This window comes from Columba livia, chromosome 3 (genome assembly GCF_036013475.1).
Source record: "Columba livia isolate bColLiv1 breed racing homer chromosome 3, bColLiv1.pat.W.v2, whole genome shotgun sequence".
Classification (NCBI taxonomy): domain Eukaryota; kingdom Metazoa; phylum Chordata; class Aves; order Columbiformes; family Columbidae; genus Columba; species Columba livia.
In genome coordinates this window covers 51,679,416-51,751,504 of record NC_088604.1, presented here as the reverse complement: position 1 = coordinate 51,751,504, position 72,089 = coordinate 51,679,416, and the positions used below count along the sequence as shown (strand labels likewise).

Here is a 72,089-nt window from a genome sequence, read left to right as displayed (position 1 = left end):
TGAAATGAAGCTCTAGAAAGAAAACAACTTGTGACTCACAGAGAAAAGGTAACAGAAGGATGAATATGGCACACTTGACTGTTGCGTTCATCAAAAAATCTTCCCATTACTTAGTCCTTCTACAAGCAGTAACTCTCCTCATGTCCTTTTCTTTAGTTCTTCATCTTGCAGAACTTCTGCTGTTATTTTCTCTAGCAGCTTACTAGAGCCTTGGAGAAACTGAAAAAAATAATACAGAGGAAAGACTAGAATGGAAAAAGTAAACTTTATGGAAAAGCGCATCTGTTAGTCTCTGGAAGAGTCTTCACAGACAGACTCTGCAAATGGTGTATTTCAAACAGAACCAGTCACTGGTCAAGAAAAGTCCAGAAATGGTTGGAAGAAGGTAGATAATTTTAAGAGGTTTTTTGTCATCTTGCTAGCCCTGTTTACAGGCCAGTGTCACCTGAGGCAGTTGTAACGACAATCACCATTGCATTGCTAGCACTTGCATCTCAGAATTAGTTTACCATAAGACTGGTTGGATGGAACACGTATTTCTGGCTTGTTAGTTGTAATTTTAAACAAAGCAACACAGATAGGTATTTGGCAAATTTGTTCTGAAAACATGAAACCTAGACTTTTTGTAAATGAAAGGCACAAATTGCTGAATATGAACAAGTCCCCAAACTTGGAACTCCCTTCTTTGTATTCTGAATTACTTAAACTGCCTTTCTATAAAACATTGAAGACATTAATTAAAATTATCAGTCATTACTGGGTAAACACACATACAAGGTCCTGATTTTAGTTTCAGATTATGTGTGTCATAATATCATTGAACAGCTCTTTGGGCACTCACTGCTGCAAAAGGAGACTTGACTAAAGTAATAAATTTTAAAAAATAATTTTTAATTAAAATTTGAAAAAATAATTTATCATTTGTGCATGCTAAGCCACAGCAGGTACTCACAAGACACTATATGCTCTCTACACGTGAAAATCTCTATCAGTGTAAGCACCAACATAAAGTGGCACACAACGAGCCTGGGGCACTAACAGAGGGAGCAGGAAGGGAGAATGTGGGTAAAAAGTGAAGCTCTCATTCAGTTTACTTCTGATAGTTATTCTTTGCTAGTTGAACGGCATGACTGCTTCTCTACATAAGAGATCTCTTGACATCCAGTGCACATACCTGGTCCATAGTGCACACGTGCAACCACAACAGCCCATCTACAGTACAAACAAAAGGTCTGCTATGCAGATGGCTTGAGAGCCCAGCACAAGGATCGACTCACTAATCAACAGGGACATTTTTCAAAACTGCAAAGGACAACAGAGCTTTCAGCTCCTACTGATGCTTTGAAAAGTCTTTCACACACCCAGTGTCTTAGAGTGAAGGCATGTCTGCCAGGTTTTGTGCAGTTGCCTGCTCCTTCACCTTTGTGATGAAGTAGGCCGTTGCAGGACGGAAGAAGCTGGGATACTGTGTAACTATGTCAACATGCTGTTGAGCATGGTTTAATAAACCTTGCTGAGAGGTAGCCTTCATTTTCTCTGTCTCAGTTTAGCACTAACAGGGATACATCTACTGACTTATACCTGGCTGGCTTGGTACCCGAGATAAATGACTGTCAACATCTGATCACTTGCATCTTGAAGGAGAATTTCATCCAGTGCAAATCAACATTATTAATTATTTTCTAAAGCATTAGGTTTTTTCTGTCATTATTAAGACATTTGAAAAGTAATTTAGAAAAGTCTTGTTATGAGAAAAATGTTTTCATTCATTCTGATGCACTGCAGAATCTGGAGATATCCCCAGTTACCATGTGATGCTCTGTGTAAGGATGGAAAGTTCTCAGGCCTCAAACTTGGCAACTTCAAACAGGACCAATATAAAGCAGCAGACCACTAACTATCTTCTGAAGGCCAAACATTTAGGAAGGATGGCTATAAGTGAATGTAATCTACTCCAAGGCAAGCTGAAAGCTTGAATGTCAGCCAAGGATGAGTCAGGCCAAGGGACATGACTTGGCTCTCCCTTCCAGAGTCTTGACGGGGGCCAAGAGAACTTGCGGTACATGGATGGCGAGGCATATAGATTAAATGTTGTCTTGATGGGGGCCAAGAGAACTTGCAGTACATGGATGGTGAGGCATATAAATTAAATGTTTTTTTGACAGTGGCTATCAAAAAGCAGTGTCAGCATCATCCTGTCCCTTGGCTCTGCTTTAGCCCTGCCTCACAGGCTGCAGCAAGCAGCTCAGGGTGAAGGACACAACTAACTGGAGTACGTCTGAACCCACCTATGCATACTGCAAGTCATGAGTCCCCTTTGGTACGGTAAAGGATAAGAACAGAAAGAGTCTTATTTTCTTGGTCAAGGCTTTTATTTTGCCAGCTACTGGCAACTAACCATGGAAGAAAACACCATGTTTTTTTCATTTGTTGCTTCATTTTCAAAGGAGCAGTTTCCAGTGCAATCGAGAGTGTGTGAGGACAAGAAAAATGAGGTATCAATGTTGGCCTTTGTGAATAACTAGTCACCAGAAGCACTGTTTAACATTTCACACCACAAATCTGTTTGAATCAGAGACAAGCCTAAATCCCATGGAACAGGAGGCGTGATCTTCCCAGGATTAGTGAGCACACTCTGTTAATATATGTCCTGACTTTTGGAATCTGTAGCTTTAATAATATTTATACAAGTAGAAATCTAAATGACACTGCTAATTTGAAACTAATGGCAGTTAAATGTACCATAATTTATCCCTATGTTATAGCTGAGCACAAGCTTTACAGTGCCAAAAATGCAGAGAGATTTCCCAGATATTTACTACCAATGAGAGAAATGCCTGTAATGTCTGATGGCAGAGTCGGTGAGCACCACTCCAGGGCCCACGGCTCCTCTCTGATTGAGAGGCATGTGCTGGGGGCAAGTGGGTTTTTGATCTATCAGCCACTGTAGAGATCAGAATATGCTTCCACTGCTGAATCATATGGTGATTCTTCACAGACCTAAATCTGGGGGTAAGTGCTGATCCCATCCTGCATTTGAAGATGTTTTAATCAGGAGTTGTAATGCTCACCCAAAGAACTGAGCATCATTTTTACCACAGAAGTAAGCTATGGCAAGTGATTCAGGTTTGAGAATAAATGACACCAAGTATTAATGTTCAGAAAACATCATTTAATCAACTTTTGTGGCCCAGTCTGGCACCTTCTTTTCACCCATTTACCTTCTTCACTGAACCTAATAACTTTATAGATAGCCCTAAACTCTTAGAAATAATGTTCAGGAGATTATGGTTTTTAGACAGCGAAGTTGGAAGACCTTGGGAAAAAAAAAAATAAAAAAAAATTTAAAAAAGAGAGATGTGATCATCCTAGATGACATTAGTGTTTGATCTTGAAGCTGAGGGTACTGACTCAATCATTTCACGTGAAATGCAGGTCTCTAAATCAAGAGATACATCTGACCCTGAGTGATAGCCTAAAATAGGTCAGATGAATCACCCTCTGGAAAAAGGAGATCAAGATGCCTACGGAGTCTAAATAATTATGGTTTCTTGATCATGGATGAGATGAATCCTGTGCTGGGGAACTGTAATTTGCAGTATACTATGAAAAAGACTGTGCATTGAAGGCTACATAGAAAATTGAGTATTTTAAAAGTACCTTCATCTTCCCATCAGAATCAGCTGAAATGCATGTTGGGGTGGACTTGCAGCAGTACGTGGTGACGTACTTCAAGGCTGTGTCACAATGCATATGTACAATGAGGCAGAGTTAGGATTGTTCAGGCAATTTTATCTTTTAATTGATAACATGAAGTCATTGGTTTACATTGGATTTCCCCCAGTATAACTCAGACTGTAGCAGAACCTAAATTGTTTTTAATGAACTCCATCTTCACTGGTAACCCATGAAACAGTTTACAGTGAACAAACTGATGTTACTAATGTGCCCAGCAAAGCTGCTGTTTTTGCAGACTGCTCTTGAAAGCACTGTAACAGAAAGTATCACTTCAGAGGAACACTTCCTCAAACAATTCACTTACAAAATACTTTTTATTCTATGTTTTGCACACCGGATGATACAGCTCTAAAAATCCCACCCTGTTCCTCCACCACTCGTTCAGTTCTGCAAAGAAAGCTCTCATAAATTGCTAGTGAAGCATGTCTCCAAATGTCCTGTTTCCTTAACAGGTGAGAATGTGCTTTTGGAAGTGACAACTAGCCCCAGCTGTTGAAATATTTTGAAGACCGATTGTGCTGATGAAGGGTTACTTCATGTGATGAAACTCCAATCAGCAGTCCCAATATAGGATTACTTCTAGCTGCTATAAGAACTGCTTCACTGACTACCACATGGGCTTCAGTAGCTGAGGTGTTTTCCCCTCACAGGTGTCAGTTTGGTAGATCATTTGCAGGACTGATAGTTTTGTAAGCTCAAAGCAGCAATATACCTTAAGGGGTCACTGGTAGAACAGCTGCATGGTAAAGGTTTGCAAACATAAAGGTATCCTATGGAAAAATCTGTCTATAATTAAGTCCTCATTGCCAGAGAAAAAGGAGAAACTGAAATCTGGTGTTTTCCTCTCCCAAGTTCCTTGTGTGAGCTTCTGACTCCTCTGTCTTCTCCGACTTACAGCACAGAGAGGAAGTTATTTTAGAGGAACCAGAAAACCCTTCATATAAGCAGAATTCTTAGGAACACTCACAAATACCATATAGATGCCTATCCATCTTGGCGATTTTTCTGGTATCTGCTGTGGCAGTATGCTATTTACCACATTTGTAATAAAACAGTATTGGAAGACAGTGTGTATGGAAAATTGGTACAGAGGTAGATCGCATGGCACATAAAGCAGGTACCATCATTTTCATATATCACCCCAGTTCCTAATGGGACTTTAAGGTTCTATCATTAAATAAAATGTTGTTATAAGAGCACATTAAGTTCTCTTCTGTTTCTTTGTAGATCTAGTCCACTGCTGTTTCAGCTCTGGAAGATGTTGCTTGTTGCTTCCCAGAATTGAGCCTTTTGCAATAGCAAATACATTTTAATAAATTACAATTACATAGCACCAAAGTTTGGGTACAGAAAAAGATCCGTTTAGGTACAACAGCACTCTGCTAACATACTCTGTATGAAAGAAGCAAGCACAAACATCACACCTGTGCAATGTGAATATACATATACATACAGGTAGTACAAGTTTGTTCATCTATAAATTCATAGGGAATTAATTATAAATACTCTAAGAAAAAATGGTGTATATTAAGGTTGCCATAATTTCTTTAGCTCCCACTGCTATGCTGGAGGAACTTTAACCTACAGTTTATTAGCTGCTGCACAATGACTGCACACCTAATTCTTAATTTTGGTTCATGCAGGGATGAATAATGGACTTTCTTACGATTAATTTCAGGAAAGATGTTAAGGAGGTAAGTATATTATGAACAATATTTGAAGACGGATTGTGGTTAAATGTTTATTTGCTGTTATCATTCCTTTCTTGATAATAAGTTTCTTTTTGGTGCTGAAGGAGGGGTGATACAACAGGCTGGGGAAAGACAATATGTTACTATGGATTTTGCATTAAGATAAGTTTAGCTGTTTTGCCAATTAAGGACACTGCTAAATGAAAGCATGTCTTGAATTCACATTGAAAGACAGTAAAAATAATGCACATTTAATGACACCTGTGGCTGTAGCATGGATAATCAAAGCACAGGTAGAAAAGCACTATGTAGAAATCCAAATTCCTTGATTCTTTTATCTCCAATGGTATTGATGTTTTGTTTTGTTTTGTTTTTCTCTCTTCCTCCTGTAAGAAAGCCTCCACTGTCGTGTTTGTAGTTTACATTGTTCTGCCATTCTTTGACTCTATTCAACACATTTTCTTCCAGGCAAAATCAAGAACTAGAATGTATAAGACCTGTGTACACATCTATGCTTATCCTCCTTTTATACATTTCAAATATGTAAACAAATTTCTTGAAAGTTCATGAAAATGTATGCTGATTTTCTTCTGCTATTTATGTATTCTGCTATTTTGTCTGCTACTGTACAATTGGAGGATTTAGCAGGTGACAAGGGGACAAAGTATTTTAATGGAAAGGACATTGCTGAGTGTCACTGACAAATAGGGCAAAGTGGGGGATGAACATATCTTGGAGATATGGATTAGGAAATTGGTACTACTGGAGCAAAGTAATTTGACTGATGAAAAATAATTCATGACAATTTTTCAAGGCTTTCAAGGAGTTACACCAGAATTTGTTTTTAACAGAGAAAACTATCATACAGTATTAGAAGAAATGAGCATTAAATTAAAGTTTTACCATAAATGAGAGAGATGTCAAGATGTGCTTTAGAAACACATTCCTAAATTGATTTTGGCCTTGAGTCTATGCAGACAGGAGGGTCACAAGCAAAAAGAACACAAAGCTCAAGCTAGGCTTAGTGAGATACTTTTGAGCTTTGTAGTACATCCCCCTAATAATAAATTTATGCGTGAAAATATCTCTTTGCTATCACACAGCCCCTGTGAGATAAGAATGTATTCTATTCTGTTAACCCTTCCCCATTACCTCTATGGTTGTTTTAACAACAACAAAAAATCATTTAAAAAGAGAAAGGTCAAGACTGAAACTCATCATAAAAAGCTTGATTGCCAGGCACGAGCCAGCACATCCAGAGAGCAGCTGGCAGTCGCTTGTCTCCCTGGATGGTCTTGAGGGAAAAATGGCAATCAGGGCCCCCATCCTGCTGGAAGGAGGTGGAGGACAGGAGGGCGGTAACAGATGTGGGATGTTCACTACAGGGTGAGAGGAGTGTCCTCTGCAGGGAGAGACAAAGCAAGCAGGGCAGCTGGAGGTGGTAGAGCTCTGAGTGGGGGGAGATGAAAGGAAGAGAAACTGAAAACAAGTATGCACGCCTCCAGGTCTCCAAAGGCTAAAGCTGTTAAACTTTGGAGCCACACTAGCTCCAGGAAATAGCTGAAGTTCACATCCTATCCCCACAGTCTGCATTTAGCTGCACATTTACTCTTAAGTTTATTTTTAATTTTATGGCCGCTCCACATGCCACTGGTTGGCCTATGCTTCTCGCGTTGCCATATTTACTTGGGAGATTCAAATAATTATTATTTTATTTATCTATTTATTTATTTATTTTTTATTCCGGTAGTACAATGCTCAACCAAGCAGAAGCTAACTTCCACATTCTCCAACTTTCTTCAACTGTTAATGGTAACTTTTTTCAGATTTCCATAGTAACTTTTATTTTAGAAATATACAAGAAGGCAATGTAAGCAAGATGGTTAAGAAGTTAATCAAGGTTATTAAATGATAATAACGCAGGAATCTGTTGCATCATTAATAAAATGAAGAGTTTTATACCATTATGAATCCAGGAGCTGAGGAATTAAACACTTGCCTGAGTAGTCAAGTTCCAGCCCTTCCTAAAATTGGGAACCTCAGTTGGCACACCTGGATCCAGGGGAGGCCTGCACCAAGGCTTTGTCATCTCGCCCCCAGGGAAAGAGGGAGGAGAATGAGGCAGCAGGAAGTGTCCAAGATGTCCAGCCTCTTAGGATTCCACAGCAGAAGGACAAGGACCAAAGGGAAGCCCACCAGGGAATGCTCCCTCAGGCTTTCTTGACATGCCATGGGACTAAAGGAGAAAATCCATCACCCAAAGGAACATCTGTAGCAGATGGATTTTCCCCACAAACATTAGAAGAATCTGAAAACCCACAGTAGCTGTAATGATGGCAGTTTTGACAATAATATTCATCTTGGCTGAGGTCAGGAACACACTTCTCTGAATGTGGAACATTCACGGGGAGTTAGTCATATGAACCCAGACGGCAAAGCCTGCCACAGCACGGAAGATTTTACTGTATTTCAGGGTTGAAGCTCTGGTGAACTCATAGCACATTGAAAAGAAAATGTCTTTAGAGCACCTCAGAGTAATAGTCACATAATTCTCAAAGCCTTTGTACATTTGGTAAAGACTCTTTAAACCTATGCCTAGTTCACCATGGCATTTTCAAACTGATAAGTCACATTTCAGTCAAGCAGAAAATTTATGACAGTTGGATGTGGTTTCAGGAGTAACTTAAAAAAAAATGTCCTAGGCAAACTCCTTCAAGGATCCTGTGTTACGTGTATAGGAAACTCTCACGCATTCACCTCTGTCATTAGCACTAACACCTCTCACCAAACCCCTGCAAACAGTGCTGTGTTTGTGTGAAATCAACAGTGCCGATTTCTGCCGGATTTTGTTAAGCACCTAAGTAAGTACGTGGTAGAAAGTTGGCAGATGGTGGTAAAAAACGAAGGTTTGACTGGCACCACAGCAGTGTTAAAAGGAGGATTAGTATTAGCATGTGCTTTGAATTCAGAGTAATAGAAGTAAAACCAGACGCGTTTTGTTTGGCATCTATTTCATGTCCCAGTGAAACTGGCATGACACCATTTGATCAGGCACGAAGCCATCCCAACAGATGGTCCCCAGCAACAGCAGCCAAGAGACCATGTATGAACATCAAATGTGTTTGCAAAGGGCAGGACTCCAGGCTGTCAATGTCAAAATTGTTTTCCATTCCCAGCTTCCATGCCGATGGCTAGCGAGGCTATGCAGCCACTCCACTGGCCTGGGGACCAACCCAGTGCTGTGGCAAGGGTGTATCATCAGGAGTGTTGTCAGACCTTTTGTGCTCTCCTCCCTCTGGCCTTTTGGAGGAGGCCTTCATCATATCAGCTTAAAAATACTCCTGGACAAACTGTGTTTAAACAAAAAGATGGAAAAAGTGTGGGCTTCTGCTCAATTATTTTCTCAGGACATGTGTAGGCATAAGGGCAGCAAAAGTGCTTATAGAATGGGTGCATCTTGGAGGAAACAAGATGTTTCTTTAAGGACTAAACGAGCACAGATGAGCACATGTTACTGTGGCAGCCACTATGTGTTGCAAGGAGAATTTTTTTTCAGTTTTCAATTAGCTGGCAGCTGAGCAAATCTGTTGCTTGTGTTCCTGGGTTGTAGCCTACATAGGTGGTGAGTTTGGTTTGCAGATGTTTAGCTAATCCACCGCAGATCTGAATGAGCCCTGACTCTTCCCTCTCCCACTCATCACACCTTTATGTGCAGAAGTAAATGTCATTCAGGCTCTGCTGAGCCCTTGGCAGTCACCAAGTACCTTCGTCCTGTACTACCTGTGCCGGCATGTGTTTTAGTTCCCGGGAAAGACTGGCACACTGAGATTACAGCCAAAATCTCTGCTTCTCCTTCCCTTTCTCATTCTGCTTCAAACCAGAAGGTTTTTATACTGCCAGGCCAAATGCTCCCTCTCGGTCACATGGCAGAATGGAACCTTGGAAGAATGTAATGCCAGCTCAGTGTGTTCCCACCAGTGCCCACCAGAGGCTGGCCTGGCCTGGGCAGATCCACAGGCATGGAGCACAAGTGGTGGCCGGAGCTGCCTCCAGGCAGCTCCTTGCAGTCATCTCTCTTGCTGGTGCACTGTGCAAAGAGTGCAGACCCCTGAGGCCACCTGGATCTGAGGGGTGATTCCCACACCACACAGCACACAGGAGTCACTGGCTGTGGAGAGGATTTTTCACCTCTTCTCCATCTTCTACGTTTTTCTGCTCTCGAAGAGCCTTTACCCTTTTGCATTACAGAAAATATGCTAAAGTTCCTTTGGCGTTCACAGGGCTGAGGATCAGTTTCTCTTCGCTCAGGTTCATGACCTAATTGCCATCCACTGTGTGTCATGGCATTGTCCATCAAGGAGCTTCCTAGAGCTTAACAGGCCAGACACGTAAGCTTCACAAGCATGCAAATATAGATATATGTATTCCAAATAACTTTTCTCATTGCTGAAGTGCAGCCACCCTGCCATGAATTGTGGCAATTTTTCAACAATGTACAGCTGCATTACAAAACTGCACGATAGGAAGCAAAGGATACCTCACTTAAGGAAAGCCAGGAGGAATCTGAGGTTGGCTCCATAGAATTAATCCCACATGAATTTGTCTCTTGACCAGGTTAAATAGTTGGCAAGTGGAAAGGAAACGAGAACATATTTCATTAATACTGGGACTTTAATTTGCTTATATTTGAACCCTTTTTTGCGTATGAACCTTGAAAATAGCTTGTGATTCAACATCAAATGCTTTTGTGCAGTTGTCCTGCCAAGTGAAACTTGTTTGAGCACCACTGATGTTCCAATACCAACAACTGATACAATTTGGCTAAACGCTAAATTTCCATTTGTTATGTTCTTCGAATGTTTCTAATACTAAATAAAGTGTCAAAAAATTAGATGGATCTATGAAAGTCGGAGATAAAAAAGGGGGTTACATGCATTGATTTGTATATTCAGTGAATACCAAAAGGTCTTGAATCTGGCTAGGATGCCAGAGTCAGCACCAAACTTACTCCAAATAGCTTTTCCAATAGTATCTCCCCTCATTAAGTTCTCAGGTGGACCAGCTCTAGAAAACGCTGACAGGGTCAACATGATGACACTTCCAACAAAGTCTTTCAGCACCACCTAATGAATTGCAAGGTTTTTTCCTGGCAATGCCTACAGGTCTGTGGGAATTCCTCAATCGTGGATTGATCAAGCCTAGAGCCTGGGGCAGGAGAGACGCAAAATACATATATTGAAAATAATATCTCTGCCTGCAGCTTCTGATTGAAAGCTCATCAAGGAATGTCAGAAACACTCTGCCTGTAGTGATTTTAGTTTTGCTCAGGTATGCTTGACTTGGCAACAGGATTGCTACAGGTACTTTATGTTCTCTACAGGTTTGTAATTATTTTTTTTTTCCTTTTGGAATGAAATAAGCAACGATTATAGCAAAACTACATCAGCTCTGTATCAAGCAGCAGATTCTTTGTGAGTCTGACATAAAGCCCTGCTTATCAGACTGGCAGATTTTTAAATCCTCTTTTTCACTTATTTAAAACAAATACTGGAAAAGAGGGAAGAAAAATCTCACAGTTTTATCTTCCTACTATGAACTTTTATGGTTCTCTTGGTGATACATGTATGGTTCCATACAAACTGGTACCAGCACTGAAGCAATGAAGTCTTTGGCCCTTCTTTTTGGTTTTGGTTTGTTTGTTTCCTTTTTGCTGTTGTTGTTTTCTTTTGTGGGAGGCTGCAACATTTTGCAGAAGGGTGTGCTGCCAGTGTCATGCTTAAGGTCTCCTGTGATACAGAGCAGAAATTCCAATTTTGGTCTTTAACTGGATTCTTTGCAATTAAGTTCAAATACTTACTGGACACGTACGTGTTTTTCCCTTTTAAAATTCTTCCTGCAGTGGGCACAAGGGTGCTTTTTGCTTAACAGGTAGTGTGTGGAGGAGTTTTTCGAGCTTTCCAGGACTGTGCTGCCATCTGCTGATCAAACCTGAGGTTTCCCCTGCTGAATGCTGGCCGGAACGAAGTGTAGCAACTTTTTTCCTTCTCTTTCCAGAAAGGACAGCAAATGGCCCTTGACTTCTATCCATGCCGGTACCTGATCTGTCAGGACCCTCATCCTTTTTCTCTTACTTGATCTGTTTGGCATGAATGTTTTTGAAGAGAACACTCCTGAACTATGTGCACTGAGGCTGCACTGGCAGGAGGACTGGAGGTGCTGGGAGGTGCTCCTGCTCAGGGCTTTCCCCTGATTCACCCAGCAGGCGTGACAGAGGCTGGCCAGCGGCTTTGGCCATTCTGCGTAGATGAGGAAAATTTTCTGAACTAATTTCTTCGGAAAGTTCAACCTGGATTTTTTCCAAGGTTTTCCTTGACATTCCAAACCCACCTTTTTGATGCACTCAGTATTTGCCCACCTCCAAGGTACAGCACTGAGGCCTGTGGGTCTTTGCCTGATCTCCTCCCCTTTCCCACCTCACTACTGTGACTTCCGTCTTTATTTTTTTCCTGTGGCTGCACGATGACACATCAGCCACCACCCTGCCACTCGTGCACCTCCTCTCCCTTGCGTGGAGCCCTTTTCCCGTGACGTCCAAGATGCATTTCGGGTTCCTCCCTGCCGCAGCAGTAATACTGTGAGGCCCCATCAGGGCAGGCACTGGTACCGGGGGACAACAAGCGCTCCCCTGCAAACGAAGCACGGTTTTCATTGCGGATTTAGAAAAACCGCTGCCGGGAGCAAGCCCACCCTCCAACCCTCCTGAGCTCCTCCGCGGAGCCGCCTGCGCGGCCCTGCGCGCCCCTCACCCAGCCCGCACCGCTCCCTGCACCGCGCCTGGACCGCGCCCGCCGGGGGGCGCCCCAGGGCCGAGGCGGTGTCACCTGCCCTGGCGGCTGCGGTGACAGAGCTTATTTACCTATTTTATTTTATTTTATTTTATTTTATTTTATTTTATTTTATTTTATTTTGTTAGTTTTAAAATTTATTTTATTTTTTAAAGTTTTGTTTTGTTTTTATTACTTTTATTTATTTATTTGTTTTGTTTTTGTTATTTACCAAAAACCCTACCTGTATTTGGTAAATCTAAGAGTACATTTTTGCAAAACCAATGTAATGGATACTCTTGTCAGCTTTGAAGGAACAAGTAAAACGTTAACTGACCTGCTGGACATTTATAATGGCAAAGTACTTCCCTCTCAGATATTCAGTGACTCTCTTGCATCTAAAACCAGAGTCATATTTATTCTTTAGGCTTTACCCTCCTTATTTATTCAGGTTTATTTTTCTCAATAAGTGAGCCATTATTGGAAAATATTTTTAGCAATAAGTCATGAATTTACTAATATGTTCCTTCTAACATAAGAGTAAAGATTTAATGGTATCATACCGCCTCTCCTACAGTATTTTTTCTGTCACTAAAGTAATGGCAAGTGGAACAAGAGACAGGTGGTGGTATCTATAAACTCTCCTAATGGCCCCATCAACATATGTTTAATGTATTCTGAACTATACTTCACATCCTACTGTTGCTAGTACATTTCCTCTGGCAACTCTTCTCAACAAAGAAATTTGGAGAGGAAAGGAAACATTAATAAACCCAAAGTGTTTAATTTAAAAGCAGATATAAAGTTTAATACTGCTCATAAGAAGGCTTATTTGACAAGAGACCAGCTGATTATAGACCTCAATAATTTTGTTGCCAGCATTAGTGAAAGGCTTTGACAAAGCAAAAGCTTTTTAGATACAGTTATGGCCTTTCTGCTGCATTTGGTGTTTGATCATGTCATGAAACTGCACCACTTTCTAATGGATTACAAAAGTCGACCAGTCATAAGACAACTCTGGGTAAATGTTTGTTGGGGAAAAAAAGGTCAGATCTTCAGCAACAGGTTTTCCACTGCTTAGCTTTTTTAAACATGCCTTCCTCTATTAAAAATGTATTTAGTATTCTAATGCACTTCTATATTTCAGGCTGAATTCAGATTCCTTGCTTTTCGGTGAGGCCTTGTATAAGCCGGAGCTGCCATTTCACCTCCAGATTTTCAGAGGGTGAGCTTTGGGTGGTGGGAACTTGCCTTCCTCCTCCTCCTTGTGCCCGAGGAGCTGCCAGCACCGCAGGGCCATCACCCGCAGCAGCGTCACCAAGTGCTTCGGGAGCACCGGTAACAGTGATGACAGCACTGATAGTCCTTGTGCCGGCAGGACGTATACAAAGGCTTGCCAATGAATTCAGAGTGAAATCAGCTGTTTTCAGAGTGCAGAGCTCCCATGAAGAATTATTGCTGCAGGAATAGTTTCCTGTGAGGGTGTGAAGTCAGGACTCTGGTCATTTGGACCAATTCTGCCTGATCTAGTCATGAAACCCCTACTGAAATCAAGATTTTGTGTGGCAGTGAAAGGCAGAATTTGGATGCCGTGGTTTCTATCTGTCCCACAGACGTAATCCTAAATGTGCATGATGTGAAACAGTTACCGTCAGGCAGCCCGACTTAATAGCACTATCATGTTTGATCACCAGGAGCACTTTCTTCCAAATATCTGTGTTTCTTGAAAAACATTATAACTGCTATGTTAGCATGCTTTTCATGGTGATCTACTTATCTAGCCAAGATGATAGCCTGAAATGATTTGAATCACCCTACTTTCTTGTTCTTGTACCCTGCTCAGGATACAAGGCCCTTTCCAAACAGTGGACACTTGATGTCTTATTGGGCTAAAAACAAACAAACAAACATCAACAACAAACAACAAAACAAACAAACAAACAAAAACACCCACAGAGTCAGAACCAGTTGTAAAGTGTTAGTTCAGGAGACATGAGGAGCACTTAGGTAACAAACCCCAGATGAACTTATGCACCTAAACTCCTATGCATCACTACATATGTGATCTACCTAATGCAGACTGGTAGGAACTGACTGTTCAGAGAAGGGAGCCTCGGTTCTTAGCTCCTATTGAGGTTCAGAAGGAGAAGGCAGTTGTGCTTTCATTTCTTAGCTTTTCCCTCCAGGCATCTGCAAGGGGTGCTCAGGATCATCTTCTTCTCCTGATGGAGAAGAGTCCTGCTCCCAGAACTGGGTGCTGAGCATCAGGCTCAATGGTTCTGAATGAGAACAGTCATTAAAGAGTTACTGGCTTAAATACAGAATTGTCCTGGGAGCAGACATGGCAATTGAACCCCACATGCTACAGGGAGAGGCTAAGATCTGATGAAAACTTCTGGGTTCTGCCCTGGGCTCTGTTTTATTAACATGCTATGACTGTGCCTTATTTCTCTGGGTTGATTTGCTGGTTACAAGTACATGCTTGGGGTAAAAAAGGGAAGCAAGTGTGAGAACAAAATAAATTACTAGAAATTAAAAATGCTTCTAAAATATGTTCTAAGGGTTATTTTTTAATAATTATTATAGTAATAAAACCACTTATTATCATATTCTAGGAAAAATATAAATATCTTCAATTCGTATAAAGAAGCAATTCAAGTTGCTTTTGCATCATCAACGCTACATGTGAGTTATACTACGATTTCCAACAGAACATTAGTTTATGTTTTTTTTTTTTCTGTAATTACAGAAGATCAGTTCCACACTAATGAAATGAAGCATTTCAGCCTGCACTAAGTTTCAATTGGAAGTCAATGAATCTACTCATATAAGCTAATTTAATAAAAGCAGGACTGAAATATTCAGCAATTTGCAGGATCAAGCCCTAGGAATTTTTAGTCGTTCCTCTAAATGATTAAATATTATTTTCCTTCGACTCACTAGGGTGTCCCTTCCACTCCCTCAATTTTGGCCAGTGCAGCTCTCTCTGTCCTGACTGTATTTATTATGAATCCTAGAAAAAGAGATCAGCTACTAGAAACTCTTCTTTGACTTAGCAAGTATGATGTCAGACACTCAAAGTTACTCTTCATCTCTCAAACTCTGTAAAAACGTTATAAAAGAGTAACACACTTGTGAGAACTGCTCTGTGTTGTGGCATCACTGTTGGGGCCTGTTTTGCCTCTTGCTTTAGCTTCTGATTTTGCTTTGAGGTCAGCAAGAGTTCGAGGTAAGAAAAGGCATTGAAGATGATCTCCTTTTTGTCTAGTTTTTGCTTTTACTTTCATGAGTCTGTATCTCTTATCACCAGCTTGTCAGACCCTGCTTTTGCCCACTCAGCTTGGTAACAGAGGAGTGCCTCACGGGGCTTTGTATGTGGTGTGGATGGTGGGTATCTTATGCTGTGTCGTGATGGAGGCATTTGGGACCAAATTTTATCATATTGCTAATAAAGCAGAGACAGATTTCCTCTGATTCTTCTGGCACCATGTTTGAGTTGATGTTTATAAGGGACATAAGCCAATAGAGGAGGGGTTTGTCACTATTAAAGAATATGGAGAATATGTACACACTCAGTAAAGACCAAGACCAAGGCTGTCAGCTGCAAGAGCACAGCTTACTTAGACTTTCCTACAATATGCTGTATAGATTTGCTGTTTTCTCTGCATGTGAAAGATCAAATCTGTGTTATTTAAACTCATTCCCAAATTTTCCTTTCCTTGTGCCTTCCCATGTCCTGTTTTTTTTTTTCTATAAAATCTACAGTCTATAACAAAACATTACTCATTTCACTTTTTTTTTTTTTTTTCATTTTATATAAATAACTTTATCTGCTCATCTTTTTTACCTCTGTCTTAATTCCTGGTGAGGTGCGAGTAATTGTCTCAGTTGTACTCTTGCAACATTGTACTTTACATACAACCTCGCTGAACCTCAGCTCACAGTATAGTATTGTAGTTTGTTTCCTTGGGTTTGTTTGTGGCTCTCTCAGAGCCACCCATTGATACCGAAGCAGAGATGGTTAACAAATACAGGCTGGGAAAATCAGTTGATCTTACGTTTGCCGAAGGCCTGATGGAGAGCTGTACTGCAGTAGCTAATGCAAAGTTCTGGTTAAATATTGTCCTACCATTTGCACTATACCGTCTGTTGTTTTTACACTAAAGGCTTAGCAGAGGTTGGAGGCAGTATTGACTTTGTAATTAAACTATTTTAACTTCAGGATTTAGTAATCACTGTACTTAAACCATCTGTTATGGTGCATGGATGATATCCCCACCCCCCGCTCCACCCCTCCTCTCCGGGAACAAAACTCCATCATGTTTTTAATTGCAAAGCTCCTCTTATGATGGGGGTAGAAATGGAAAATGAGGATAATTTCCTTTTTCTAAGACAACATGCAAAAGCTCACGCATGGAGCTTTCACTCCTTGTGAGAGGAGACACACATAGGGCTTCCACTCCTGTCTCCTCTGATTGCCTGGTCCCAGGACAAAGTAGAAGGTTTCTAGTGGGGCATCTCCCATTCCTGACCGACTTCTTCAGCCCTCGACAGGGACTTTCACTGGGAGAAGTAAGGAAAGGATGAAAAGCCTGAGCTCTACCAGAGTACAGCCTGGCAAGCGGGGCTGCTCATGAGGGGAACCACTGAGCTCTTTGTGCCTAGACAAATGAACAAAAACAGAATAAAGGGTTAAGGCAGAAGACACAGCAGCAGATTTTGTGAAGCTGTTGGTGTCTGTTGACCTACCTGTGTATCTCCCTTGCTGACTAGGACATCCGACACCTTGTATCTGAAGTTCTCAATGCTGCTCAAACAACAGCACTGCTGCCTGTATAATCTTAGACAAATTCCTCAGGATTTGCCTACTCCTGCAAGTTGCACTAAGTTAGTATGAAGAAAGCCATAGCAAACCATTCCAGGAGTATAATGATCCACCATTCCCAGCAAAAAGAGCATTAACACTTGGCAACACCAAATGCTAGACTTCCACCAGTGTAACTAAGTCAATGCAAAAAAATATTATCTTAGCCAAAACAGTTATGATACTAGTGCTGCTTGGTATTAAAACCTGAGATGTCTTTCTCTTCATCAGTAAATGAACAGCATATTTTCCTTTTTCCAAATTCTGTGGGATTCTTTTGTTTTGTTTAGTTTCACCAGATTGGTTTGGTCTGCTGTTTCAGCAGATCCAAATGCATGACGAACCTGTGCTGAGATAAAGTAGGGTTTTCCTACTTTACACTATAAAGTTAACTCGAAGTCTGAATTCTTGATTCCTGGTTTGCTGCTTTGAATGTAAAGCACTAGGTCAGAAAACTTGGTGCATCTCTTATTTAAAAATGTACTAATTTTGCTACATCTTGCTTCTGTTTTGTGTGTTCACCTATATTTTCTTACTGGCAGTCAGCTTGGCAGAGCTCTTGTGATCAGTGCGTGAGAGAAATGCACTCTCACATCTTGACACATAAACCTGAAGTACTGAAAAAAAAGAGAGAGATACAAGTAGCAGGGAAACTTTGCAGTTGTGTTAAGCGGAATTCACTTGTTTTCTCTGGTTCTAATTTGCCAAGGAAGAATTTTCTGTCAGGACAGATTAAAGTGCGAAATCAGGCAGCAAATGCTCTACATACCTGAATATCAGATCCAATTGTTCTCCCATGTATTGTGCCCATCACACACATTGTGCAGATGTATGCTTTGATCTCGGCCCAAGTTTGTTTGGCATTGTAGCTTCTGAAGCTTTTTGGGAACAGCAGATAAAGCAGTGCTTGGGAGAGACAGATTTTGCTGTCAAGCAGTGGAAGCACACCAAGGCTCCTGAGGCTGCACATGCCCATGTAGATAGACGGCTGTCCACCCTTTCGTGTGTTTTACACAGCCTGGCCCACCAACCTGCTTCATGATCCTGTCTCAGGAAAATGGCAATTTCTTCAATATTTCTGGAGGCTGAAAGAAAATTGGTCACTGCAACATGATATTCTGTGGGTGAGAAATTCCATGTAATTCAATCCTGTCTGACAACAATAATCACTTGTATCAATGATATTGTCTTTCACTAATTTATATCCCCCTTGTAAATAAATGGCACGTTTCTATTTATTTCCTTTTCTAAACAAGGACCCTTGTACCGTGCAGTAGTTGTGGAAAAGTGTCACATTTTACCTGGTGCTACCGCAGACCAGTAACAGGAAGCAAGACCGGGTCCCCCTCCATGCCCACCCCCGCCCTGTGAATTTTGTTTGTATCTCTGTGGCTCTTCATCACACACTTGCCTGGCAAAGCCATTTCGCTAATGCCAGTCAGCAGGAACTGCTGAGTGCACAACACTTTGGAAGAACTGTTTGCTTACTTGAGAAACTAAATACAGATGTGGAAGCCTTGCCTTAGCTTTGAAATTGTGAATAAGCTGAAAGAATGGAGGCTGGTATTTTCAAGCTTTGGACCCCCAGTCTCATGAGTTTTTTGCATGCTTTCATATGTTGCTCTGCTCAGCATTGCAAGAGTGAAGATCTGTTTCTTTAAAGACAGAAAGGTAAGTATTGCTATAGAAGTAATCATAAAATCATAGAATACCAGGTTGGAAGGGAACCCAAGCATCATCTTGCCCAACCTTTCCTGGCAAAAGCATAGTCTAGACAAGATGACCCAGTATCCTATCTATCTGAATCTTAAAAGTGTACAGGTTGGGGAATCCACCAATTTCCTGGGGAGATTATTGTATAAATTTATGATTTTGTAAATATTCTATAAATTAGATGTCTGGATATCTTCTATTACTTACAGGATTAAGGATTAGATTCTCATATGTATCAAAAACTCTCTGTACCCATCAGCATAAAGCTAAACTCCAAACTCCTTTTTCAAAAATGCCCAGGCACTTTGTTAGCTTATCTCTCTGGTCACCTTTCAGCTTAGCCGCCAGGACATGTAACGCATAGCCAGATTTTGATTAAACACACCTTCGCCACTGCACACTGTCTGAACACCATCCAATTTAATCTGAAAACCTGTGTGACGCCCAGTTCAACCTGCTCTGCTAAGTGACTAGTATCTCTTGGAAGCTGGTGTTAACTCCCATTGACTGCACTATTGCAGGGCTGCAGACAGCCTGAGGCTCACAGAGTAGCCCAAGCAGGTGGGCAAACATCTTTCCCTGACCTCACAGACTTCACTGACACTTTCCAGGGCCAACTGCCATGAAGGGATTTAAAGCTTGTCATTTGGTAACTACATAACTGCTGTGTGTCCTGTGGCCAACCAGACTTCTCAACCTCAACTGAGGCATCTAGGATCCACAAAGGATGCATGGAGAGGCTTGTGCTTCACATGGAATTCATGTGAGCCACAACTTTAAGAATCTGTGTGAGCAACAAGTGCTAAGCCAAAGGGATTGGCTGAGCAAAAACATCCCTCAGGGACAGCCACCTGCCAAACTCCATTTTTCCTGGAGGTAGATGAGAAAGGGACACAGTTCCAGGCCTAAGTAGTTCAGCTTTGCTTGTGTATGAGCTGTCCAGAACTTAGGGACATATGGCATATCAGTGACAGATCATGCTTTGACTGCTGGCAGAAGTACTGTGAACCTCATTCCCAGGTCCCTGAAGAGGGCAGCAGACCCGTGAGACTACTCTTGGAAGACTGTGAAGGGCTGGGGAGGAAAATCTGGTTCACATCAATAATGTAGAGTAGATGTGGACCCTGGAGTGGACAAACTTTTGATTTATAGTATTTTCCTGCTGAGGGAACTGTTTGGCTTGAAGGTGAAGGCAAGGTGTACCTCAGCAGTCATATGGGATGGGCAGTATATTCAGGAGATAAAGACTACTCTGAAAAGCAGAGAAGCAAACCAAGCTGACTATGTAGATGTGTGGTTTAGTTTCTCCTGATGACACTGTTCCACTTCATGTAAACTTTGGAGCAGAGTCAGAGGTCTGCTTTTCTTCCGAATGAGCAAACACCATGATCAGCTGGAATAGCTCACTATCAAACTTAATCTGTGGCTTGGTTCATATTTATTTATTTTGGCAAAGTATTATATCCCCGGTACAATGATTTGAGTCCATTTCAGTCTCATCCTCAATATTTTACTCTTTAAAAATTAATTTCCCAAAATTTTCCATATACCCTCATTTAGAATGAAATTCACCTTTCAATTTTAGAAGAAACTGAAGTAGAGCGGGTAATTTCTTATATTCTCTTCTAAAAATATTTAAAAAGCATCCAAACTATTATGCAATGACAAGTATTTTGTTATTTTCATGAATAGAGCGGAAAAGATAACTGTTGCATCCAGGACAGTGAAGGTAGTTAATCAGCTCCTTTTCAGGAGCCAGGAGTTGGGGAACTACTATCTTAAGCACGCCTGGAGGTTGGCCATGTAATCTCTAAAATTAAAGTGCTTACCAAGAACTGAAAGCTGGGAGCTTTCAGGAACTCATAGCTTCTGTGGGTGTGGAGGAGGACAGATCCAGTATATCCGTCAATGGATGGCACACCTACTTGCGAAAAAAGACACACAGAGTCCAAGTAAAGATGTCATTCGAGTTTGCTGTATGTCTGAGCTACGTTTTGAAGGCTGATCCTACTTTGAAGATGAAGCTTGGTAAAGACTATATTAGAGAGAAAGGAAGGGTTGTTTATTGTCCATCCCTGTATTACATGCAGTTGGTACTTTTTGCTGTAGAAGAGATTTCTAAAATATGTAATTTAATTAATTAAGTTTTGTATGATCTGTATGCATCTTGATGTGAAACAGGTGACTAAACAATAAAGTCAGTTTCTGAACAAAACAGTTACATGAGAAAATGAAATACGACAAGAATTAAAAAGCCATATAATACTAAACTCTAAATGTACGATTTCACTGTATGTGTCTTTTTACTGTAGCAACCAGGGCACAAGGGCAGTATGAACATGTGTCCCTTTATTTGATCAAGGATAATAATCAACTAAGCCAAAAGGAAGGGAAGTAGATTTTCCTAGTTCAGCCACTAATATAGTCTTTTACATGTCTCCAAATGTGTAACCATTGCTCCATGCAGCACTGTAACATGCAGCCATTGTTAAATGGGAAAAAAATTGTGCGTATAACAAAAAATCCAAAATACAGAGAAATAGTATTTGGTGTCACTAATTATGTAATGGGCTTGATACTCCACCTCCCTCCATTTCAGATCCAAGCGCTACTTCTCTCCTCTTTTGCCTGCTCACACCTCTGTTGACAGGCTCAGGTCCTGGTGAGAAGTTGTTCTACTGAGCCTTGTAATTGCTGCAAATATGTGGTGACCATGGAAGCAGGATAGTTTGTCATAGCATCTCCTGCTTTCCTGATCTTTCACCATCCCAGTAATGTTAATTACTTGAGGTCTCACGATTAGCGATGATGCGGCATCTTTCTAGAGGCTACAGATACCTATAGTCTTTCCATTAAGGATATCATTCTCCTCTTAGGCTATGAAAGATGCATCTCTTCCAGCAAAGAAGTTTCGGCTAATGACTATTTAGATGTGTGTTGGTCCTGGCACATACCACTACTGATCTAGTCCTAGCTTTTTATTCCAAATCTTAGCTGAAGCTAATGAGTATGTCAGTGACTCTTACTAATTTCAATAATGAGGATAGATCTTTGCAGACCTTAAATCCATAATTAGTTCAGATTTGTTGCTTTATGTTGACCTGAACCCTAGCAATGACTTTAAATCCCATAGTGCCAGCCTCAGAAGTATGACTGACAATGAGGTCTCCATTACCTAAAACCTCAGTTTCTTCTGGAATTCAGATTCTTCTAGAACTAGCTTTAACCTAAATAACTCATCTTTCATTTAAAAATAAAAATTTAAAATCAACTTTAACTCTACTGTTAAGACCAGACCTTGAAGGAATCATAACCTGGTCTGGCAGTAGGTTTCATATAATCTCAACACCCCCTGCTAAAAACAGAAACAATGCACTTTCACCAGTTCCTGCCCAAGTAAGTCCCAGTTTTAGTTCTTACTGTAATGTTAATCTATATTGGTCTCCCTACATTCTCTTTTATCTCCAACTAAGCATAGTTTGTGGCTCCCTTTAAGCAGCAGCATTTATTGGAGCTTGATAGCCACTTCTAAATCCAGTATTGACTCATGGTCCCAGCTTTATGCTGATCCAACCTCTGAAGTTAACCCTAATGCCAAACCTAACTGTGACTTAAGCTCCACACTGAGTACATCCCTAAGAAGTAAGAAGCAAAATTTCCTGAATTAACTACGTTAAATTAAGCATACCATGTGGGCCCTACTGGCAAGAGCCATAAAATGAGATCAGGCATTATGCAGGTTCATGCAACATACTAGCCTGAATTCAAGCCCATAAACCCAAGTGTAGCTATTCCCAAATCCTACAGAGTTCATCACAAAAACTAGATCTGTGACCTCTTTCATCCTGGTGATTTAGAATAGTTTTGTTGGCCCTCGTTTGCAACAGTCATAAGACCCATACCAACCAGCCCACCCTTGTCCTTAATCCAATCCAGTCCCTACAGATAATAACTTGAATTGGACCATAGCCAAAATCTACTCATATAGAAGGCTGGCACTTACAATCTGGGGCATATCAGCCCCAAAACTAACCCTAATCTATCTATTCACAGCTATCAAAACCATGTAAGGCCTCCTGCATTACTAGATGTAATTACTAGCAGGCAAGCCCAACAATTTTAAGTTTAGCTTGATGGCACTTTTAATTTTAGCACAATAGTATTGGGTACTATGGATCTCCTGGCCTTCAGGAGTACATCTTTGTCCAGAGGGCTGACATCAATGGCCCATGTTGTTATTCTTTTTCTTCTAGAGATTCTGGTGTTTCTCTGCCTGATCTTTGATTCTGTTCCTAACAGATTTAGTTTTTTTAGCATAGTATATCTGCCCTTCTAAGAGTGATAACATCTCTACAGTTTGTTTTTTTTCTTTAAGTGCTCGAAGTGTGGGGTGCTTTTTGTAGCTGTTTCTTCTCTAATCCACTTGCACCCTAAAATTAAGTCCACTCAGTTCTGATCTCACACTGAGGGAAACAACACTGCGCTGTGTCATACAAAACATCTGTTCCCATTCCAGCATATTTGTGATCTACTAGTCTGTCTTAAATATAAGGTTCAGCTAAAGGTGAAGCTAAAGCTAAAGCTAAGCTCATCTCTACCCTCTGCAGTGAAGGACCCCTTCCTCTCTGTGACCATTGATTGCTCACATACTTCTCCAATATTGCTTCTTCTTGGATTATATAATTTGTATTAGAATCAGTTTTACTTTGGAAGTAACAGCAGATTTGATCTGTTCATCTACCTCTCTTTTGCCTTTTCTAGCACCAGTTCCAATTCACTCATATTGGAAAACAGATCAAAAGGATTTCATTTTTATTTTTCCTTCTCAGAAAAAAAAAGTGTGTTTTTTGTTTGTTTTGGGGTTTTTTTTGGTGTGTGTTTTGTTTTGTTGTGTTTTCCTCTAGACAACATTCATTTGGCACTGATCCTACCCAAAATGTACAATTTTTTATCACAGATTTTTTGGTGTATGTATATTTAAACCAACATATGAATGCATCCACTAAAAGGCAACTTAACTAAGACCACCAAGCAGTGACTCCATTGATTCTTCATGTTATTTATTACAATGCTGCTACAGTACCAAAGGTAGAAATCTTCCCATGGGGTATCCACAGAAGCTATGAATTATTTAATTTACCACTGACAAAACTTACCCAATTCGTCAAAGCACATATTTGACGGAACTAATGAGTCTAAAACAGAAATTTCTCCTTTGGCTTTGCTAGTTACAATTTCAGGTTTGTTTTGTTCTGCAGCACTATAAGAGATTCCTCTTAAATTTCTATTTGAATATTAGAATTTTTTTTTTTACTGCTCTTTGCTGTTGATAAGGAAGTGCAATTAACAACAGTGTGATACTTCATGCTACTCTGCATTTTGCAGCCATCATGAGAATCTGCACATTTAATGATATTGTATTGTTTCTTATCTCAGATCAAGTGCAGATAAAGTAATTTACGCAAAAAAAAAATCGCACAATGCACAACAGTTCACATAAAAAAGAGAAAATGACTGGAAGTGATGCATGTAAATTACATATGAGTTGCTACGCAGCACAAACAGTGCTTTTTATTTAGGGCTTGATAGACTAAGACACTATTTGTTAGTGGCTGCCTACTTCCTCTAAATTCTATGTATTTCTCTCATGTAAATTCAACAGCCTGGAAGTTTCCAGCTTAATGTAATTATTTATGCCATGTCATTGGTCAGCAGAGGGAGCCAAGCATTTCAGGACAGTGAGATACCCCTTCCCTTCATAATCCCCTCCTCCATTTTATCTCACTTGGAATGGGAGAGATCTAACTCCATTAACTATAGACGTGACCTGCTTAGATAGGGAACCTGACTTTTATGGGACTAATTTTAGGAGAAAATATATACTGTTCTGAATAACCATGAAGAATGAACTCTTTTTCAGTACTTACTTCACTTGGTGTAAAACATTGCCCTTGTTTGAGCAGCCTGTATTACAACCAAAACTATTGGGAAATTTTGTTGAAACCAAAAATTTAATGCATCACTATGGCATTTTTGGTCACAATGTAAGACTTCACCCTGAATTAGGAAGGACTTGAGCTGGGGTCTTCTATTAGTATTATTAGTAGTATTAATATTTCATATCAGGAATTATTCATGAGCTAGTCCAGTCAATGCTCCTTATTGCTTTTCTGCTGCAGTCAGACTTCTCATGATAGAAAACACTAAAGAAATAAAAACTTCATCGTGATATTATCCATTTTCTTCCACCAAAAATACCCTACTACCTAATTGCACAATATCCAGCATATATTCAATGGTTTGAATAGGAATACGAACATCAAATAGCCTCAAACAACTCAGAAGACTGGATTAAAATCCAAACCTGAATCTGATGCAGGGAACAATCTGATTATAAAATAACATCTGTTCTTTCATGAAAGTGTAGAACAAAGCTTATTTTGTAACTGGGTTCTTTTCTTTGTCCTCTTTATATCATTAGTGAATATTCTTCACCTGGTTTCATTCTGGTTTCTCCAGAAACATATAAAAACATATGTTTGTATACTGAATATCATCGTGCCTGTAAAATATATTGTTATTATAATAGCTGATCTGGAGTGGCATAATATTTTTCATCATCTTTGCTATTTTGGTCTCAGTATAGGTAGTTGTCCTAAACCTATTAAAGTTGATGTACTCCTTTTTTGTGGATTTCCACCAGTAGAAATTTTGGACTCGTACCCCAAGTAATTTTGAAATCCCACAACATTTTGTGGCACAGTTTCATTTCTTTCAGTTATCTGGATAGAGCGGCAGGCTACCACAATTGTTTAGCTTATGATATTTGCATGTTTTGTTGGTTTTACTTGAAGAGAAAGTGGCTTATTTTAAAAGAAAAAAAAATCTCCACAATATGTTTTATTTTTTTCCTGAGGACTTTCACTTACACAAGTAGGCACTAAGCATTTGAAATTGACTTTCCAGAGCACAACAGTAAAAAACTTAAGAATTTGGCTTAGTTTCGTTTAAAACAGTAAAAATTGACCTTGTAAACATTTCCATAGGAGGTAGGATGCATACATTTGACAGTCTGTCAAATAAGAGAAAGTAAACAGTTACTCTGTGATCCTAATAAATAATGAGCAACACATGTATTAAATAAACATTTTTATACAAAAAGACATAAGTGAAAGACTAAAATAGCATTTTTAATAAATTAGGAATAGATGTAATCATTTTGGTACAACTTAGTCTTCCTTGCAAGTATCACTGACTCTTTCTGCTCACCGTGAATTTCTGACTGAACAGGCACAATGGTGAGAACAATCCTGAGTGATTCACTAGCAGGACCCACTCTAAATATAGCTATTTTTTTGTGTGAAGGGCTGCTAATATCTCTAAAATGTCTCCTTTCACACCTGTATATAATATTTTCCCACCAACTTGAAGGGGTTTGCCTTAATGTTTGGATTTGGAAAGTAAGCCTAAGGTATTGACATGTCTCGCCCAGTTCAGGTTCCTCCAGCAGCTGTACCCATGAAGACAGTGTTGATTGGCGGCAAAGATGACACCATATCTCTGCTTGGTGGGCCATGGGACTCCAGATTTTCCTGAGAATGGAACTGACCAGGTGTTCCATACATACACTGGGAAGATGTGGTTTGCATGTTTGAAGCTGTGGGAAAAAAAGATTACCATCATTGCAATTTTTCTATCTATTGAATTTAATAAAAAACACAACCTAATTTCATCTGATGGAAACGCTTGTCTACCAGGCACAACATCTGAAGGACAGAAATGTCAGCACTTCTGTACTTCACTCAATTTACCTATACTTCTAGAACTTCCCTTCAGTGCATCCTCACACTATCAGGGAACGGGTCAAACCCCATGTGTAAGTCTGCTAAAAATCCATCTATGGGCTTGAAGCTTATAGCTTGCATGCAAGCCATCTTCTATGAAAATTGTCCAAAGTTATTAATGTGCACTATGTTCATCTTTCCATATCCTGCACTATTCAGGTCCATATTCACTGGTGGCATCACTGCCACCACCTGGCACATATTGACACAGAATACTGAAGATACTTGATGGGCACAGTCCCTGCTTGGTGGTACTGTTTTTCCCCCCTCCTCTTTAGCATCCTTTAAAGAACTGAGCACTGAGTTCTTGCAGAGCCTTAATGAGGCAAGTAGTGTCTGATCTTCTATGCAAAGTTAACAGGTAAGTAGTAGGAAGAGGTAATCTTGTGGAGAAACAAACGGTGTCTTCCATGCATGCCTTTTTGGAATGTGAGGCCAAACTCAGCTGCCATGTATATACCAAAACAAACTCATTGGGGTTAGCGTATTTCACCTAAAATTCACTGTTATTTGGTGCCTTGCCTAACACACAGTTGAAGCATAAGACAGTAAGGGACCATACTACAAGTGTATATCTAGACATCCCTGATCCAGGGTTCATTTGATCTGTTTGACAGTGAAGATCCATAAGAGCCCTTAGAAGACCCCAGTCCATTATTAGCTCACATAACAGTTAAAAAGTGTTTCCTGATATGGATTTTTCTGCAATTCGGGGCAGCTATTCCACTACTCATGGACAATGGATCATAGTTCTCCTTATGGAAGTGAAGAATTATTAAACCCAGTGTCCTGCAATTTTAAGGAAAATACATCTTATGATACACCCTAGCTACTGAGCTATTTTATCACTATGTTGCATCTCATATACCATATATGTGAGCTACAGTTTAATCCTCAGCACTGGTTAGGATGTTAGAAGGTTCATAGGTAATAGGTCTTGCTCACTTGCTACCTATACTTACGCATAGGAGTCCGACAGACAATTGAAGGTGAGGACTCTGTGTAGAATGAGGCTGTTTGTTTTCTTCCACTGTCATCCAAGATATTCAGTGGATCATGTATATCATTGTATGATGGCAATGATCGAATGCTGCTTACACTGCTGATTACAGAAACATGTTGATCCACCATTGTTCCAAGCCTGTGAGATTCTGGATAATTTATATTGTTTCCATAATATCCTATTGACAGGAGATTGGAGAAAAGCAGAGTGAAACTACTGTTGAAGAGAATCGGTAGGGTAGTAGCATGTGATAATCTTGGACAATGGGTAATTGTTACCAGCTGAGCCCCTTGAGAGTAAGATTATTTGTGTACACACACAGCCTAGAAACATTAGTAACGTATACAGTGACTGACCCAAAAGAGGGGTGGTAGTAAGGGTGCAAAAAATCCTAGAAGTTCTGTCATGCCTTCAGTACAGAACTGGCCTTCCATTTTAAGTTCAGAACCAAACAGTAGCCTGCAATAAGGGTGGTCATGAGAGACACCATGGGGACTCCTATCCATGATTCAGCGCTCCCTTCTGAAGCATACAATCAAGGAAAGTATACTTGGAAAGAAAATCTGCATGGAAGTACATACTTCCTGCATATACAAATCCACGTAAAAGCAATATTTCCACTCTGTCTTTCCTCCAGAAGAGGGGAGTGGTTTTGCTGACTACATCTCTGAAGCAGATTGTGGCAATAACTTTACATTTGAGGTATGAGAAATATTAGGGCAAAAATCTCAAACTAAAGCTAATGCACATTTTTATATTTCATTTTACCATCCTGACCCTGTGACTAGAATGGTCCATTATGCTTATCCCAGAGACAAGTTATCTTTTGGCTGCTCTGTTTCATAGTAGATGTTCTGGGGGCTTTTCAAGATTGTTAAATCACAAGGACACCCTGGTTTTGCTTCCTTTGCGCAAGACATGGTGGTTGCGCCAAAGAAAGATTAGCATAGGTGCAGCAGATGCATTTGAGGTCAACAGAGGATTCAGCAGAGGAAAATAAATCCTTAAGTAGCTTGTTTAGCTGCTTTACAATCTTTATGTGTCTTGAAAGAAGCAGAAAACAGGAAAGTATAAATAAGAACTGAAAACAACTTCCATAGAAAAAAGCAGAGAAAAAGCAGTGTTCTACTCCAGCAAGGAAAGAGAAATAGAAGAGAAAAAGAAAATATATATTAATACCGTTGGAAGCATTAGTGGGATATGCTGCTCCTGGGCACGTAGACACTGAGTTGCTCAAGAAATTGAAACTCCCAGCATTCAGAAACTGAATATTGTGTGTGTCCTGAGACATGGATGAGGGAACATAGCTGGAAGGGGATCTGGCATTGTATGGAGACACAGCACAACTGTTGCTGAAGTAGTCTCTGGAGAACTGCTGTTCACTCAAGGCATTGAATCGGCTGTGCTCTGCTCTGTGGTGGTAAACTCCTGAAGTGGAATGGGCCTGAGTTCTGAATGCGGCCTGGTAATTGGAATTATTTCCATAGTAATTCTGATTAGTTTGTGACAAAGTCTGGTAAAGGGGTTCTGAGTAGGAAGAGCACTGTGAATGTGTGGATAGCACTGGACCTACACTTGGAGATCTCACAGCCATTGGCCCCTGGTTGATAACACTTCCTCGGCTGACCATGGCTGGTGAAATGGGTGGAGTCATCAGGTGACCAGTGCTTTGAGACAGCTCCATCTGACCTGTAATAAGTAAGCATTAGCCATGATTAGCATTCATAGTGCAATACTGCTGAATAGAGCAGATCTGTTAAGACACTAACCCTCTGGTGAAGTGTACACTACCAATTGAAACCTTTACAAAGGATATGCATTGCCCCCCATCTATACAGCACATGTTCTTTAATCCATGGCTTTAGGCTACAAAGATTCCTACTTTCATTCTCCAGCTTGGAGGCTGCCACATGCAGTGAGAAATTCCAGCGCTTATAATACAAGCCTCAGGTGCTCCAGGTGTCAGTGTTCATTGTCTCCTCACAAGAACCTCACCAAACCAAGAGGTATAGGACAGTTTTACCACTGTTCCAATAGGATCTATTACTGGCAGGGCTTTACAATTGCCACCTTCTGTAAATCAGCACAGAGGGTGAGCTCATGAAATATTATTTACTAGAGGCCTTTATAAAAGCATACGGTCATTGCTCATATGGCAAAACATTACTGTGGACTGAAAGACTAACAAGCAAACAAGAGAAGGATAAATTAGAAGAACTGATCCATACCTGTCAGCTGCATAGTCTCATTATCTCCTGGGGTGAAGGGGTTCAGACCAGAAGCTACACTGCTGGGCTGGCTAGCTGACAAAGACACATAGGTTTGCTCTCCTAGACACTCATTTTTGACTGAAGTGTCACTGGGCAGAGGAGCAGCTTTGTTACGATTTGCTAGGAAGCAAGAGCTTGGTGATGCAGTAAAGGTGGCTTTGCTTGCATCTGCAAGAGTAAGCGAAAATTCTTGGTGGCTGTAATGTATGCTCATTGCATGTAATTTCACCACTAGTGTATAGACAGCATATGAGCTGCCTGATTTGTTCATATCTTTGATCAAGACCCAGTGAAGCCTCCATATTTTGCATGTAGCCAATGAATACAAGTATTGCTCTAGCCTTGATCTTCCCAGTGGAACTGTTAGTATCATATTCCCTGACCACAGATCTACACCGCAGAGTGTCAGCTCCTTACTGAAGCCATCATAGTGAAGGTATGGATCAGATTTATTCCCTTGAAGTAAATGTCAGCAATGGAGTCAAGTAAATTGCACTGAGTGAATCAGGTTCATGACACTTCAGCCTAAAGAGTTAACAATGGGAATTTCAGAATGGTTGAGCTCTGTTTTCATACTGATATCTAGAGAAAAATATTTGTTACACTCAGTAGTTCTTCAGTTTTCTGCAGGCTACTGATAAAGTCAGTGGAAGTTTTGCTATTCTTCAGTGGAAACCATGACTTTACCTTGTGGTTTCAAGTACTTTGCCTAAGCATCCAAGGATAAGGCAAGTGTTACATAGGACAAGTTTTTTCCCAAAGGCTGAATTGAAAGAAGTGCAGCATCTGCTGTCAGACAAATTCTATGCAAGTTTCTTGCAGCAAAGTGCAGATTACAGACCAACAACAACGAAAAAGATACACATTGATTGCCAGTGCTAATGTTAATAAAAAATAATTCAGCAGAACCCAGTCAAGTTTCATCAGATTTTAGGGATTAACCTGCATCAGAACTTGATCCAAATAAATATTCATTCATTTTATGACAAAGGACCTGGAGCATATGACTTCAAACTGTCTAATCTTGAAGAAACCTGCTAGATGGAAAATGTTAAGAATACTGTTTAAATTAATTTTGTTTCTCTTCCACATAGTAATACTTCAGCCGTATGTTAAATAGGGCTCCCAACTAGTGTTCCAATGTTGCAGGGACATTTGCATTTTGGTAACATTTAATACATTCCTAGTTCAATATGTAATTACCTATCTAAGCTTCAACAGGAAAACTGGATTAGGAATTCTTGCCCTTCCTGCTACTTATACCTCTTTTCACACTTCAGCTTGTGGCCCTTCTGGTATACCTACAAGTGTTTGTTGCATTGAAGATCATTTCACTGATCCACTGCATTCACATTCCCACAAAATGTTAACTGAACTGTAGTAGGAAGTTGGGAATGAATTGCTGAGTCACAAACTTTTCAGGTGAATTAGACGTTTCATATAACTACACCTTCAGGAGAAGACAGTAACCCTGCTTCTGTTTGAAGTTGAATGAATATTACAAGTTCTGAAAATAGAGGAGTGCATTCAAAAGAACTAAGCTCTAATTACCTAAATTCTTCATATATTTGTCCAGTAGATTCTGGAGTTCTTGTTCTTTGTCATTGTTGAACTGTGTCTCCATGGCAAGCAGGATGTACTCATCTAGTAGCATGCGGATCAAATGAAAAGAACCTTTTCGAGAAGAAAGAGAGAGAGAGTAGCTGAGTTATCTTTGTGACCATCTCTCAGCACTCTACAAGAAGCCAGTGAAACAAACAAATAATTGTGGACTTTACATGACCTGGCAAGACCAACAAGGAATAGTGCCTAACTTCTAGTTCTAATCTCTCTTTGCACTGGCCCACCTAGCTCAATTGTTTACTGTCCTGTAGGCTATTTGACCACTAATTACATCAAAGAAAACTACTGATGAAAGTGAGACATGCTTTATACTTGAAGAGGGCACACAGTGGAGCTAGATAAGGCTGAAGTCTGCTAGAATGCCTCTGCTCTATTTCTGTTTGCCTTGTGCTAAATAACCAGACAATAACTGGTGAAGTCTTTGACCTTATTTCAAGGATATATCACATTTAAGATGTGTGTCTCCTTACAGCTGTTTCAAACACCCTCTAAATTTTAGATAACAATGTACCTACAATGAAACTTAGAAAATTATATAATAGATTTAAAATGAGTTTCATTTGTTCTATCATCTTCTATTTTAAAAAGGGTTCTTCCTGAGAGTCCCAAAAAATGTAAGCATTTCTGAAGATGGACATGTAAACCTTAATTTTTAAAAGACACAAACACTGTTCAATTAACTGCTTGCTGATCTCAGAATTAAGTTAGTGGTGATATGCCATTTTGCTTTTATGAAATCTTTTCTCTTTTATGAAATGCACAAGAACTTCTATGGATCAGTAATTTCTTAACAAACTGACTCACATGTAAAACTAATAATTTAAATCTTCGGTCTCTAATACTGAGATACGCAGTTATGCTTTCATTGTTGTATCAAAACAAACAGAGCTTCTAGCTTTTAAATGGTAAAGGAGTGCCAAACAGCAATTCAAATGAAAAATGCCTTTGAAAAATTAACATACACCACAGGTCACCAACAAAATATTGCTAGCATTTACTGTGAAATAATAGTTAGAAAAATAAGTTACACAGCATTTGTGGCTTTGATCAAAGAGTCTTTAGACCAAGACAGGTTCCTCTGTTGAGGAAATGGTGGAAAGCTGGTAAGTGCTAACACATATGTACAAAATATAAGTGTTTTTACAAAGACCAGGTACCAAAACTCGATGCGTTGTTTAGAGTTAGGTTATGCATCACTCGAGCACCGAAAAAACTCCATTTGAGAAGGAAGTCTTGAGCTCTTTTCTTTAATGACCTCCCATTTTGCTTGCTTGCCTGAAAGAGAACAGTAAAATACTGTTAAGTACATTAACTTGCTTTCTGCAGACAGGAGGAAAAGGAGAACTGAATATGCTTGAGAGTTCAAGGAGTCCTTGACTTAGGCTGATGCGACAGGGTGCATCAAGCTGCCTGATTCAAACTGTCTTCATAATGTGTGTCCTAGACTGATAAAGAAGAGCAGCATTCACTCTTTTCAGTGCAACCAGAGTAGAGCTCTGACAATGTTAGATAAATCAAATTGCGTACTGCTTGAGGTCTGTTGTGCCCTGACGGTATATGAAATGTCTCACATTCTAGTATTAAAGATGCTGAATTATTCTGTAAATATACAAGTGTACAGGGAAGAAAAACAAAACAAAACACCAAACACCCTCTGGCACTATGTTATTCCGGATAAACAGGGAACAGAAATTGCTCTTTGTACTTTAATGTGATCAGTATAATACCGGCCAGTCTTTCCCTTACAAAATGGTATGTTTACTATTGATGCTTTTAATGCTGCTCATTTCATACTGTCACTTTGCTCTGGCAGTGATTTCTTCATGTGGTAACATATGCCTTGTTGCTTTCTCAAACAGCAAGCAGAGAGAAGCTGTTGTGCAAGTCTGACAGTAACCGCACTTTAAGCATGGACAGAAGGCAGGCAGCAATGGAAGGATTACAGGTGCTGTAAATTATTAGCTTCTGCTTGTTTGACCTAGCCATATATCAGGACTTGTAGGTATTTCTTAACTCTAATTACAGGAAAACAATGCTAGAAACTATACCTGCTAACTCTAATAATACAATATTGCATAGTAGATGCTGAATGAGAGAATGCTTCACTTTTTCTGCCTGTCTTGTTTATCAGGAATTGTCTTCTGAAATTGTGGAATCAATTTTACACCATAACAATTCAGTTCTAATGGGAGTTGTAACTGCTCAGCTTCAGTGGGAGTTTTCTGTTTAGGTGAACATGTATGGGGACTTGTTTTGGCTTTGCTGCCTTGAATCATCCAAAGCTCCTCACTGTGCTGCTCACACATGACAGCAAATGTTAGGAAACCCAGAGTGGTTTAAAAATAAATTATCACTGTCTCTATTGATATTTGGGAAAACAGGTGAATAAAGAAAAAATGACATGCCCATTGTTATTCTGTAAGCGGCAGTCACTCTTCTGCAAGTCAGTCAAGGCTAACTGCACTGTCTCCTCCTCTTGCATCCATTCATGTCAAGATGTTCCCTAAAACAATGGATAAGATATTTCCAGGTACAATGTGACCTGATGGGATGACCAGTGTTTAGCTACTAGCAAGCAATGCATTAACATTTTATTCTGCTAGTTTACATTCATTAGAGTCACAAATTGGGTAAATATCTCTTGAGTTACAACTCAGAACTCAATTATTTTGTTCTGAACTTCAGTGTAATTGTTCCTGTATAACTACATGCATATAAAATACTTCTAATTATAAAACATCTGGCAAATCAAGGGGGGAAAAATCCCATCAAAACCGTCAATTACCAAGTTAAGCACCTTAGAAAGCTACAAAAGTCTATCTTCTCTCCTGGTCTGTAGAAATCCTTCCACAGGTTAGCTAATTCTGAATCCATCTGCTTCATTAAGTTATACCACATACAGTAGATTCTGAATACCATGAAAGAAATAATGGATTCTCTAAGAAACAACTTTTGTTCACCTTAATCACTGGGCAATACCCCTGTGATTCTGCATGCACAGATAAGATGGATGGGCTTCTTTCATTTTTATGACAGGCCGGACTTTAATGCTTTCGTTAAGATACTTCTTAGTTCGTCACACACATAAGACTGTTCAACAACAGTCAACATGATTAACTAGAACTAATGACACTAGAACCTTTCACACCAAACCAGAACTCCCCTGTTCCAATAAGGACATGGGAGCAGAGATGAGAAACCAGTGCGGGAAACCAATAGTAAGAGATTGTGTAAGGAGAAAGGGAAGTAGGATTTGGTCTTGAGTCAGGCAGAACATTTGAAAGGTACCTTGATGACCCTTTGTTCAACCACAGTATCCAACCATTCAATAAAAGATTCCACAGTGGCATTCTTCTTTAGAAGGTCCTTCAGTTCTTGGAACACTGTAATAGAGTCATCTACCATGTAAAAAGGAGAACATATCATCGCACGCTATTCTGAATGTGAGAAAAAGCCACTCACCAGTCATATGACATATTGTAGCGTGGAAAGAAAAAGGAAAGAATTAGAGCAGTGAAGAAATGAGCAACTCCACAGCAAAGCAAGCACACACACATCCATCACACATATATATTTTAACTACTCAAGTATTACAATCAAGCAGGTTGTAAGACAATGGAATTTTACAAGAAAATAAAAGGAAAAAAAATATACCTATTTTTCCCATTCATTTTAAGATTCAGCCTTGAAAACCTTTCTATTACTAAGTTTAGTAGTAAAGCTTTATCTGTAATGTGGCAGACATGTATACTGTCTCAGGTTTCCCTTATATTTTACACGTTTTTAACAATCAAATGTAAAGCTAACTTTCCCAATTCCCACTTTCAAAAAAGTGTCTGAATGACCAGTTATTTCTCTTATCCTTTTATTTTTTTTAACCAGTGTGATGGAAGACAAAGAACAAAAATGGAAACAATTACAGAGAAAGTAAGAAATGGACAATTCAAATGAAAATATGAATAGGATTGTGAACTATCAAAGAAAACAAACTTTGATGATCAAAGTAACAATATTTAGAAGACAACATATTACTATTGCTCTCCTTTCAGTTCTTCAAACTCTAATCAACATGATTCCTATGACGAAAGTTATCTTTTTTTAGCAGAGAAAATGGTTACATCTTTTTTCAGCAACAGGTATGTATATGAGAATTGAAATTCTCAATATTTGTACTTCACTCTATTCTGTGTATGAAAATAGCTGCTACATTTTAGAGAAAATTATGTATTTTTTAAGAAGATCTGCTTTCAGAAAAAAATATTCTATTTATACAAACAAACAAACAAGTTACCTAGCTTAAATATCCAAATATTGAGACACCTTTCAGGAATTGATCACCATATTATTAGGACAAAACTTCAAAAGAGATTTTATTACACTTAGCAACTGACATGTAATTATTTTTGCAGCAGCCATTTAAAGCCATCTGGTTGGGATGACTTCTCAGGGCAAGCTACTGTTCTCATAGGACACACTAGGGCAATCAGCTGGTTTTCTTGAAACAATTGAAGTTAACACCAAGCTAGATTAGCGAATGCAGTGTCTACATGTGCCTTTTCCCAGTCCAACTCCAAGTAGACTAGTGTATCATGGATTGAAAGAGTGAATTACTTTTAATGATACAAATATATCACCATGGACTTACATTCACTGTAGACCTCACCATCAGAGTCTGTGCTCCCTGAGACTGCAAGGAGTGCTTGAGAGCCAATACTATTCAGATCAACTTTTTCAATATCTGACACCATGGAATTCACCACATGCTGATCAAAAAGGGCTGGTCGAGCAATCTGTAAGAGAAGGCAAAGTAAATGCCGAGACATTGCTGTGGTTTAAGCCCAGCCAGCAACTAAAGCACCACACAGTCCCTCACTCACTCCCCACCAGCCCCCACCCCAGTGGCATGGGGGAGAGAATTGGAAGGGTAAAAGTAATAAAACTCATGGGTTGAGAAAAAACCAGTTAATAATAAATAAATAAAAGCAAACTGTAGAGAAAAGGGGGAAGAAAATAACAGAGAGAAAAATACAAACCTAGAACAACAAGTAATGCAAACGCAAACAATTGCTCATGACCAACTGACCGATGCCCAGCCAGTTCCCAAGCAGCAGACCCCTGCCAACCTCACCCCTAGTTTGATTGCTGACCATGATGTCTTTGGTATGGAATATCCCTTTGGTCAGCTGGGGTCAGCTGTCACAGCTGTGTCCCCTCTTTTTGTGCACCTCTAGCCTGTTCACTGGGGGGGCAGTGTGAGAAGCCTTGATTCTGTGTAAGCCCTGCTCAGCAGTAACTAAAACATCCCTGTGTTATCAGCACTGTTTCCAGCACAGATTAAAGCACAGTCCAATACAAGCTGCTATAAAGGAAATTAACTCTATCCCAGCCAAAACTAACACAGACCCACACTTGGGGATCACCTGAATAACTCCTCAAAGAAGAATCATATTCTATTTAATTTTCTTATCATGACTGGCTTTCTCACAGATCGGATGTGACAATGTTTCCCTTTCTTAAGACTTCTAATACTCTTCTAATGTGCCTTCCTATCGGATTATCTTCATGGTGTCACCCACATGCTACTTCTGTCTTAATATCTGTGAAAGAGAAAACCATGCCAGGATGAATATATGGTGCATCTACGGTTATTCATGAGGACTACCACCTCAAAACCCAAGCTGCCCCAAAAAGCATTCCATACTTCTGTTAAGGTCTACCAAACCATCACATGGGGATGCCTCTTGATTGCAGACACCTGCATCCTGCCAACACAGCCTTGGAGCCCTCAGCTACCTGTCACTCACATATTCTCCTTTCAGTCAAAATTCAAAGAGAAATAAGCTCGCTAAAGAACATCCTGGGGAAGACAGTAAACCTTTGCTAGGCAAGAAGGATTATCTGATCTTTTCTGATTTGGAACAAATACCCATATATGCCACTTCATAATTTGATTGTCATGATAGTAGTTCATTATAACCATGGTCTTTTCTCTCTTTCCTAATTCTAAAGTTTGAAATTTTGATCAGATCTATTTATGGCTGCTTCCTACTTGCATGGTTAAAACTACAAGAGTTAAGTCTTCCATTGTTGAAGTTGAACCTTGAAAAAATAATGAATTATATCTCAATAGCCAGCAAGGTGTACTGAATCTAATTGACAATTTTTTGCACGTATAGTCTTATTCTGTTTACCTGTGCTAGGTGTAGGAATGACGTCTGTCGTTTTAAGGAGGAAACAAATCTTCGTGCAATAGGTAGTTTCTTATCTGTCAGGTTTTCTGGTAGATTTTCCAAAGAGGAAACAACCCACTGTTCCCAGTTTTTTGCAAAATTTCTTATATCTGCCAGTAAACTATAGGAAAAAAAAGAGTGTTTTAGAGAAACATCAATAAAAATTGCCTTGCATTATTTTAAATAATTTGGTTTCAATCTGTGATAAACAGATTCATGGATATATTGTGAATTACTTCTCAGACGTCACCAAAAGGAAACAGGAAATGACCAATCATCAAAAGGTGAAAATTGACTATATATTGATCTGTACCTCCTCTGAGAAAAAAAATGTAAGCCATCTGCAAATTGAAATAGGTTGAAAAATGCTAGCTTTAAGAATAAACCATAAGAAATCCATAAACCATTAGAGATATCACAGAATCACAGAATGTTAGAGATTGGAAGGGACCTCAGAAGATCATCTAGTCCAATCCCCCTGTTGGAGCAGAAACACCCAGATGAGGCTACACAGGAATGTGTCCAGGTGAGTTTTGAATGTCTCCAGAGTAGGAGACTCCACAACCCCCCTGGGCAGCCTGTTCCAGTGTTCTGTTACCCTCACTGAGAAGAAGTTTCTTCTCAAATTTAAGTAGAACCCCTTGTGTTCCAGTTTGTACCCATTGCCCCTGGTCCTACCATTGGTTGTCACCAAGAAGAGCCTGGCTCCATGCCCATGACACTCACCCTTTATATATTTGTAAACATTAATAAGGTCACACCTCAGTCTCCTCCAAGCTAGAGAGATCCAGCTGCCTCAGCCTTTCCTCATAAGGGAGAGGTTCCACTCCCTTAATCATCTTTGTTGCCCTACGCTGGACCCTCTCCAGCAGTTCCCTGGCCTTCTTGAACTGAGGGGCCCAGAACTGGATGCAATATTCCAGATGTGGTCTCACCAGGGCAGAGTAGAGGAGAAGGAGGACCTCTCTCGACCTACTAACCACCCACCTTCTAAAACACCCCAGGATGCCATTGGCCTTCTTGGCCACAAGGGCACAGTCCTGATTCACCGTCATCCTGCTGTCCAGCAGGACCCCCAGGTCCCTTTCTCCTACGCTGCTCTCTAATAGGTCATTCCCCAATACTGGAACCTGGGGTTGTTCCTGCCCAGATGCAAGACTCTACACTTGCCCTTGTTATATTTCATTAAATTTTTCCCTGCCCAACTCTCCAGCCTGTCCAGGTCTCTCTGGATGGCAGCACAGACCTCTGGCGTGTCAGCCACTCCCAGCTTGGTGTCATCAGAAAACTTGCTGATAGTACACTCTATTCCCTCATCCAAATCATTGATGAATATATTGAATAATACTGGCCCCAGTACTGACCCTTGAGGTACTCCACTAGATACAAGCCTCCAACTAGACTCCACCCCATTGACCACGACTCTCTGGCTTCTTCCTTTCAGCCAGTTCACAGTCCACCTCACTACCCGGTCGTCCAGACCGCACTCCCTCAGTTTAGCTGTAAGGATGCTGTGGGAGACTGTGTCAAATGCTTTACTAAAGTCAAGGTAGACCACATCCACCGCTCTGCCATCATCCATCTACCTCGTTATGTCCTCATAAAAGGTGATGAGGTTGGTCAAGCACGACTTCCCCTTGGTGAAGCCTTGTTGGCCGTCCCTCATGACCCTCTTGTCCTTGATATACCTTGAGATGGCAGCAAGGATAAGTTATTCCATCACTTCCCCAGGGATGGAGGTGAAGCTAAAGGCCTTAGTCAGGCATAAAACGCCAAACAAGATGCCATTCATGGGAAAGATGGAAAGACTCAGCAGTAATTCTCCTCTTATTAATGTCTTGTTGAGAAAATGTTTGGATATTATAGTCATACATAGAATACAAACCCAAAAAGTACTCTGAAAAAAAGGTAACAATTATTTTTACTTAAACAACACAAGGACATTTGTTTCTTTTTTTGTTTGTCAGAAGAAACCTATTTCAAATTATCCAACAAGCCAGTAAAGTACTGTGTATTATTTTAAGGGAGTTCTATAGGTGTGCTCAGGGCTGACAGTATTTTGCCATACGTACTCTGCTGTCCTAAAACTGAAATATATAATTTCCACTAGTTACTTGGCATATGACTAACAAGCAGAATGTAGCATTATTATACAGTGTCAAATACCTACCCTTCTGGCATTTCTTGCATTGTTGCAGGGATGAGCACATCTGTAAGTACCTTCAAAAAGGCAACAGAAAATTATATCAAGCTTCCACTGACCATTTATTCATTCATGTCTGTCTTGTCTACTTAGATTGCAAAGTGATAAGAACAGGAAATTTATACAGAATTAAGCCATTCAACCTCTTGTTCAGATATTTACATACCTAGTTTTCTTCCATCACTATTAGATAGGAACACATGAGATATTTATGTACCTAGACAGCTCACGCTCCTAATGTGTGCCAGTGTGCCGATAAAACAAGAAAACACTATCACTCATGTCTTATAGTAGGAAAATGAGCAGAAGTGAGATGCATAAACACTTTTCCAGCATCACTGTGAGTCTCAGAAAAGCATATACTCCAGCATCTCCCAAGCCTTTGAGTGCTATTAAACCCTTGACTCTTCTTTCTGCCATTCTGCACGTGGCACTGAAGGTGTTCATAGCTTGGGACTAATCCCCCATAGCTACACGTTATGTGGAACTGTTTTGTCAAAAAAATTGTGCCCTCTGACATGCCTTCTGGGGAACATTATTGCGGAGAGTAAAGATGTTAGCCTATGTCCCAAAAATCTGTTTCCACTACTAATGTAAATGGTTTGATAAAAGCACAATAAAATTCCTCCTTCAATCTGCCAGATGTGCTGTCAAGAATATCTATCATGATTGTAAGTGAGAAATAGTGAGAGACAAAGAAGAGGCACAATAGTAAACGTATGAACTTTTGAGAAATTCTGCCTTTTTCAATTTCTAATTTAGTGCTCCTGTGGTATTTCTTCTTCTGTCACATTAAATATTTATTACAAATAAAGTTCATATTGGATCTATTGGAACAGCACAATTGGAGCAGGTAAAAAACTCATAAATTCAAGGTACAATATAACCTCTGCAAGTAAAGGAGGCTTAATGGCTCATCTCCAGGGTAGTAATTATCATCTTTAATTATAATCACCATTGCTTCACTCTGCTAACTAAAATGTCTTCTTAGTTTACAGTTTGATATGCTTCCAAGAAATGTGTGTTTTCCTATTTTCTGGATTTTTCCCTGTATTTTTGTACAGTAAAGAATGATAAATAGATGACACTCAGATACCAGTGCTAAACAGTCCCAAGTCTCCTGCTTCAACTGCTTGATGTTTGCTGTTAATGACAATAGTTATTTCTCCCCATTGATATGTGGTTGTGAAATGTGTTAGAGACAGGATGACAACCCTTTCCAATGTGTATGGCGTGTCCTATCAGAGGAATTTAAACACTTTGTCGCTGTTAATTAATGATCAGATCTGATCATTATTTTTTTTTTCCAAATTTTTTTTGGAAAATTTTCCAAATTTTTCCAAATTTCCAAATTTCCAAATTTCCAAAATTTTCCAAATTTTCCAAATTAAAAACTCAAGAAACTTTATTGGCGTTACTTTCTTTATTTTTCCCCTGTGATCTATTGCTCAATCCTCAGCTTGTAATATTCCTTATTTTCACTTAATTTCAACTATTCTATGATCATGCTGTGAACTAGATCAAAGAATTGATGTGGCACAAAACCAAAAATTTTTTTAAACCCAAACCAGTAAGGAGTGCAGCAGTTTTGCTGGTACATCTAGCAGCACTGAAACAGAAATGAGGTGTAGCAGGCAGAAGAGGCAGGAATATCTTAGCCCAGTATTGTTCCAACTCTGCAACATGAAACCGCGGCCTGACATAACCTTTGAGTAGCAGATTCACACATGGAATCACCTCACTGCACTGCCACACTTTCTTTACTGGTAGACATTGAAATAATCTTTTAAGTAAAAGCAAGGCCTCAGTTTTCATCCAGGCTTAATTTAGCCAGCCTTGTCAGTGAAGCACAGAAGCATTTCTTTTAGCTACATTCAAGCAAGTAGGTCAGGATTTCACCATTTGTGTGTGTGTGTATAGTCACACATCAAGTGTGCAGCGGAACTGTGACTGGAATTCAGCTCTTACACGTGTCAGTTTTATGTTCTCGATTTCTAAGGAATCCTTGCTGCTTGACACAGGTAAGAGGCAGAAAGCAGTTGTAGCATCCTGTTATTCTAACTTCAATGCTGTTTTTACACATGCAAAAGCTGTTACATGGTTGTGATTATCCATGTAGCTAAATGTTTAACTTACCTTATACAGGATTGAGTCACAAACACAGAAGATGTCAATGATGATGGGATTTTCAAGCAGGGGAAGAAGATGGTCAGGCATTCCTTGCCAGAAATGTAACAAGAAATGCTGAATCTAAAGGAGTAGGAACCAAATTAATGACCATAAATTATGCTTTCTTGGCTCCCTGTGTATATATACCAAGAATGTGTGTTCAAACAACATACCTCTTCAAAGTTCCCATTAATTGCATTGTCAAGGACACACTGACAGTGTGTTTTGTACATCATGATAAGAGTATCTACCTATTTTGGAAGAAAGAAAGATTAAACATTGTTTCTTAGCTCTGTACTGCTAAAGTTATCTAGGTTTCTGCTTTCTGTAGCTAGTATTTAAAAGTAGAATATAAACTATATTACAATGCATATTTACAAATAGGCAGTCTGTATAGTCAGCAGTAATGAGGAGGTCACTCATCTCTACTCTTTGGCAATATCTTGAAGTTGCAATGTTGTTGTCAGAAATGTAGCGTCTGAATCTGTATACAATGTGAAAATGTGGGTATCAAAGCAAGGCAACAACTAGGTTAGCCAGGCAGATGGTAAATTCACCTTTCCAAAGCTAAGATTAATCCCAAAGAGTAGTGCAAGTTAATCATTAGGCTACTATAGGCGTCTATGAGTGTTCTGAAACATCATCTAGTTGGACAAATGAGAAAATAGCTGCCAGTCATTTGGTCAAAGTTTAATCACTGCCTTACACAAACTGAACTTTAAAAAGCAGAGCTCCCTTTCATCTCATCAGGCTGATTTATCTGAGCAGAATATTCCCTTATTTTAATAACTGTGCTGAAGTATTAGAAGGCTTTGTAAAAAATGTACTGGTTTTTTCATTTGTAGGAAATTATAAAACAAGAATTTTAGTGTCTTTAAATCTAATGTATTTCATGTAAATTTAATGTATTTCAAGGACTGAAAAGTGCTAGAAAAACCATTCTCACAGTCCAGAATCACAGAAAGTTTGTTATAGCTTGTGAACTTCGCCAGTAAATCAATATCAGCTTTCAAATGAACCTAGTACTGCCTTATTTCAATAGGTTTACTATGCAGATTTATTTGAAAATGGATGGTGCTGACTTTCAGACCTGCTTCTGTAACTACATATCTTTGAAAAAGAATGGAAAATGGTAAGATTCAAGAACATTTTAAAGATTTTTTTTTTTTTTTAAAGGGCTGATGGAAGTTTAAAGTTTGGGTAAATTTTGTTTGGAAACATAAAATGCAGAAATTATCAACCTATTTTAGCGCAGGCTGCTTCATTTATGGACTCTCCAGAGATTTCAGTTGCATGCAATTTCTTGGAAGTTTAATGCAAGAGTCAAACTTCATATATGGGCTCTCTTCATCAAAGTAGCTAAATACCTTAGGTTCAATAACCCTTCATCAGATAAGTTGAATGAAAAACAGAAGAGAAAACAGGAAATAAAAAAAAAAATAATTAAAAGTATAAGGAAAGAGCAGCAAGGAAAGAGAGAGAGACACACTCACAGAAATTCATCTCTCTTCCCACAGTCTTGTCACAAGTCTATGTCTGTCCCCAGACACCTACAAAGCCCTGCCAGAGACTCCCATTATCTGGTCCCAATATCAGAGCAATTACATGTTGCTGACCCAAGACTGAAGAGAAAATCAGTTGCATCTTTTTCTTCATTGTTGGAATGGTAAAATTCAGTTTTGCTTACACTGCTATATCGGGTCTGCCAAGAACCTCAAATGCTCTTCAGATTTAAATGTTATGAGAATGTTGTATGTATGGGAGATGTCAATGGAGACTATAGTAGTAGGTGATGCACACTGCTGAGCACATCGGTTCTTGGGCTTTCTTTAGGAACTGTAAGATTTCCAGCTAAGATATCTGTACTACAGATGGCCCCTTTGTTTAGATCCTCACGTCTAGAATCTCAGGCTTCACTACTTTCACAGAACAAACTTAAGAGGAAGGGCTCTTAAAATAAAAACATTTAAAGCAACATATCTCAAGACAGCCAGCATCATGATCCTTACTGGAGGCTAAACTGAGGAGTTCACAAGGTACACCAGAAGGTTTCTAGCACAGTTCAGGGATGCAGCAGTCCATAATGTGACCAGAAATGACACAGCAAGTAGTCAAAGACATAAAACATATGCCAGCAATACCTGGGCCAGCAAACTCATATGCTCAGATTTTCAGTCTTTTTTCAAACAATTAATGAAAGAGAATGAAGTTTATCTAATTATTTGTTGTGAATTATCTGCTCTGATCTAATCAGAACAAAATTTACTTTAAATCCAAAGGCATTTGGAATGAATACAAGTCTCAGTTATTTGTTTGTTTTGCTCTTCTCGTCTTACATACCATCAGTTTGTAAAATACTAGGTCAGTTAATAGGTAAATAATTCAACCACCTTTCCAGTGGAAAGCCAGTTAATCGGTGTTAGTAAAGGTTTGCCCCCTCTATAAATCAGTCACCTCTGTTTGATTATGGACATTTCTGGCTCTTTCATGTCAATACCTTAAAGACCAAGATATGAAGAAACTTTCTGTGGCAATTTTTGATCGGTAAGTCAGAAGAGAAGTAGCTCACATTTTACCTTGTCTTTAGAAATGCACCCTTGAAGCAAAAGATGTTGAGCACTTGGAAATTCTGGGAGGAGAGTTCCAGTTTTGGAACTCAGAGAATATTTACGAGTGAAACCACCCTGAAATGGAAGGGAAAAAACAGGAACATTTAAATAGCTAATGTAGATTTAACTGAAGCCAACAATTAACGTTAAATTTGTATATTATCTCATGAGTCCCTCCGTCTTCCAAAATAGTTACGTTCAGAGAATCCTCCCAAAATACTGATGCTTATCCAAATCTGGATTCCAGTGTAGGAAGATAATTAAAGCAATAAAATCTGTGTTATGATCCTGTCCTTACTGACTGAATCGTACTTATTCTCATAGAGTCGCAGTCAAACCTAGAGAAGACTATTTGGCTGAAACCCTTTGTTTCATTTTAACTCACCCAGTCCTTAGATAAAGGTCGTGTACAGAGCCTTGAGCAAGTCTTCTACATATTCCTGTGGTAAATCCGTTACTTCTGTGCAGATTCCCTTTGTACTAATGGATGGAATTTATGACCATGCACTATATGTTTGAATGGTACTTCAAGTCACCTTTCCCTACCCCTTTGCGTACAGTCAGATTTCAGTGAAGTGGAAATAGTAGGTACACAGTGGAACATATAGTGTAAAAATGTGCAAAGTGGAGTTTTTTCCTATACATATTGACTTATCATTCAGCAGCCAGTTTCAAGTGAAATTTTCTCAAATACTGAATTCAGAAAACTATAGCTGTAACTGACTTATTCACTATATATATATATATCCCCATTTTTACAGGGTGATATGTCTGCCAAAACAGCCAGGCATTAAAACATACATAATGTAAACACACGTAGCCTGTGCTGTCTATTATTCAAATACATACAAAGCTCTAAATCAAATAAATTATAGAAATTTAGAAACATTAGTACTTCTTCATGTCAATACTTTTGCAGCTTTATAATTGTCTATCAGTATTCAGTGTTGTTTTTTTTTAATAACAGGAGCAATCTCAATTATTTCATTATGCAATTACCCATGAAATACATTAAAAGCTTGATTAAAAGGGACTAGTTCATTTAAAAGAGGGCAGTGGTGGTGGTGGGAGGTTTCAGAGAAGATAATCTGCAATGTTCTTTACCTCGCTAATGGACTTATATGACTGTGCCTGAGTTCTAGACTTAATATTTTAAACCACTGCCACTTGCCCTTTCAATTTAATGCCATCTGTTTCTAATGGCCATTTAACATTAGGATAATGACAGTAATATTATCTGCCTAATTAACCATGCAGACTCTAATGGTGCACTAACTGGTTAAGATAAAAGAATTTGCTGATATCTCCCCCTACAGAGAGAATACTAGAAAATGTGATAAAACATACCAGAAGTAAACAGTGTCCCTGGCACTCAATAAGTGTTCATTCAAATGCCATTTACTCAGTATATTTAGACAATCAGTGCTTTAACATCTTTTCAATGTCTTTATGTTCCTGCTGAGAATTACACCTTATGCAATCACTGTAAATCTTTCTGGAATACCTTATTGCATGTACTTTCAAGCAAATGAATAAGGGTATATCACCTGTTCACTTTAATGGAAAGTATGTTGCCAAATTTTCAGATTGTCAAAAGTCAGTTTTGACCACAAAAGCTGGGTTTTTTTTATCTTTTCAGGCCTGCCTGAATATTTTCAGACAACACAGAGCTAGCCAATCAAACACGCATACTGCTGTGCACTTTCTCACTTATTTCCGCCGACTTCTCTGTGATTCTTTTTCTGGCAGGACCAAGGTGCTGAACTTTGTGGCAGAAACAAGACAGGTTTATGGGACTGCCAATGCCCAAACAGAGTGGCAATGCCACATCAGAATCGGAAGTAAATGTGCATTCATTTGTGCCAAAGGAAACAGAATTTTTCCATCTCAAAGCTCTGAAAAAATGAATGCTGTAGTGGTGTTCATGAAACCTTAAATACGTTGGGGATATCCCACAGTATAGCACTATCTTTTTCTTGGTAAGATCGCTGATTATCTGAGCAGGGAAAATGCAGCAGATGTAATCTATCTGAACCTCACTAAAATACTTGCCATGGTATCACTGTGGGAAATGATTAGTTATGCTGGTGAGAATGGGGATTAGTACAAGAATGTAAAATGTTTAAGAAACTGGCACTAGATGAAATGTTGTGTTGACAGGTAAACTACTGGGTTGAAAAGGGACTGAAGATTCTCAGAGATTAGACTTGGGGCTGATCTAACTGAACATTTCATAGTTTAAATTGTCTGACTTGAGCTAATGAAGTCACCGATAAAGAGGAAGACCAAGAGGTCATGTAGAAAGATCTGGATGGCTTTGAGATAATGGCAATAAAGTGGATGAAAATCAATAGAGCAAAGCTACACTCTTAGGGACCAATAGGAGTTTCTGCTGTCAGCTAGGAGTTGCTTATCAGGAAATGAAAAAGGAGAAAGACTTGCTGTGTATCAGTTGATCACAGGCATTGTATTTAGTCTGGTAAATTAAAGGGTGTCAGGTAACGTTCCCAGGCAATACTGAAACAATATTATTCTGAATGGCTCCTGGTATTCTTTTGGCCCATGACAGTTTGCAGTCTCCCAAACAATTCCTAGTCATCCTTCAACAGTTACTGCATGCGAGGGACTTTCCTCTGTGGTGATGTGGCTGAGATGCGCCTATGCTGGTTTGTAGGTTCAGGAGTTTTCTAACATGGATGCAGGCTACTCCATGCCAGTTGATCTCAGTGTCATAGAACAATCCAGTGAACAATCCTTAACCTTAATGTACCATAATCTGTAATTTTCTACTATAAATACAACAAGAATGACAGTGATTATACCACAGCATATAGAGGTGAAAATGTAGGCAACTTGTCCGGGGAAAAAAACAACCAATCACCAGCACCACCACCAACAAAAACAAAAAACAAACCCCCCCCCGACAGTTCTAGGGTTCATAATTTCTAATAGAAATTTGACACATGCCATTTATGAGACTTCATGTGTGGGGGTTTTTTTTCTATAAAGATATTTAAATATGAACAAGCACAATGAAAGGCTGTAAGGCTGATCCAAGGTGACTAAAAGCTGCTGCTTGTTCCATCTAGCAAGCAAAAGCAACAAAAAGACATATCACAGGAAACTGTCATAAAGAGTAAAGCATAGAGAAAGACAATCTTGACCAGGAGGTATAAAATTCAGGTAATTTTAAATAAATAAATAAATAAAATTGGCTTCCCATCAGACAAATGAGATTCCAAATTAACCCTCCTGCAAAAGCAATTGATGTGAAAAATTAAACTAGAGCTTGATCCTTTCTTTAAGAAAGCCTATCATGAACCTCTGTGGTTATAGGGAATTGGACTGGAACAGGAAATGCAGAACGTGCCTTCCAATCTTATTTTCCTTCGAATAATTAAATGAGCAAATACTCAGCTCCATGGGAAAAAAACAAACAAACAAACAAACAACAAACAAGTTATGCAGTCTAATCTTTAATTAAAAATATTGTTCTAATTTTCAAATAAATTAATGGGAAGAAAACCACAGGTCACATAAAATCTGGATTATAACAGAAACAAAAGGAAGGATTATAGCACTTACCTCATTTTTTAACTTGCTTCCAGAGAACCTTGGAGAAGAAACATATTTGATTAGTTTTTCATAAGCAGAACATTCTTAGAATTTGTATATGTTTACATATACTCATATAAAATAAATATATAAAATAGATCCATTAGAAAAATGATCACATTTCTTCAAATAATAAAATTTGTGCTTTTTCTTCTTCCAATGGTTTGCAAGTGCCTGAGGATAACAGGAAACCTATGGATGTCTTCTAAAACATGAAGATTCAGATCATTGGCCAAACGGTAAAGTATATACCCGGTTTCATCTTTTTCTTTGGATCTTTGCAACTTCACAAATACCAAAAGGGCAGCATAGGTGCAAGTCCATGAGGTCTTTACCAGGAAATGCATAAAGTTTTTCATACATCTGAGTAAATTCAGAATAGAAAAAAATATACCTAGGATTCATACTTCTCAGGAAATGAAGAAGTCATGGCAATATTCCATTCTTTTTGACCACAGTATTATGTGATGCAGGTGAAATGCATTTCTGAGATCGAAGATTCATTAACTGTTTAAAATGTGTTGCAGTATAGTGATGAGTCAAATTGAGATGCCCAATGAAGTCATTGGATTATCAGTCAGCTCTTCAATGAAGAAATTAGAAAGCATATATTTTACATTTTAACTACTAAACTAGAGAATGTGTAATGATAGAGATTCTAATCTATCAGTATAATGACAAATATTGTTTGATTATTGTTATTTTCTGTTCTGCTAGCTGCCAAGTGATAAGATAGTGTGGGCAACATGAGGTCTTACAATTTCTAGTGGCAATATTATGATTTCCTGCTGTTGAGATGCTCCGCTGGCAGGAAAGAAAACCAGAACCTGAGCAGTTGTGGAATTCGTCCCACCTAGGCCAGGCATGGGTGCCTGACATTTCCCATCACATGATGATCCAACATATGTTACCTACACAGTCCCTTTGGTTGTTGATAGACGAGTATGAAAGACAGCATCACTCAGCTGATTACAATGTGGAACTAATGAGCTTCACGCAGTGCTGTAGCTACTAATGATTTTTGGTCTTAGGTGTGCTCCTTTCACAGTGCAAGGCTTGATATTTAAAGGAATGGGGATGTCAAATTTACAGTGGAATTTAAGGCTTCAGGCATCTGCAACCCTGTATTTAAGGATGCTGTACTCAGCTCAGTTGCCTAAATATTAATACATAAATGCCAACCAAGTTTGAAATGGCAGTAGATGCCTACTTTTAGACAGCTAAACTGAGGCAGTTGCCACTTTTAACTGTTTGACAGGCTGTCATCTAGCCTGCAAGCTTTGTGGTACAGTCCTCCATATGCTTATATTTTTGCATAGGCATGGTATGATCTGCTGTTACTGACCCATATATTTTCCCTACCTATTTCTGCCCCAGGCTCGATCCAGGAATCATTTTATTGTTCACCTACCAGAACACACATCAGGCAAAGGACAGATTTTTATGGTGGATCATTATATGCAGTAGCCATATAATTCACTCTCAGTTTTGAAACCCAACACTGTCAGACTTCTTACCCAGAAGCTTGTTCTTAACCCAAAGCTACTGCATCATTCTTTTCACACAGACAAATCCAACCACAGTAACGGCCCAGACCATGCAAAATGAGCTTTTGAGCTTGTGTTCTAAATCACCTAGTGAGACAATTAGACTGCTGGACTCCGAAAATTCAGTATCTCATACGTGAGAATGTAAGTCCTAACACAAAGGTTTCTAACCAGTGAATCTAGTGAACCTAGCGAGTTCTGCTGAAAATCCTAGAAAGTATCTATGCCATCTTTATATGAGCGCACACTGTCGGAAATCCAGGGATGGGGAATTTTGCAAAGCCTCCACTTCCTTTGCATTCACTGCTGCTAGATCGTGCAAAGACAGAGCTTTACATGGGGACACGTAAAAGGGCACTGGCAGACATAAAGCAGAGAATTTAGAGTGTTTATACTCCCTTAAGTGAAAATAGCTGTCTTTTAGTCAATTAAATGAGCAATTTGTTCAAGATAATTGTGTATCATGAAAGAACCTCATCTTGCTGCGTTGCAGCAACATCTCTGCAGTTCTAGATAAACACTGGACAAGAAAATGGCATATTCCAGTCTATTATACCTTAAGTCCTGCAGTGGAGAGATCCCTCCTTTTAAGTATCATTGGCAACATTGCCCTCCATTTTTACACGTGTCCTATTGTTTGGAAAAGAGTCTCTTTGGATGTAACCTAAACCCACCAGCAGTTGAATTTTATAGGTGTGATTATAAACTCATTTATTCCTTTCCTTTCTCAGAGTCCCCACTTACACAGGTATACTGCCATAGACAATGAAAGCGAACATTCAAGCCATATGTGAACAGAGACATTTGTTTTACGAACTATTAATCTTTGGCAAACCAACAGGCAGCTATCGTAACGTATTGATCCTGCTAGCTGTCCCTTAAATAAATATAATTAGAGCTTCCTGGGTTAGGTTTAAACTGATATTAACCAGTCAAAGGACCTGTAAATATTAATCTACACTGACCCCTCCCTCCTGCCCACAGGTGCCAGCTTCACACCATTCCCCAGAGGTTTCATAATGGGAAACTGTTATGGGGAAAGAACTTGAAGGGTGACACACAAGCAAACAAAATGAGACAAGTATTCTGGAGATGGTGTTTTGATGCCTCACATGAACTTCCACAAATATTCTGCTGGTGTAAGTTGATACAGCTCTACACTGGCTGAGGTGGGGTCATTCTGGAAGACACTAGCAAAAGATTCAGATAAGCCTCTTAAAACAAAATTTATGTCTTTAGGGAGCAAAGTGCTACTTAAATCTAGAAATGCCAGACATTGACATATGCAGCAATAGCAGTTCTGGTATCAACAAAAATTAGTATCCTACAAATACCTTCCCCTAAAGGAAGTTTAAAGTTAGACCTTCACTGACTAAGTATCTGAAGTTATGATATTGTACCTGGTTAAGCCTTTTCCAGAATACACGGAGTGGTAATATGCACTGCTTTCTTTAATGCCAATTCCATAATAGTGATACCTGTGGAAAAAAAAAGAGGAATGTTTATGAGTGACATGTCAAGCAAAACAAAATGTCAAATTGATCTTCAATGCTTTCTGAAAACTTTTCTTAACAGTGTCTACCAATTCCTTTCACTGACATGGAACACAGAAAACAATGTCGTCATGATTTGATCCAAAATTCAAGGCTATGGTCTTCTTTAAATTAAAAACACTTAGAAGAATGTAGCTGGAACAGCAAATCTCCTAGAAATATGTTACATCTCTTTTCCCTAATATACATTCTCTTTAATTTTACTGTTTTTGTTGAAAGGGTGTCGGGTTTGGTCTACTAGGTATATTTCATCAAATTTACTACTGTTATATTTAGGCAGTCCCACAGAGCACTATTCAATTGAGAACAACTTGACAGTGTACCCTATAAATTAGTGTTCAGCTTTCTATGACTAAAAATGCCGGCATGCCATTCATTCATTCATTTGTTCATTCATTCTTCTCTCAGGTTGAAGGCTGATCAACAGCTGAATTAGCTGCTTAAGCAGTTCTCATACACATTTGTCTCCCTTGCTACTTTACTGGAGATTACTGCCCCCAAAGAGAGCTCAAAGAAGGAAATGTTTTTATTGCTTAGCCTCTGCAGTGCTGAGGCCAACACCTTAATCAAAGACATGGAAAAGGGTGAGCTGGTGCTAAGAAAACTGACTATGCAGTAGATAGCTATTGCTTTCACTGGTTTTGCTACAAAAGAAGTGACCTTCAGAGGAAGGGCCAGAGAGCAAGCTGGGGGCAGGTATTTCTTTACTAGTTTGCTTGAGTTCATCTATCAAAGGTGATAGGCCCTGTCTTATAAATTCCACTCAATTGCTTTAAAAACTGATTGTGTTAAACCAAATTTGCCTAAGAATGTTATGGACAGTATACTCAAGATCTTTTGCTTTTTTTACTAAAGTTATCTTGAAAACAGCATGGCAGCTGGTTTAACTGAACTGCTGCAAAGTAACGCTTGCAGTTCAAGTACATGGCATGTAAACCAAGCCTAACACAGAGGTAACACTTCCCAACACAATGCATTCGCTTCACTGAAACTTCTCAAAAAACTTAAAGAAATGCACTCTTAAGACACAGAGCCCCCAGAAAATAGTTTGTAGAACACATAAACAAAAGTTTTCAGTTCATCTCTGCTGTTCTTGCTGATACCCATTAAAAAAAAAATCACAATCTTACTGTTTGTTCGTGTATGGAACACCCTCAAATGTTTTATATGTACAAAGCTGACTAAAGGCATTAGATACAAAAGACACTTAAGAAAATGTTCATTGGGGTGATATATTTGTTTAGCCTAGATACCTTTGAAAATCTCAGCTGAAACAGTCATTCTGTTTCTGGACAAACTCTTGTGTGTATTCAGGATTGTACAGCCAAGAACTGTGACAGAAAGTGGTTGCTGTTAAACATCATCACTTTTACTTTTTGAAAATGATAAATCTATAAAACACCACTAGATTGCAGTGGTACCTGATGACCCATTAGAAGGCAAAAGATTCTCACCTATTTCTTTACTGTTAGTTTTCTTGCCTTTTAAGTGTATTTTTCTGAGGGATGGTGATGTGGTGAAATTGACATTTTTTAATACCTGTTAATACTCAGAAGCTCACACATAGGATCACCTGCTCATAACAGTTCCCTTTTTATCCATTAACATCAGAGCTGGCTGATCAAAGCAAAGTGACACCTCAAGGTGGTTTAGTATGCTAATGGGACCTTTAATTAAATGCCATAGCACCAGACAGTTGTCCTCCATTTCACATACAGTACTGTGTCACCTGTGTTGTGAATTACAGTCCTGAAGGTTCTGAACCAATACTTTTGTTTTAGGAGTATTAAAAAAAGGAGGCTTGGGCCAAAGACATGGATCTGGAACTTCCTAGTATTTGACAGAGTTCTGACACAAATGCTAAAGGCATTTTTTCTTCTTTCGTGAAAATGAAGTAATTTTAGATATGACAAAAGAGATACTGAAAATATACATGTATGGATTCTTTTAAATAACAACATTTACTTAGTCTTGACATTTCAAAGGTTGTGCATTAAGGAGGATGAAAAACAAAATAGAGCTGTGACTGCCTTTTTAACAATGTTATCTGCACATTTGCCATTGGTCATGCTAGCAAGTGGTGGCCTACATCTCATTCTAACACTCTAAATCTCCCAGTTTTAATCGCATGCCATTTTTTACATTCTAAAAATAAAACTTCACACTTTCACCACAAATATAGGGTTTCCTCCTGCTAGAGTAGGCCAGAGGCCAAGGAAAGGCATTACTTCTTTGCAAAATCAGGATTCAGTATCTCCATTATTCAACATCTAATTCAATATTAACATATTTGGGCTAGAAATGGAAAATATTGTATGATTTGGAATCTCAGGTTTCCAGTGGTAGTCAAAAATACTGGTCCCTGATCTGGAACGCCCCACAATACCAGAATTCACCATTGCCACATCCTGCTATATGAAGAACAGATATCTTCAGTACCTGTTTAGTGTGTATTAAAGGCACAGCAGTTATCATTCTAATTTCGTTCAGTGATCTGTGTAGTTAACTTTTTAGTTCTAAAAAATACAGCCTTCCAGTCATGACACAGAAGCAATTAAAAAAATTATGATCCATCCTCTTCAAGCTCTGTCTGGAATACTTCATAGAGTAATATAGATTTTTATTCTCTTACAAGTCAAAGTTATTAGCTAAATAGCTGATATTGGACTCCCTGTTGTCCCTCATCCCCGACACACCAATAACATATTCAACCTACAACTTCAAGCACCCTCTTTCTGTCTCTTCATATGTATATTTCTATGTGTATGTACAGTATTCATGTATTTTACTGTGTTATACTTTTATTGTATAATTAATAAAATGAAACTAGTCATCATAAGGAACTTAATTTTCCTAAAAAACCTTTAAAAAATGAACTAAACTGCTTTCCTCTTTTTATTTCAGTGGTTTGTTGTAACATATGTTCCTACGCAACTAGTAGCCCTGATTTTGGCATACACTGACACAAATGATAGCTGATAAGGAAATGATAGGCTTAGGCTGTTCAGGGACTTGCAATAACTTGTTATCACAGGGCCAGCTGCCATATCAGTTTTATTAACCCACTAAATCACTCCTAATAAATAAGATAATAGTTTTCAGACATGATGGATAAAAGCTAAGATTTATCATTGATCAAAGTCTACAAAGAAATTAAATTGTAACTTGAGCTCAGTCTTCTCTCTGTATCATCTGAGCAGCATGTACATTTTCCCAAATAGCTGCTCCTGGTAATTCATGTACCATGAAGATTAGAACTGAGTTCTAGCAGCAATCACAGTATGTTCGACATTACCTGTGGAAAAAGGTAGATTCAGAACCTGCTGCACAGACAACTGCTGATTATGAAATACTAATTTAAGAGCAGTTTGATGTATTTATTGCGCTGGGCCTTCTCCCAGTCACCAGGGATGTAGAAAACTTCCCCTACATTCAGCAGTCTGGAGTGATTAGCATGGGGATGGGACATGAATGAATTTTGTAAACAAAATTGCGTCCAACATGTTGTACCTTCTTTGTCAAATGTTTAAATGAGTGTTTTAGTATTGAGACTTTTGAACAAATGGGTTGTTGGATGTAAACACACAGAGAGACACTCTGACTCCGAGGATCAAAATTCTAGGATTTCTTAGACCCGTTTTTATGTCTCTCCTTTGCCCAGAACTGGAGATGACAAATGCTTCTTGGAATCAGAGAATGAACTAATATGTGTGTATCTATCTTACACCTTAGAGCAGCACCTGCATCCCACACCTTAGAACAGCAGATCTTTCTCAAATCCAATTCATACTCATGAGAATGCCTTGTTTCAGTGTGGGAGAAACACAATTTCTGTCACCTTGAAGATGGTGGAAGAGGGAACTGATTTTCTTTGCTTTCTCCTGAACACAGCCAGGCTGTATCAAGATTTCACTGTGAATGCATGTAGTGTCCAGTAAGGCACTTTATTCCTGGAGAGTTAGCTCTTCTTTGCAATGTGAGAACAATAATTCCATTGGAGAAGAACTGTCCTTTTCCTTTCACTTTTTTGCAGCATCTGACTCAGTAGAGTCCTGGACAATAATCAGAGCTAGCATGCTTTAAAAAACAGGATTTAATTGCTAGCAAGAAGTGTCTCTTACTAGTTCAAATAACCCAGGTTTTTTGCACACTGAAACAGCTTACAATATTTAGACCCCATGCTGATATAAAAGCAAAGGGTAACTAGTCATTTACCGAAACTGACAAACAGTCCATTAATTTGCTTATTAATTTAATGGAAATACTTCCATAAATTATATTTATGTGACTAACTGCTACCTGGTGAAAATAAAAACTAATTTGCTACTTTGCTCAGTGAGTCTGTGATTCTGAGGGTAATATGTTCCACAACATCAGAGATAATCACAGATAATCAGATATTATTATTTATACTGTCACTTCTCTATGGCTACTTGCTGTTACATTCACCTGAAGATATTGTCATGTGTGCCTTTTGTGAGGTCCTTTTTTGCACAGCAAGAACAATGTAAATGTATCTTAGCAGAAATGAGAATTGCAGAGAAGAGGTCTGAGGAAAAGTCCAATAAAAAAAAAAAAAGGTAGAAACAAACACCATATGTTCAACCAAAACCTGCTTATGCCTCATCCCTCTGAGGAAATTGTTCAAGAACAGTTAATCCATATGAAAATATGGCACATAGTACTACCAAGGTCAGTAAAGAGATGAGATTTGCTCAAGAACTATTGGGTATGAGGTACTTCTGTGCTAATACCGTCAAATGTCTTAAAGGGCAATAGAGTGGCGCGTGTCCCAGTGCAATTAATTTTATAGCTACATTTCCAAGTCAAAAACTAGATTTGAAACATACTCCTTTACTTAATAGATATTGACTTACTATGCCTTCAGTTATACAGATACATGATACAGGAAGAAAATCAAGCATAACAACATGAAACAACCCCCCAAATTTATAAAAGTAAACAATGTCTCTTTCAGATATTCCTAGTGTGTTGCAGAGCACTTAGGAAAACCACAGTCTCGTAGGTTTTTATCCCTTTTCAATCTCCTTTAGTTTTGAATTTTGCTTATAAATTTCTGAAATACAAGAGTAACTTTGTCTTTCAAGGCTACATGATTCAAAATAAAGAGTTTTCCCAAACAGACAGAATTTTTGAGTTCCTTCTATTACTACCAGTATTCCAGGTTTCTATCTTATTTGTTAGCAAAATGTTTCTTGGCTAATTTTCTGAGCTTTAGTTTTGTTTCAGTAAGCCATCAACCCTTTGTGTTTCTCCCATAAGTCAAGGATAGTTTTGTGAATCTTATTCAGTAAGTACATACACACATTTTTGATCCTGGGACTACTCAAATATTTAAAGGCATGCATCTCCAAAAATACAGGTATTAATACTAAATGTTTAACTTCTGTGTATACACAGAAAGCTGGACACAAAATCTATCCTAATTTGTTCCTCATAGCAATGTCTTACTTTTAGGAAAACCTATTTTGAAATCTATAGAAATATACTAATAAGGATCTGGCCTATATTTGATTTGGACTGAAATCCATTAAGATTTCAGAGAATTAGTTTAAAAGAACAAAATTATCTAACTAGTCCTATTTTCTGTGGAATGATATGGGCACACTATTTAGGTTTAAATACTTTTTTAAACCGAATATTGATAAACACTGAAATAATAGTTTAAAGCACAACACTCAGAAAAGGTCAGAGCCAATCTTGATTTCAGGCAATACAGAAAACTGTTGTATTTGGGACTCCCCAAACAGGGACTGAAGTTTTATAGAAACACCTAACTCATAGGTTGACACTAGCAATACCCTAGAGCATTATTCTGACTTCTCTAATTCCTTACATCAATATACCACACCGGTTTTCATTTACTTAGAAGTAGCATTGCCCTATTGAAAAAAAAGTATACAAAAATCCAAATGAGTACAATTCATCAGTCCTTCCTCAGCAGTCTTGTTATCAGGATGTAGAAGGGAGGGCTCATGTGAGGAAATATCTTGTTGCCACTGTTCACCACAGTTTCACAATAACTTTATCATGGCAAAAACATAATGCCAGAACCAGCTGATACATAATTATCTGTGGTCTATTCCTACAGCCTACGATTCCACAGATCAAATATACAAGTTGATTGGATACAATATTTATGAAATAGCTGCACTATAGGTTGTGTACTTTTCAGAGTTCTTATACATAACCCACAACAAAGAGCAGACGTATATTTTCTTCTCAGTTTAAGACAACAGTTTTTTATAGTGTGTTTAATCCACATTATTATACAGACAACTTAACCCCCCTGCCAATTAGTATATATTATGGAGACATGGAAATACATGCAATTCCTAGAATGGATTCAAAGAGTGGATACACAGATAACTGTGCCTTACTTTGAATGGCCCCTTGTTCCAAGCCGCCTTGTGGTAAGGAGAGGGAACTTCTGGCGAATGGTCTGAAGAGAAAATAACTGTATTAATTTCTAGCACTGGTGTAGGTTCTTAGCAATCTGTTCACAGAAAAATTGTAGTGTAAATATATGGTCTGATGTAGTCCATGAATAAATATTTGCAACACTTATGTCACAACATAAAAAATGAAGCATGTTTTACATTGCAGGGGTTCTTCCACCTTTGTACACTTCGCTGTGTATCTCCAGTCTTCCCACCCATTAATTCCTTCCCACCCTTCCCACCTGTTATTCCTTTCTGTTTTCACTTCTACAATTCAAAATCTCGTTTTCTTCACCAGGATCCTGTTTCATTCAGGTCCTTGAAGTACAGCTGTATCTTTTGCGTCAGAGATGTAAACAGAACCAGGGAAAGATCTGCCCTCTAGCTTTTCTGTTTTCAAAGTCAAACAACTAAAAATAAATTGATTTTTGATTTGAAAAGTGTGATCTGAAGGTTAAAGCAAGCAAATATTTGCCTCACAGGTACTTCTGTGTCCACCACTATCAAAGTGCTGGACAGTCTTAGATTTATTTACACTCACTGAAACCATATGAAAGTTTCTGTTAGCTCTATGCTGCACATAAAGAATTCACGTTGTGTGATTTAATTCAAGTCAAGCAAACCATTCTGTCAGTGGACTTCTGAGATTGAGATCCGTGCTCTAAAAAAATCCTACTCTTTTTGCAAAGAATGATGTTTAAGACAAAGATTTATTAAGTAAGAAAGCAATTCAGTAATAGAGGTAGATTTAATAGATACATCTAGTAAAGAGACCACTGTCAAAACAATGTTTAAATGGAAAACTATTGTCTTGCTTATTTATATGGAAACTATGTAATCAAAATTAGACATAGACTTTTTCAGTATATCCAGCTCAAGGGGAAAAAAAAATAGTAAGTGAACATTTTATGAACTGGATTTTAAATCCATTATTATTATTGAATTAAATTAATGCATTTTGCTATATATGAACAATGACTAGATCAGTATTGTTTAAAAAAAGATGATCCTTGAAGCATTTTTGGTTTTCTGTTTCACTAACTACTCAGGATTTAATTTGGAGAGTTCACATCTCCCTTTCATTAAATGATTTCAGGGTTAATTGTAAGGAGGGGTAGAAAAGAGGATGAACCAACAATTTTTCATTCAGGAGCTCTTTGCGTTATTAATTTTTATTCCCCTTCTAGTACTGCTTCTTGTGTCACATCTCACTTTACACTGCCTTTAGTATAATTAAAAGTGTCTTCCATGTCAGATCTGGTTTTGTGGGAAGAACTCTATTAATGTCATCATCAAAAAAAGAAAAAGGAAAAAAAAAAAAAAGAAAAAAAAGAAAAAAAAGAAAAAAAAGAAAAAAAGAAGAAAAAAGGAAAAGGAAAAGGAAAAGGAAAAGGAAAAGGAAAAGGAAAAGGAAAAGGAAAAGGAAAAGGAAAAGGAAAAGGAAAAGGAAAAGGAAAAGGAAAAGGAAAAGGAAAAGGAAAAGGAAAAGGAAAAAAAGAAAAAAAAAACACAAACACACACACACACACACACAAAAACAAAAACAAAAATCTAACCCACAAACACAAACCACCACAACAACAACAAACTCTATGAGCAAATGCCTTTTTTGTATGAAATAACAATAAATCAAAAGGGATTTCAGTGTCATTCTCCTAAAGCTGATGTACAAAAATCCCTACACACATGGAACAGTGTAGTTAGTCTGATTCCATGATGTACATTAGCAGCAGCAATCATGTGAATTGGAGAGGAATGTTGACACAGGTATCCTAAAGTGTGAATCTATCAAATAATCAAGCTAAAATATTACGAAGACATTTACTTTTTACCTTCCCAAAAGTTGCAGCACAGGCAGGTTCCAGCTTCTCTTTTCTGCAGAAGTCTAAATAATGTGCATAAAGGATGCATCTTGGTAAACAAACTCCTTCACAAACGATGTAGTTTTCTTCCAGCCTGTATAGAGAAAGAAACTGCCACAGTAAGAAGCAACATGTCACATCTCCCAGTCTTGTTTTCCTTCTGGTTTTTGGTATTGTGGGTGGTTTTTTTTGTCTTTTTGTTATTGTTGTTGTTGTTTTGTTTTTGTTTTGTTAATTCGACGGAAGGATTCCACAAGAGCACACAGATGAGTTTCTCCTGAACCAGACAGACGCTGCAGACTGGCTCCACACTTGGTGCCCTGGTTAGTTGCAGCATAAGGAAAACCTGTGGTCAGCTGCCTTTTCTTAATGAGTCTTTTTCAATGTCTGGACTTTTTTGCTTTATAATGATCATCACCTAAGAGCTAGTCTTGCTCTGAAAATAAGAGCACTAACTAGACTATGAAAGATTTGGGTTTAAGTCTGTCCTTTGAATAGTACAGGGGCTTGAAGCTGCATCTTCTGTCCCATTGTATCTTTCATACTTGGGCTAATGTCTCTTCCTGTTTTTGCTTTTTATTTTCCAGACTGGACCTGAAACTGTTTCATGACCAAACCATACTGAAAAGCAAAGAACTGGCTTTTTCTGAATGGGATGCATTTTTAAGTACCTTCCCAGTCCATTCACAGAATACAATGCCTAGCTATGGTCATTTAAGTAAAATTTTAAAAACTGGAGTAAAAAACTGTCTCTCTTCACTTAAAGTGAACTCTTGGTAACAGCTGGGTATTTCACTGTTTTTCTGTTTCTTTTCTTTATCAGTTGACATTATTTGCTACTCTTGGGATTATGTGCAACAAATTTATTTCTCAGATTACACCAATCTGTAAGAAAATACTGTGTAGTAAATGCTGCATACTGAATAATTTTGCACTGACTCACCAGATTCAAATACTTACAGTTTACACTCAGAAGTCAGATGTAAACTAGACTAAGAAACTGGGTAATTTGGATTACTCTCATTTTTCAGTTAGAAGGAAAAAAAAATCTAGATTTACATTCTGCATTTAGTAACTAAGTTCCCATTTCTTTCAACAGCACTCCTCCTTAATTTCAAGTGTGATTTAATAGAAACATTTATAAATTGATGTGTCCAGAATCTGACCTCTTATTTGGTTAATTTTTGCCCAGATAAAATGAAGTTAGAGCTTCCATGGATGGTAGAATATGATGTAAAAACATACATTATAAGACGGCGAAAATCTACCATTCATAGCCTTAAAGGATAATTAAAACATTAATTCACAAATATGATTCTTAAGTAATGTTTCATTTCTACGTTTTTATATGTTTAATCGATTTCCTACGTTCCATCAATAGCCACATATCGCAAAAATGTGATAGAGACTTCTGTTAACTTATAAACCTCTGGTAATCCCTATTTGTAGACGAAACCTAAAAAACAAAATAAAATAAAACAAAACTAATAACAAACACAAACACACCACCATAAACGAACAAAATAAACACCAACACTCCACAACCCCATAAATGACAAATATCGCTAAAAAAGCTGTGAGATGTAACTCTCCTTGCCGGCTCAGCTTTAAAGAAATGTCCCTTTGGGCCTGATGGACACACCGGCTCGATCCTGCCGGTGTCAGCTCAGGGAAGATGCGGATGTCCCCGCCGAGCGGCCGGACCGGTGGCCCCGAAGCGGCTTCGGTCGCGGGGGCTCCGCCACCGCCGGCCCCGCAGCGCAGTCGCCCCGGGGCAGCTCCGGGCAGGCAGCGGGGGCTCACGGCTGGGGCCCTACCATTGCAGGGTGAGCTGCGTCTGCTTCTTCTTGTCCTTCATGATCTGCGTGATGCTCTTCTTCGCAGACGGGCTCTGGTCAGCGGCTTTCAATGCGCCGTCGCGAGTATCTGCATCCTCTTCTTCCGAGGAGAGGGCTTCGCTGGTAAAGTCTGTTTCTGGGCGCCGGCGGGGGAACAAAAAGACAAACCCAAGGGCATCGTTACGGCCCGGCAGCACGCTACCTCCTCCCGACGCGACTGCAGCCCCGGCAGCCGCCCGTTTAACCGGCCGGCCTGCCCGCCGCTGCGTCCCCGCCGGCCCCCGAGCAGCAGAGACGGTTCGGGCGCCCGCCGCGCCTCGCCCTGCCCTGCCCTGGCCTGCCCTGCCCGCGGGGTGACAAGAGAACGCTACCGGCACCCCACCTCCTACCTGACTTGATGCCGGCGGGCAGCACCGGCTCCGGGAGCCCCGTCTCGGCGCCCGCCGTGGCGCACAGCCCCTCTTCGGGGAAGGGCAGCAGGCTTCGCCCCACCAAGTCCGCGTAGCAATCCTCCTGCGCGGCGGCGGGCACTGCCTGCGCGGCCGGGAGGTGCAGGAAGGCGTCCTCTTGCTCGGGTCCCCTGGCCATGCTCCTCACCGGCGCCTGCTCTGCCCCGCCGCGGCGCAGGCGGCGCCCATGGGCGGCGGGGAGTGGACAGGGCGGGAGCGGCGGCGGCCTTAGGGCGCGGGGGGCGCCGGTTGAGGCATGGGCAGTGCCGGCAGTTTGTGCGGGGCTTCGGCACCTCGGTGGGAGACGGTGTCAGCCAAGCGCCGACGCCGGCAGCGTGATGGGGAGGAGAGGCGATGCGGGGGCGGTGGCGGCGGGAGACAGGTATGCCCTACGGCGCCTTCCCGGGAGGCTGCATGGCTCCCTTGCGGGCAGAGGCGGCCGGGACTGCGGGCGCCACTCCCTCCTCACAGCAGCTCCTCCGCGCCCGCGGAGGGGGCTCCGCCTTGGACGGGGTCCCGTAGGTCGTTATCGGGTGGCGGCGGGGAGGTATACCCGATTTGTGTCTTTGCTCCGTTTCCCTGCCTCCCGCTCCCCCGCCCGCCGCGGTGCTCAGTCAGGCTGGTCGCACCTGGCCGGGAGGGGACGGGGCATGGCTGAAGGCCCGGGAGGTTCAGGGGAGCTGGTCAGGAGAGGATCTGCCGGGGACTTAATGATTAACTCCCGTCGGCGGTGGCTGTGGCTTGAGTGAGGGATCAGTGCTTGGCCTGCCACCCCACCGTGGCAAAGGTGAGGGAACGGCTGCGGGGGCTCCCCCCATCTCTTCGGGGCGAGGATGAGCGGTGCTGGCGGGCACCCTGCTCCTGGCATTGGCCTCCGGACAGCCACAAGGACAGGAGGAGAAGCTGGCTGTGCCTGGCAGGCTGCAGGACCCTCCTGGGCATCATCTGTTACTGTCAGTATTTTGTTATTTCACGGTGTAATTTTGTAGGTGTTGGAACAAAGCATCTTCATTTTGTACAAATAAATGACATTGATCTGGCAGATATGCCTTTGCTTTGCTCCATTTCAGCATGTTGACTGAGAGAGATTGGGGGGGACAATCACAGAAATTTTGTCCCAGCTTTTTTAGGGAATGAAGTTGGCAGTAGGATGGAAAATTAACGTGATCTCTGCAACATCCACTGTTTTAACACAACTTCTTTAAAGCAAAATCTTGGGCATTGTCCTCCTCCTCAGTAAGGGAAATGTAGCATGGCTTGTGGTGGCAAGCAGCCCTGAAATGCTGTATCAGGTGAACGTCAGAGGCATTCTTCTAGAGACGTCAAGTAGTGTAGATAGAAAGCTTGTGAAGAGCTGTTCTTCCTTCTACTGTTTTCAAAATTTTCTGTTGCACCTCAAGTCATTGATCCCACCAGCAGTACAAGGCAGCAGAATATTAGCACTTTCACTTCTGCACAGATGCATTATCAGACCAGCTACCAGCTATAGCTGTCACCCAAGTATTTAACAAAACCCTAGGTGTGCCTGTATCTGCCAAAATCAGAAACTTCAGAAATGAGGATGACCTGTAAGAGAGTCCTAGAGTCAAAGATGCCATTTAGCCCAAACTTTTTGCTGCTTCTACTGACACCTCTTCCCTTAACTGTGTAAAATAGATTTCCTTCCTTACTGGTTATTCTATTCAAACATTTCTTCACTGTTTCCATGTCCCCTTCTTACTTTATATGTAATGCTATACAGGACTTTGTCCATATGCCAGTGTCCACACATTGTTTCATCAGTGCATCAGTTCTTAGCCTAGCTCAAGGAGACAGTTCAGCTCCTGGTTTCGGTGGCTTTGATTTGAGGTTACGTTACAATGACATTTGTCTCTCTGACTTCTCAGTGACTTTTGGCTGGCCCAAGTACTTCAGAATTTGTCCCATGAGGATCAGCATTTATACAGTATAATAAAAACTCCCAGGTGCTAATTATTATGTTGAATCTTTTGTGAGCAAAACTCGATGTGCCATTGCCTTTTTGGTAGTACTGAGTTAATGTGGCTATTTATTGTATAAGAGCTGGACTCTCCTTTGCCTTGACGTCATAATATCCTCAGTGACACTAATGAATTCTAACCATCATCAACATAGGGATTAACCTAGTCAGGAGTCTGGTCCAGGGACCAGCTAGTTTCCCAGCCGGGGCAACAACCATTTGTAGTCCCTTCCTGTCCCTGCTGAGAGCAGGCACTGATGTAATTACCTTTACCTAAAACTGACTATGATTTTACGAGCTTTTTCAGTAAACAGAAGTTCTCCTTGGACCTACTAACCTTTTCTGGCTCATACAAACCAAGCTCTACTTGTTCTTTCAAAGTTAGTTAAAGCTTGTTGTCTGGTATTACCAGCTTTGTAAAAAAACTAAGTTTACATTTACAGTAGTGAAGAAAGAAAAGTGGATAACTCAGTGTTCCTAAGTAAACACATAATGTTTACAGCATGCATGAGAGTGTATCTACTCTATAATTAATAGAAATAAGTGGGTTTTAATAAGTAACATACAATAAACTTGATATAAAATATTCTCCTGTGACAGGAGACAGGAGACAGACAAGCTAAATTTTTTTTGAAAGTGCTCTATATGAAATCACTGGCAATTAAAGTAATTTATAGGAAAAAAGATTAATCCTGGCAAGCAAAGGGAAATTGTAGTGTTTGAACTGTTCACTCATGCAGCAAGAAAACAGCCAAATCTTTTTGCTTTATCGAAAATATTTTTCTATAGTTGGAGGTTGGTGCCATGTCGGTTTACAAAGTCACAGGGCCTGCGGCTCAGCTGAGCCAGCCTGTGAATCTCATTGTTATGGGTGTATCCTTCCCATTGGTGCTTGTGCTGTAGGTGTGCTGCGCAATGTGGACATACAGTCTTCAAGTTCAGTACCTCATCCTCTGCTGTTTATTCTTGCTGACTTTCTTGAAATTTTTGCTTATTCTCTGATTCAGTCTTGTTTTCACAGTCCTGGACTATAGGGCTGAAAGACTTAATGGACCAAAAGAGACCATCTTGTCCACCCCATCCCTTCCAGTGGAAACAAGGCAGAATTACAGACAGGTATCATTATACCTCTATGATTCCCAAAACTATTTGTCTCACATGTTCTTAAAGATCTCTGGTGATGGAGAGTAACATCATACCCAGATCATCTATCAATGAAAAGTGTTTATTAGTGTCAAACAATCTCCCTTCAGTTTCTGTCAAGAGCTTTTTTTTTTTTTGTCTAAGAACACGATTACTCTTGTTCTCTTTTTATCACTTTTTCAGTGTTTGAGGACTGTTATCATGTGTCCTCTCTGATTCTGTGTCATTCCATTGCTAAAAACAAACCAGTATGATTAAACTGACTACACCAGTTTCTTGCATCTCCTTGTGGCTTCCAGTGTTGCCCCTCTCACCCAACTCTCTTCAACTTATTTTTTTCTCTTTGCTTGAACTTGGTTTTGCCTTTTCATATCACCATTTTCCATTCCTCAGAGTATCCTTATTCAGCAGTTACTATGCCACGCTTTGATCTCAGGGAGTTCTCAGAGTGGTTTTTAATGTCATATTTCTGGTACCTGCATGATACCTCTGCGGTACTTTTGCTGGCACATGGACTGCCAAACCCAGCCAAAAAGCTCAAGGAGCTGTCCACAGGTTTGCAGCCTCAAGTAATTTTCTTTGCCACTTTGCAATTTTATTTATAACTTCCTTAAAAATCATTGTATCTTCACACTCTTGGAAATAAAACATTAGCTCTAACTTTACACTTCATCTTCTTACTTATTTCATCCATCATTACCTTGTTTCAGACCATACCTGCTTCCATACAGTTCCTACCATTATCTTTGTACGATGTTGCTTCCATTTTCAAGTCCATTTACTAATCTGTTGAGTCAGACTTCAACTCTGCCTTCAGTGACACCTTTGATATTGTTTTTGTTTATTTGCATGACTTCTCTAGAGCCTTTGCCTCACTAATGCGTTCTGAAGTACTCACTCCAGCACAAGCAAATCATCATGAGTCTGTCTTCTGTTTATTGGACCTTATATGCGAGAAGTTATCACACCTTCCTAGTGAAAGGTGCTGATTTGAGGCAACTGAAAAGGTCTCTTACAAAATACACTCTTACACTCTTTTAACCTCAAGGAGTTAATTCCTAGTTTTCTTCTTAATGTAGCCTCAGAAGCATTTATCCTGATGGAAAGATCATATTTCATATAAACAAAACATACTGCTTTTATTATTGCTTAGAATTCTTATCCTTGTACTCTCTTCCAAGGCTATCATGGCTAGAAAAGTGCTCTGAGTCCTTTGAAGCAAACATCTCTGAGTTGCAACTCCAAAATTTTCAAAATTGATTCCATGCTAGAAACAACCAGCTGGATTCCATGCTAGGATCTAACTCAAGTTTTGAGTTATTGTCCATCTATAGTCTCAATGTGCACAGAAGAATGGACTCTTGGACTAACCCTCCTGCAGCAGGGACTGCTTTTCTCCCTGCACTGTGTGCAAATCAGCACAGCAGCATCTTCACAAATAATGCAACAGATTGGGAGAATATCCCTGTACTCCAGTTGGTTACAGGTAGATATTCTATACTTGTCTAAGGAGTCAGAAGTGGCAATTTTAGTGCATGACATTATGTATTTTGCCTAAGCATATAAATATATATATACATATATATATAGGTGTATATATATATGTATATATATATATATATATATATGTAAGCTAGGAATGTCACAAGAAATAAGACCCTTTCCCAAAAGCTAAATCTGATTCTCATTTGTGTTTCAAACACTTGTTGCCACAGCTAAGGAAAGGTAGGTTTCAACTTTCCCAGGAAGCTGGGATCACGACTCCCACCCTGTAATAGTCAGGAGGTTTGTTTCTGCTAAGCAGTGCCTTAGACACAGGGATGGAAAACACTGTTTTAACATCTCCTAACAGTAGACTCAATAGTACTGTGGACTGCTGAACCCTTGGGAGATGGCACCAGTGAGGCCCAGAGTGGTTTATGTTGTCCTGGGATATAATTTTCATTTTTTCATAATGAACTCTACATTTGAGCTCTTGATTGACTTTAGTGTTTGGTACAAGCTGCAGAATAAAGTGAGCCAGAGGGCACTGGAACCTCCTTGTCCCCTTTGCTATAATTCATGCACGATTGAAAGGTTTGCTACAAACAGTAGCTTGAGAGCTGCGGGGTGCACACTGGAGGAATCACTCAAAATGAGGAGTTTAAACATTCATAGTGTGAGTTTTGGGGTTGTCCTATGCAGGGATAGGAGCTGGAGTCAATTATCCTTGTGAGTCTCTTCCAACTCAGGACATTCTATGATTCCATCATTCCTGGGATTAAGAGACTGACTGTCCCACCATTGCTTCTTCACTCGATCTTGTTTGGAGATCTACTGACCCCCTCTGAGCAGCAACTCTGTGTGCTCTGGCTCTTTGCTGGAGCAAAGGAAGGACACCAAAAACTATGGCAGATGGACAATCTGATCTGACGTTTAAGCTCCCTGCTGCTGGGGTGGACAGTCCACCCAAGATGTGTGATCTCAGCCTTTGGGAGACAGAAGTGGGGGCAGATGCAGAGTGGGGCTAGCTGGAGCCATAAGTACCATGGACATTGCAGCATTGCTAATGCATGGGAATATTTATTGCCATTTTATGGTGTGTCCATTGAGAATTGTGATCCTATCAATAATGCTTATTACTGAGTGAAATCTAAATTATGAAGTAAAAATGTTAAAATATATATGTACATGTGTCTGTTTCTTTATTATTTTCCTATTAAAATATTGCACTTGTATATATATATCTGTCTAATTGCAATTATGGCATTTGGGATGAGATACCTTGTCTAACTTTATCTCAGAGTTAGTTTTCTGAGTCTAATCTGGCTACCTCAGTCTCCCTTTATAGTCATCTGAGAAGAAAAGGCTTCTCCCAGGGATAATTTGTACCAGCCCATTATCTCACAAATCTGTTTCTCTTCCTTGTCTGTACTGAGAACCTAGGAAGTCTTGCTTAGTTTTAGGTGAATTTTGTAATGGCGTAATCCCACCAAAATTCAATAGATTCTGTTATACAGCCTGAAGTAAATGCTCAGATACATGTGCTCTGCAGCACACTAAAATTATTTTTCAATAATTTACATGTGAATTATCTTTCATATCAGCACTCAGGTATTGCACCATTTCATCTTGCTGCAATGTTCCTTTTCTTTGGTGCCAACACAGCACACTGAAACAAAATGTTTTCAACAATCTACTTGAGGCATTCTGTGTGTTGAACCGAAAGAGGTTTGGAAGATAAATGCAGCTACAAAAATACCATTTGTTATTGATCTGTTCCTGTGTAACTTCATGAGGTTTACATAAGTGTTGGAAGGTGTTTCATCTCGTGTCCTCCCCAGATAAATGGACTGCACAGAAAATCTGATACAATGTTGATGTCAGGACTACCTGGTAGTCTCCAGCACCTGTTTCTTTCCAAATAGGCAAAGAGTACAATAACAGTACAGTACAGTATGGTACATACCTGTATTCCACAAGGAAATAGTAATTTCTCATTATCATCAGTGTTTGCCATTCTCTCTGCCTTGAAGTAGCACAAATCTAGCTCTTTCCAAAGCTTCGTTTCTGATTTCCTGTGACTCATCACAACGAATAATTTTAACTCCCAAAAATTCAAACAAGATATCTTTTCCCTGTTTGTTTTTTGGCCCTTGTCACATCTCAGTGTTCACTTTTTGAAAGTATTTTGCTCTTGACCAAAAAGAAAAAACAAACAAACAACAAACAAAACCACCACACAAACCAGAAAAACAAACACTCAAACAAAAAAAAACCCTCAGTGCATTAAACTGAAAGCCCCTGTGTATTTTGCACTGTCACTGTCAATATTTTTTAAAAGGATATATCCAGGGATAAGTTTTTTAATTACACAGACTTCTTCAGAGAAATAACTATGAATTAAAGCAGGGGTGTCAAACTCATTTTCACTGGGGGCCACATCAGCCTCGTGGTTGCCTTCAAAGGACTGAATGTAATTTTAGGACTATATAAATGTAACTACTCCTACATTTATTTCACTTGTGGTGAAAATGAGTTTGGCACCCCTGAATTAAGGGGTCAGAACATTGAAGCACTCTCCATAATCTTAGGCTTATTGTTTCCCAAAGTTATCTAGTCATTCATTCTGACAGCTAATTGCAATGACGGATTTAGATCGTCACTTGTTGTAAGGAAAATTTCTTTGTCTTTGCATGTTTGTTGCAGCTTTTTTTTTTCAAGTCCATCCCAAGGTGCTCACAGCTCAGCAACTTCCTCTGAATAATTTCTCTAAAGAATTTATTTACTTTGGATGGCTTGAGTCACTGGCTGTGTGAATGCAACCAAATGAAGCCTTAGAGAAAGCAAAGGGAAACAGGAGGGCCCTCAAAGTTTTAGGACTTCTCCATTAGGTCTCTCTCATACCACCGTGGAGGCTACTTGTATCACCTCTTACTGCCCCACAGTGCTGGGGCTTTTCTGAAACCTGAAGATAAAAGGAGATGGGGAGAGACAAAAATGGGGAGGAGGGGTGGCACACCAGGCAAGGAAAGGGCCATCCTTAAATGAGAACAGAGGGACTTCTGTCCTCTGCCCAGCAGCTGCACAAGGGGGGAGTGCAACCTGCACTGGTGTCTTTTGCCCTCAGCAGGCTCTCTGAGCCTCACTTCTAGTCCTGGTGCTGTAAAATCACACAAATACAATTGAACTTTACCTGTGCAGCCAACAGAGTGAGCAGCTAATGTTCAAAACTATGGAACTTTAGTCAGCACGAGCTACCCAGGGGGACAGCCATGCCAGTCTGTGCTGTGCACGTGTGCGTGCGTGTGTGTCTACACAAACATACCACAAACAAAGTGATTACCCAAAGGATACTGTTGCCCCCATGCCTGACTACACCCACCTTCTTTTTTATAGTTCCCATTATGGCTTATTAACAATTTCAGAGCCTGTCTTATATCACCCTGAATTTTTTGAGTTTGTTTTCATAATGTTGACAACCTTTTTCCAGACTGGTGCTGAAAAGGTTCACAAACCTCAGCCTGCCAATAACTATATGAGCAGTGTCAGATCTGCAAAAGCAGAGCCTTGTCTGACAAGTTAATTCAGCATAGAAGCTTAGGGTTCCCTTTGTAAGGAACAAATGGTGGTATCCAGTAGATGGTGGTGTTTCATAATGTATTTCCTGCTCTGCCTCCAGGTGATAAAGCCAGACACGTCTGTCTGCCTCTCTACATCTGGGTGTTTTATCTCTTTCCTTTTCTTATAATCTTTAAATGAAAAACCATTCTGCTTTGCATAGATACCGATGCTTTTGTTTTTTTTCCCCAAAAAGCAATCTTTAAAATAAATAAACGGTCATTATATATTTGTGTTACACTAACCTCTTCACCGTTGACATGTCTCCATCCTCTACAAACACAGGGAGACTCTACACTCCGTATGTAGCCAAGGTAAACTACAGGTGGGGGCTTCACAGTCTGACCTTGTGTAGCTACATGGAAATAAAAATTTCCAGTGCTTAACTTTCTCTTGAGCTGATGTTAGACAGTTATCTCAGGTTGCTTATCTTGATTTTGAAACACCATTTTTTCAGTATGTATTCATTTTTACTTTGCCAAATTGGGAGAAAATGTTTGTCTTCATATAAGTATGTGCTCCAACAAGCTTGCAGACTGATCAGCCACTTCACTATTCATGTATTTGCACTGTGCTCTGTGCTTTGGTGGGCAGCATCCAGCGAAAGAAAAGTAAGGAGGCCAGCCAAGTTTTTCACTGAGCAAACATCCCCAGTTTCCTTGTGGATGATCCAAGAAAAGAAGTGAGGTTAGAGAATATGTTCACCCTTGAAGAAGTGGTTTTGAGTGTTTCTGCAGATACCCCAAGCAGCTCCGTTAGCAACACTTGTTCTTGTACATTTAGTCTATCTGCAAGTCATTGCTAAACAGGTGTTAACAGCAGCAAACCGCTAAAGTGAAAGAACTATTCTTTTTATGTAAAGCTGAGTCCAAAATGCTCTATACCAGTTGGGTACAGCTCCCTGAAATCCTGCATGCACAGACAGCTCACCACTGCTGGAAACAGGTTATTTTCCCCTTCTGTGCTTCTCTGTCCACCCCATTCCTGGCCACAGACTCCTGCTGATAAGCTTGTGCTGGCTTCAGCCCTTGTCAGACATGTCTGTGAGCTGGTTCAATTCACTGAAGTAGCAGGAAACAAGACCAGGAGGAAAAAAATAACAGCTTTCTGACATTTCAATGAGTTAAATCAGCCAAGGAGTGCAATGAGAACCGGAATATGGGGGGACAGTGCAATTGGGATTGAGGGAAAGAAGAGGATGATGGAGTAGGATGGAGGAGAGCGTATGTGAGAACGGAGGGGAAACAGGATCTCCTCAGCTCAGCACCAAAGCTGTTAGATGTGGTGAACTGCCTGTGGAACCACAGATGTATTCACAGTTTTCATAGGTATAATGCATCTGACCAAAGATGCTTGTTACATTTATACAGCCTTCATTAAACAAATGATCTCATGCAGATACTGTGCAAAATTACAATTCTGTAATGTACAACTGACCTCTTCCTTCTTCTTGCTCGGCATGAACAGAAGTGTACCACACTAGGAATCTACTAAGTGCTATGACTGGGCTTATCTGAGTCTGGTGTTCTGTCACTTTGGATAATTCTGTTTTGGTTTTTTGTCACTCCAGGAAACATTTTTTTCTTGAGGTTGGTTAGACACAGTCTTCAGAAAGCCTCAGGGACAGACAGTGACTTTGCTTGGAAGTTTCTCAGACCCTCTGCTAATTTGGAAACAAAACTACTGCTTGCACTTTTGCATATTCCCATTCATAGCATATAGTCTGTAGTGAGATGTGGAAGTCAGGCTTTGAATATCTGTT

At 39.6% G+C, this 72,089-nt stretch overlaps 1 protein-coding gene across 2 annotated transcripts; it reads right to left on the bottom strand.

Annotated features, from left to right (window-relative positions):
• Nucleotides 1-25,654: 25,654 nt before the first annotated feature.
• Nucleotides 25,655-62,523, bottom strand: RFX6 (regulatory factor X6). 2 transcript variants are annotated; one of them, XM_065056727.1, is made up of 19 exons: nt 62,047-62,523; nt 61,637-61,787; nt 59,790-59,913; nt 57,898-57,959; nt 51,344-51,421; nt 48,367-48,394; nt 44,749-44,856; nt 42,346-42,423; nt 42,140-42,253; nt 39,971-40,020; nt 37,762-37,921; nt 36,216-36,360; nt 34,859-34,953; nt 32,728-32,845; nt 31,499-31,621; nt 29,906-30,115; nt 28,857-29,366; nt 27,637-27,855; nt 25,655-26,487 (listed from the first exon to the last, which is right to left on the bottom strand). In XM_065056727.1, the coding sequence occupies exons 1-19, from the start codon at nt 62,243-62,245 to the stop codon at nt 26,324-26,326; spliced, it is 2,736 nt and encodes a 911-aa protein (XP_064912799.1). In that variant the 5' UTR covers nt 62,246-62,523; the 3' UTR covers nt 25,655-26,323. The 2 variants fall into 2 exon arrangements, with proteins under 2 accessions (XP_064912799.1, XP_064912798.1); XM_065056726.1 differs by having other exon boundaries at nt 25,657-26,487; nt 34,859-34,968.
• Nucleotides 62,524-72,089: the final 9,566 nt, after the last annotated feature.

What these genes read in the sequence shown, in the direction of transcription:
- RFX6 (XM_065056726.1), bottom strand. Translation starts at nt 62,245, where the DNA reads ATGGCCAGGGGACCCGAGCAAGAGGACGCCTTCCTGCACCTCCCGGCC. An exon ending in GCCCGCCGGCATCAAGTCAG is followed by an intron (nt 61,788 to 62,046) that starts GTAGGAGGTGGG and finishes GCCCAGAAACAG; the next exon opens with ACTTTACCAGCGAAGCCCTC. An exon ending in GAAGCAAGTTAAAAAATGAG is followed by an intron (nt 44,857 to 48,366) that starts GTAAGTGCTATA and finishes CTTCCATTTCAG; the next exon opens with GGTGGTTTCACTCGTAAATA.